Below are 63,955 nucleotides of genomic sequence, written 5' to 3'. Positions count from 1 at the left end.
CCCAATTTAAATACTTTTTAATTACATCCGGCAGTGTGTACCAGCAGTAAAATATCCATCAAGTAGGACACACCATAATTTATGTAAAGATGCCCATACATTTTTAAAATCTCACCCAACCTCCCCATACACATAAACATCCAGCAAAGCTGAACGTTCATGTGTCGTCTTTGGAGGGGGAGGGGTAAGCCCCAGCTACACTGCTCTGCTCTGGTGCCAGCTTAGTCTAATGTGTATGGGCACCTTGGAGAGATCTGTCACCTGTATTTGCCTGTTATGAGTTGCAGACAACGTTGGACAGCTGTTAGGGTATTAAAGAAAACTGTACCTTTCCTGGAGCTAATGGTGGTTACCAAAATCTCCTCCTTATTTCTCAGCCAAGTGTCAAGGAGGCAGGACTGAGCGGCTAAAGTGCCACAATGTTTTCCCTTGCCCTCACCTCCCAGGCCTTTCTTGATAGATGTACAGAGCCCTTTAAGTTAATCAAAAAGGGTCTGGAAGGTAAGGGCCAGCAAAAAGACATGCCAGACTGCGGAACATGAGTTGCTCAGCTCCGATTTCTTGACACTTGGCTAGGGAAAAAAAAGATTTAGACAATCCACACCAGCTCCGAGAAATTTACAGTTTGTTTTTATAGTCTAACGTCTATCAAACAGTGTCAGCAGTTCATAGCAACAAATAAAGCTGAAAGACTGCCTTTAAGACTTGCCAACCATGGATTTATAGACAGTCTATATCTGTATATAATTTATAAGGTTTAAATAATTTTCAATAGTCAGTTCCAAGGCTCGGGAAGATATGCAATTTGTGCATTGCGTGCATTAATGCTATTGGTGGTTTGGCTTAGAATTGCTGTAGGACTGTCAGGACGAGGATCATGTCAGATTAATGTGAGTCTTTACAAATGTGTTAACATAGTGCTGTATAAATTTTATATCCCACTTGAATCAGCATTCATATAATGACATTATAAATTACAGAATTCACCTGAATATTTGTGCTCATGTGTTATGGAAGCTGCAGAAAGCCTCATTGTAAGCCTGGAGGCTCTTAAAGAAGAAATCAGCCATGCTGCTAAATCCGATCTGAAAGAATACAGTGGAGAATCAATAATAAGTAAAGATTCTCAACAACAAATGGTTACTGCGATTACTTCCAGTGCAGACTATGAGAACAAGTCATCGACATCCTTAGTAGGAAAAAATATTGAAAATTTAGATGACTGCAAAAAGGATGATGGAAGGTACATGAGTGCTCCTGAAACTCATCTATCTATATCTATCTATCTATCTACCTACCTACCTACCTATCTATTAATATTCTATAGCAACCTTGTTCTTAACATACTGGAATGTATGAATTATATCTTATTGTAGTTTCGGTGTCCAGTGTAACTTCATACCTGATCCAGTGACTAGAGAAGTCTCTTGGGAATTGCATCCTCAGTGTTCTCAAGGCTGTAGCCATGCTAAGCTTATGGATTATGAAGTCACCAGAGAACACTTTTTTGAAGAGGTGATGGTGGGAACAAGTTGTGTAAGTAGCAGCTATATTAAAAGCTGATTATGAACTGAATGTTTTATCTATCAATACATTAAAATACAAGAAGTTCATTTTAGGTAAGACTAAGTTTTAGATATAGGGAGGACATGTTGTTAGAGATGACAGTCATTGGTGTTTTGTGGAAGTGTGGGAGAGAAGTCATGACGTTCCCTACACACAGCTTTTTGTGCTGGTTTTATTGCCAGATTAATTTTGACACTTTTTAATTTAAAGCAACCAATCATGGCTCAGCTCCCATTTCTCAAGTTGATCTGGGAAAATGAAAACTGAGCTGTGATTGGTTGCTGTGGAAAAAATTATAAGACAGATTGATAAATCGGAGCTACAGTAATTGTGTCAGCAGAGTGTTGGTGACTTTTATGCACTTCTGTGCCTTAGCACTTGAAGACCCCACTCTGCAACTGTAAATGGCCTGTCTTATGTGGTTCTTAAAGGCTTCTACTTTTCAATAATACAACTCACATTTTGTCCTAGAAGTTCTGGAGGGGAGGAAATAACATGAACATTTGTAGTGGTGGTATCATATTACAGTGTGCAATGGAGAGAAAGGAATCCGCACTCACTGGTCAGCAGAAAGAAGGGTTTATTGATCATACACCAGAGGCTAGAGCTGGGTTGCTCACAGGTTGCTCACAGCCAGACGAAGCGCCGAGTAGGCGAGAAACAATTGTAGCTGTAAGGAGCACACCTGCGTAACACCTTCCCCCTCCCAGATCTAGCCTCTGGTGTATGGATCAATAAACCCTTCTTTCTGCTGACCGGTGAGTGCGGATTCCTTTCTCTCCATTGCACATTTTGAATTGTCTCGGCTGTCTCCTGCACCCCGACCATACGAGGTTTACCTGCACTGAGCTTTGCTGTGTATATCCCAGCCCTCGGTCCCACGCAAGTGTTGCCATCAGCTGGTGCCGGCTGAACTCCTCTCACCCGCATTATATAATATTATAGTACCATGCAGTACCATACCATTCTTTAACAGTTGTGTGTAAGGCAGATTGTATGGGTTGGTGTTTACTTTTATACAACTGTGGCAATGGGGCTGAATAAAACATCAGAATTAAATAATTAAGAAGTGTGTTCCCATCCGTTTGTCCATACAGTGTCTGTAAAATAGTATTAGTGTATAACAGGAATCACTTTTACAGTCTGCTGAGTCAAGAAGCACGCCATCATCAGAAAATAGAAGCAAATCTTTGAACTGTGGCTTAGAGTGTTTAGATGAGAAGACTGAAACACCATTACCAGATGCCCTGGCTCAAAGGCAGGAGCGACGTGCAGATATAGAACACACGTCACAGTCAGGTGTAGAGAAAACACACACGGACTGTCATCAAGAAGATGATCACAGGATGCCATTTAGAGAGGAAGAGGAATCTGGTGAAAACAGCACAACATTATTTAAAAATGGTAGAGAGGATACGGCTGTGTCCACACTGGACAGCTCATCAGAAGACAGCTCCACTGCACAGGTAAATCGTGTGGCTATTGTGGAAACACTAAGGGGGCATTTAGAAATGATGCACCCCTGGCGTACACCACGGAAAGGACTCAGATTCTTACCTTCTCCATGGTGTACACCAGCCATAACCCCTGCTCACCTGATGGGTAAGAAGGGGGTGGGGTGTCGGGGCACGGCAAGGCAGGTTTATTTACAGGAATAAACTATGCAAACATTTACACCTGCTCCAGAGCAGGTGTAGAATTTTGGGCAATCCCTGCCAGAGGGTAAGGGTAAAGACCAAAGCATGCTCAAGTGAAATGAGGATATCAAATCTCACTAGATAAGTAAATAAGCAGCCTGTAAGGGCAATGTTCTCATCATTTTTAGTACTGTATGCCTTCTTGTGGTTCTTTTTCCATAATAACTAGCATTGTTGCCCTATATGTGGAATTCATTCCATTTGATACTTAGTGTGAAAAAATATAGTACTGCTATAATTGACAAAATCCTAAAATTACTAATTTCTGCTTATACTTTAAAGGGAACCAATCAGGGCATACATATAGCTAAACATCCTACCTAATACAGCATCCAACAGTCATTCCTCACATATATTTCATCTATTCGCCGGGCCCAACTATGGGCTTAAAAGATACTTTTATTATGACTACTTGGAAGAAGAAGAACACCCAGAAGACTAGTTGAAGATCAGTTGAATACAGCTAGGGACATACTTTTATTATGTTTTGTCCGTTAGCTGGCCCTGGCGAACAGGTGAAATATATGGTAAGAATGACTGTTGGACGCTGTATTACCTAGGATTTTAAGCTATATAGCCGTATGTGCCCAGATTGGTATCCTTTTAGGGTGTACAATATTAAACCTTGGAATTAGATGATGATTACATTATACTTTTATTATTAAAAATACCAGGAGTCTACTGACAAGCTGGCTATGTCATTTTTGGAGACGGCACATCATTTAAAAGGTGAATTCACTCCTGGGAAAGAGGAAGCTGGTTTGTCCTCTGTGAAAAGAGTGGTTGTTATACTCACGGATTCTGAGAATGGTAACCTTAGTTTGGGAGAGGGGGAAGAGCTGCCTGAAGTGAGTGGGGCTATGAGTTCTTTAAAGATAAGTGGTTGTCTGATGGATGCTGTTGTTTCTTTTAGGTGACATATAATGGGTTACTTATTTACTGCTGCTGTCAGCTAAGGTATCTTTTTATCTCTGAAGATGTTATTAGTATTAGTGTTTACTGTTGCTTGTGACATAGGGATCACTTCTGCATGGATATGAGGTGACACGTTATACTATTTTCAAACTCATACCCTGCATGGACTCCACGTTGTCTCCAAGACTGCGTTTTAATAAACATTAATCTAGGTGTGTCTTCTATAATACTATTCCCACCTGGCTGAGTAGGTGTTTGGCCCTATACCAATTACGCTTGTAAAAGAGCCCATAAACCTTTAATTGCTGTTAGAGAAACATTCATTCATCCAACAACTATCTCCCCTAATTCCCCCATACACATTACCATTTAGCATGGTTGAACTTTCAACCAAAATCTAAATCCAGAATCCAAATGTATGAACAGATAAAGGACCCATTGATTACAATGTGGCCATCCACATCCGTTTAAAAAATGGATCAGTTTTTGGCCACTGAGCCATTTTGCAAAAATATAGGGCTGGGTCTTATTTGGCCTTTTTGCAGAAGGCTTCAGTAGAAGTGAATGGGTCAGTTTTAAACAGACAACATACGGATACACCATCTGTGAGCCATCCGTTTTTACTGAGGAACTGCATGGCAACTTTTAGGCAGGCTCCACCCTGTGGCATTTATTACCCTCCTATCCGATGCAAAACAGATGTATCACTGATGCAAAACTGATGGTTTTTCTAGGACATCACTAATCCAGAGGTCCCAGAAGAAAAGCTGATGTGTGGATGAGGCCTAAGCCTCTCTGCAAGTTGTAACTCAATGTTTCTTGTTTACGGCTACTAGTTACCAGCCACTGCATGTTTTACAGGACTCTCCAGGTGGAGAATCTCAAGTCATCCTGTCCAAAGATGAGGAAGAAACAGATGACCACAGTCTTGTGCCAGACAATAAGGAAGCTTCATGGGAACTGCATACTGATGGTGTTCCGAGTGACACCCTTGTCAACCTCTGTGGGGATTGTCCAGAATGGGAACCAAGCACAAACCTATCAGAAGGAAATAGACAAGTATCTCTTCAACTGTGAAATTACAAATTTGTTTGACAAAATAGATGTGTATTTTAGTGTATTAAGGATATAAAGAGGAGTAGTGGTAAAGACATATTAGTGAAGTCATTAAGGTGCTGCGACCCAACTGGTTACAGAAACACAGTCATTGGGCATTATGCAATAATGAATTTTATGCTTAATTCATCAATGACCAGCTACATTTTAGGCATTTACCATCTAACCCATCTAACCCATCTAACCAGTCTCAAAAGCTATGGCAATAACTATGTAATGCTTTAACTTATCCAAGTGATTTTGAGTTTTTTTGTGACACATAGTACTTTACATTATCACTACAGGGTTAATCTACCAGTGGATGTCAGTGTCAACAGATCGGTAATACACTGCAATGGTTATGATGCATTTATATATACCAGATATATATGAATATATCATGACGCAGGAACATGCAACTGTTCGTGACAAATATATATGTCATTGGTCGTAAAGGGATTTAGGGTTTCTCTAATTTAAATAAAGATATTACAGACTGCTAGGCTTGTAAAATAATGAAGAACCCAAAGTCACCTTGCTGAGTCGAGCTGCTAATAACGTTCCAAATAGGGATGGTCCGAACCGAGTTCGGTTCGGGTTTGTACGAACCTGAACCCTCGGTAATGATTCCTGCTGTCTGCCCGCTCCGTGGAGCGGGCGGATCCAGCGGGAGGACCGCCTGGAAAACTGGGATACAGCCACAGCGATAGGCTGTATCCCAGTTTTCCAGGCGTTACTCCCGCTGTATCCGCCCACTCCACGGAGCGGGCAGACAGCGGGAATCTGCTGCCGAGCGTTCGGGTTCATACGAACCCGAACCTCGGCAGGTTCGGACCATCCCTAGTTGCAAACCTACCGCAGCCAATGACTGAGGCTGCCTTGTGCTCAGAATGTCATCAGGGAAAGTAAATAGAGACACAAGAGTGCTGGTACTGGACTCAACAAGGTGAGTATGCTCTTTTATTAGATTTTTTTTAATCTGAGAGCCCCTTTCATCTATATATTTTACTCTTTTGTAATGACATGGCATTGCTGCTAGCTCAACAGGGCTGCCAGCAGTCCATATATTTGTGAAGAATCCAAATGAATGTATGAACAATGATGGTATATTCAAGTTTAGTTTTTTTTTCTGAATATTTAGGCTGTGGTAATTCTTGACATCTCTGCAACAGCTCACATCTATTTTATTAATATTTAAGCCACAACTTTATCAGACATTCATAAATGTAAGGAAACTAGAACACACATATAATCGTATGCAATCTAATGGGCTGCAGATATCATTTATATTTTTTTTATTATAAAAACACTTTAATCTCTAATAATTTTGTTATAAAAATGTAACCATGTACCATTAACAGGACTTAAACATTTTTTTGCAGTACCTGTTCAGTGCTGGTATGGGGATCCTGGCGCAGTCCTTTTTTCAAAATGCCGTCCAGTTCCCGCACTCTGCACCATTTTCTACTTGAGCACCGTCCTGGCTCCAGGCACTGACAGCAGGCCCAGCGCCCCCCCCCCCCAGTGTGATCATAACCCCTCCCCTCTATAACACCTATTTATTAGAATCAAGCAGTAACGCATCGCCAAGGGCAGAAGTTATGGTTACTTACAATGCCTAACTATGTATTTGTTTTATTAACAGCCCCCAGACACTGAGAATGCTGAGCAGATGACATGTCGTTCACAAAGATGTACAAAAAGACCAGATAATGAAAAGGCAAATCAAATCAACAGCTTGACTTCAGAGAAACTTGTATCTTCAGATGACATTAGAACAATAAAAAAAGCAAATTCTATTATATCAAGTGAAGTCAAAATGGTAATGAAAAGTAATTCTTTACCTACTAATAAAGAAATGGGGGTTTATACCACACATGATATGAAAGCATCTATGGGTAATCAAGAACAGAGGATTATAATGGAGGTAAATAACAAAAAGGATCCAAAAAATATAATAAATCCAGGACAGAAGTTTGACAATAGAAATAATACAATAAAAGTAACCACAAGTGTGAGAGAAGAGCCACAGATACAGAATGATACTGAAATAGATGACACTGTGATAAGGGACATTGGAGCAGAAAGCAATCCAGAAGAACAGAACAATGAATCAGGAAAAGATGAATACACCGAGAACTTAGTCACAATGGCTACAAACACGGAGCAGATGAAAGATGAAAAAGATGTGTGCAAGGCACAGGACTCTATGATCTATGAAGATAAAGCTGATGAAACCAATGACATAGTAAGTGCTTAAGCTTAATTACTATTTTGAAAGTAATCCTAATTCTAATAATGAATGATAAGAGTGAGCAGGAAATAAAGATGTCCCAGTCTCCATGAGTCTGGAGAATTTTACTAAAACAAACAGGCTTGTAGAAACAGAACAGGGGGTTATATTCCTGCTGATCTGTCCCATTTTTAAATGAAGAATGATTTAGCCAATAGGGAGGGGCAATCTTTGTGTCCTACCGCAGCCAGGCCCAGGAGAGTGAGATGAAGGAGGGCAGAATAGGCTCATCTGGAGAAGCACACTAACAATTCTTTTTATATTTCTTGTATCATACTTGGAATATGAGAAGAATAGAGTCAAGTGGCTGGAGGGAACTGCTTGGCATTCTCTGTCATTTAAGTTACATCAAATCTTGGTCTTTTATTTTCATTGCTGCTTTCGTCATCTAGCAGGGTTCCCTAAAAACAAAGTTATTATATCTGCATTTATCACAATACATATGTTTAATCTGCAAAAATAATTATTGTTTTTGTCATTGTTGACAGAGTCCATATGAAGGGTCTCCAGGTACACTGGTGAAGAGTATCCTCCTTTCAACACATGATCTGATTGGGAGTCTAACCTCACTGAAAGAAAGATTGGGAAAGAGTGATAAAATACAAACATCGATGAGGACTGATAACAATAAACTCAAAGATCACATAAATGATCAGGCAGGTCTAATTATTGGATATTCAAACAATTATTAACACATGTCCATCTAAAAATATCTCTTGTATATATGGTCCGTATATATAGTCCTTGCACGGAATGCTATGGAACAGAAATTCATTATGATGCCGTGAGCCTCAAAACAGTTAAATCTGTGTCAGAACAGCAGCTTGGAGATTTAACTGTTTCGGCGCTCAAGGTATCATAATGAATGATGATGCCAGGAGTTCTGTCCATTCCGTAGCATACAGTCCATGCACGGACCATATATACTGAATGTGTGAATCTGGCCCTAGAATCCCCTGTTGCATGTTTTGATTTTTTTTCAAATGTTTGAATGATTTTTAGATTCTGCTGGTTTAAGAGATGTATTACATGGCCAATAGTAGGTGAACAACAGAACATTCATATGTGGTTGTTGAATTATTCTGTTTCATTTAATAGATTCTTATAACATTAAGGTCAGATTTTCATCTAGGTCATGTAGGTTTTTTTTTTAGTTCTTTACCCACAGTTTTTTGTTTTTCACCGTCCTTTCATCACTTTCACTATTAAATTCAACTAAAGACACACCCAAAGGCCAATTAGTCCACCTAAAGTCGAGTAATTTACCAACAGCCGCCATTGGGTGGCCAAACAGCGAAATGACGGACATCATTTTAAACTTAAAATGACAGAAATAATTTTGAAAGGAGAGGAAAATGCATTGTGTGAACATAACCTTAAACAAGAAAAGCCCCTCTATAAATCATTGTACTAAACCTACATTGCATTTTTAAGACCCACATTTCCCTTAGATTGTAAGATGATAATATATGAGCTATCACTTCAGTTCCACTGCTCAAGAGTAAATGAGCCATGCTTGGCATTGCCAGTGGTCATTTTCATTCTTGGCATTGGGAAACTCAATTACCTGTGGCCCTGTAGGAAACCACAGTTTGAGATTTGACAATGGGAAAGTTGGCATGTTAGCTACTGAGAGTAGTTGAAAGCTATTACTGTACATAGTAGGTAACAACTTTTTGGTCAGGAGGCACTAGGCCTACCAATGCAAAGCAGCTAATGCAAGCTGATGACAGTACCTAGCTCATAGGACATGCTGAGTATAGGCGGTAGCCCCCAGAGGACTTACAGCAGCACTTAGGGACAAGAGGACATGTAAAACCTAGAAGATAACTTCAGGTAAAACTTGACTCATGGTGTGCCAATGGAGTATTGCTTAGACCCTGAATGCTTGAGAACCGCAGGTTTATTTAGCGATGATTAAACCTCCACAGTTCTTTTATTTTATTTTGAGAAATGGCTATTGTGCAGCACTGTAAATCTCTTTTGAATTCGGTGCTGGAAAAAGGGTTCTGAGCACCCACTCTACCTGCTCCCCGGCTATATCTTATGGAATGGGGCTTCCTGCTGCATCTCCATAGCTCCCATTTTTGAAGGGAAGCCCTGTCTGCACCCCTTCTAACATTATTAATTTAGTAGACAGGTCTGTCTTTTCATATTGATGTATTCATTTTCATGGGTTTACAATTACCTGTAATTGTTTATAATAATGACACTTATAATAGTCTATACCATTATTACTGGGAAGCCACATTGTTTTATTTTATAGAAAAAATCTGATATTCACAAAGAATCCTGTTCCCAATCCTGTGACACCTTGAGTTGCGAGAGCATGATTGAATCTACACCAAATATGCTGCTAAATCCTAGCTATGTCAGTGCTAGCCCCGAAGACTCTACTGAAGAACATGAAGAAGAGCTATCAACGAGAAGTGAAAAAACATACAACGATGCACCAAAGGATAACCAGGTAGGGCCTATAAAAGGAAATCTTATTCCAGAAGAAAAAAAATCACCAATAGATGACAGAAATAAATCTATGGTGGAGAGGATACAAGTATCTAATCAGAGAGGATTTGGCGGCTGTATCCATAATGTGGGCATGAACATTTATGAAAAAAGCTCTACATTACACTCAGAGCCGTGCAGGTAACAAATATGCAGAGATTAAAAAAAATAAATAAATAAATAAATATATATATATATATATATATATATATATCTATATATACACAGTATATATAAATATATATATATATATATATATATATATATATATATATATATATATATATGCTCCTCTGGCATTTTGCCTAATAAAGAGGCAAGTGTGTCACATAAAAGAAGATGTTGGATCAAAGGGACAATGTTTCTTCTTGAAAAGAGTATCCTAAAGATGTGTGGAGGCTTATCACCAGAGCACTTGGTCCCCTATATCCCCTCTCCTGTTGCTATGGGATATCACATTAGGATGGCACAAACCGTTTAGGTTAAGCTACTTTAGTAGACAATTTCATAGCTTTAAAATAATTTGTTCCAATTAATTGGAATCTTAATTATTATGATTTCATATACCTCTCACACGGTCTTGCTGTTTGGTACAAAACCATCTATGCCCTTTATCCATCCTAACACTAAGGAAAAAACCCTAACCTAAGGTAATTCACGATTTTTGCCACTATTTATATTTACTGTATACAACATTTGTATAACGTATTACATTCGACATAGTCCCTGATATGTGCATGATGTAAAATTTTGATTCACTAATTCTTCTTCCTCAGAAACAAGATCCAGTTAATAAAAGTAAGCTCTGTAATATTATTATTCATATTTTTATAGCCACTACTTACTCTGTACTTGTGCAATTTCATGTAATCACATCACAGGAGGATAGAAGGCAATCAGACAGAGCCCCTTCTCTCTCCGATCAATGCTCACCTCTGGATCCTCAGAAAAGCAAAGTGGCTGAGGTGATGGAGCCTAATAGATGTCAACTGTGCCATGGAGAAAGTTGTCAGGTATAGCTGTAATTTTGTATATTTTTATATGAACAATACACAAAAAAACAGGTGCCCTAAAACAGGACCAAAACAACATACTGCAATTATTTTTTAGAGATGTTAATATCACCTATTGTCATTCCTATCTATTGGTGTCACCTTTCACTGTCAGGCTATGTTTACAGAATGTCTTTTTTTGGCTGTTTCACAGCAGTTTTAGGCTATGTTCACACTGCGTATCTTTCCGGCCGTCGTGCGAACCGCGAATATACGCACGTAGTTTTGAGGTTGATGGGTTCGCTTGAAAGTATACGATATACAGCTGCACAATGCACACTACGTATGAGCTTACGGCCGGATCGTATACGGCGCCGTGAAAAATGAACAAGACCATTGTTTGAGGACAGAAATGTTCCAACTCACGGCCGTGGATTTCCATGCGGTCCCGTATGAAGTACTTATTTCAGCCAAATTGAACGTGATTTTTAGATCCAAAAGGTTCTGTGTGTTTTATTGGGCTGGGCGAAGATTTCCAAGTAAATGACCTGTTTCAGATCGCTTCGAAACAAGCTAGGGAAGCATAACTCTACTACGGGTGTATGTTCGCGGTTCGCCCACATGTTCGCAATCCGGCCGCATGTCTATTTTTCCCACTGCCGTACTTTCAGCCGCACATGTAGATACGTAGTGTGAACATAGCCAACATAAGATGGTTTATGCAAATGATGGCTGCATAAGAAAAGGCATTGTGTGAACATAGTTTTATACTGTACTGATGACTTTCCAGCAGACTCCTGCTTAAGGCTGGGTTCACATTTGGTCAGTATTTTGCAACCTCAACCGGGAGTGGGTTGAAAACACAGAAAGGCTCTGTTCACACAATGTTGAGATTGAATTGATAGCCGCCATATAACGTTAAAGAACTAACATTATTTTGCCGTTAAATGGCAGCCATCCACTCAATTTCAACATTGTGTGAACATAGCCCTTCTGTGTTTTCAATCCACTCCTGGTTTTGGTTGCAATTAGAGATGAGCGAGCATACTTGTCCGAGATTGGTACTCGTTCGAGTATTAGGGTATTCGATTGCACTCGTTATTCGGACGAGCATCTCACCATACTCGAGACAATGGCATCTTCCTCTTCCTGCATGTTTGGCGGCTTTTTCTCAGCCAATCATCATGCAGGAGGGTCTTTGGGAGCTTGTAGCATCACGACATGTCAATAGCAGCGATTGGCTGGCCAGATCAGATGACCTGGGCATATAAGAATCAGGTCCCGTGGTGCTCGCTTCAGACGCAGGCTGGATGAGCTTAGGAAGAGAGCTGCTGTCTGTCAAGGAGAGTGTTAGGGTGGGGAAAATAGTGTCTGTTAGGCAGGAATCATCCACAAAGAACCCCACAGTCTTTCTAAGGGCTACAACTACATTTTTTTGGCCTTCTCATGGCTGCTGGCTGGGACTTGTAGTGCAGCTACCGCCATCTTGGCTGCACACAGAGCGACTGGTGCCAGAAAGGCAACAGCACATGATCCACAGAGACCCCAAAGAAATTGCCCAAAGTCCTCTCAGTACTTATTTTTGCTACAGCATCTTGGCTTGCTGGGACCTGTAGTACAGCTACACCTATCCTGGATGTGCAGTGTGCAGTGTAATGGGTGCTCTAAAACAAATAGTACCTGGTACCTGGTACACACAGACTCCAAAGACTACACCAAAAGTCCAACTAGTTGCACTTAGTTGGGTGCTTTCCTAACATGTGCCAGCACATCTGCCTTGCCCATCTTGGTCTGGGTCAGCAAAATTGTATTGAGGGCCACCACCCGGCTGTTGCCCATAATTTGGCATAATGTTGCGATTAGCCAGCCCCAGAGGCATCCATGCACGCTACCCTTGCTGTTTCCTGTCCATTTCTGTGTTGTTTCCATCATTTTCTGAGGTTTGCAGGTTTTCAGGCAACCTTCCCTGTGCAGAGCTTTGGTCCCATGCAAAAATGCTTGAGTTTCCCATTGACTTCAATGGGGTTCATTACTCAAAATGAGCACTCGAGTATCGGAAATATTCATCTCAAGTAACGAGCACCTGAGCATTTTAGTACTCGCTCATCACTAGTTGCAATATAAGGACCAAAATACTGACTGAAATATACTCTGTGTGAACCCAGCCTAAAACTACAGACAGAACATGAAGTCTAATGGTGAGAATGAAAACTTCCAAGATTTCAGGACTATTTTATAAAATACATAATAAAATGTCAACAGAAACTCCTAAAAATATTTTAAACATAAAAACTTGATTTAAAAATGTTCTTTTTCTGACACATTCCCTTACATTACAGTTAATAGTTCACACTTACTAGCAACTTTTGTTAGATAAACATAATGAAATAAACTCAGATAAGATTTTTCCATGCACATGGGATCTCTCGTCTGTGCCCAGTCCTACTCAATGCTGGGAACCTACTAGTTCCAAAAATAAAGGGAAGCTTTGCCCAAGCTCTGTAGTCTTTCCAGAAAGCATTCTCATTTCACATATCTGGACCATTTTATTTTGACTTTCTATTAACATTATAAAATCTTCTGAACTAGTAGAGGTATTGAAGTTTACAGATGAGATTGGCACCTATAAGCCTTGCATGACATATCCTGTGGGTATGCCATAAGTGTCATTATATTACAGTTTCAAAGCATTTATGAATCTCAAAGTTGTGACTATGTTTTTTTTCCACCTCCCAGAAAAAAGAATGTATGTTCTCTTCAAACTGTAAAAAGAGAGAAGTTGAAGGGAGGGATTTGGTCAATCAAGGGTGCAGAGATTGGAAGAAGACGTGGAGATCAGTGTGTGAGCGTCAGATGGATGAGCTACGAACACGTGATGAAAGCTCAAAGCAAGAGGTAATTACTACTACTACATACTTAGAAGTTTACATTGACAAGTATGCATATGGCAATTAAAAAATAAATAAATATTATTGTACAGATATGAAGAAATGAAAGTTTGTATGGGCACAGAGAAATAAAGTTATAACTATATAGAATGGGAAGACCTGGACACATGACATAATAGTTTATTGTCTTTTTCTTCAGTCTTCTATTTCCAACAGGATAACAATTCAGATTATTGAAAAATCAGAAAGTGAACTGGTCTGTTACAAGCAAAGACTGAAGCCACCCTCAGCTACAACCACAGTCCTCCTTGATTCAGCGATACAGGAAGAGATTAACCACACTTCTTCCAGACATGAGAACATGCAGAATGATGAATACAAGGATGGCGTACAAAAAATGGAGGATAACCCTGTGACAGAAAATAAAACTACAGAGACAGAACAAAATACAACCACAACCTGTGGCAACAATGATGAACAAGTAAGATATATAGAATATGAATACTGTGCTTCTTGTTTTGATTGTACCTGTTATTTATCTTTTTATTCTAACAAGTATTTGTTAATAATCCAGGGTAAAGAGAGTAGCGGCACTCACTATTCTTTCTTTGTTTATTCATGTTGATACATCATTGTGCAGGGGGGTGGGAGATGAAAGGCGCATCTGACCGCCTGCTATGTCCACACGCTATGAAATTTAGTGAACAGTTTAACATAGGAGTCGAGCCAGAGTACATTTCTATTATAATTATTACATAACAAAACAGTTGGATCCTGGTGTGGCAGCATGAAATCTTATTTTTATGACTAGTCTTATGAACAAGTTTCATTTATGATGTGCAACGTTTTACTTTTTGTGCATATTTTTGTGCAAATCTACACAAGCCCTGAGTAGTTTTATACATTTTAATTGTGAATTTGTGCATTATGCACATACTGTACACAAAAACACGCAGAGGCTATGTTCACACAATGTTATTTCAGGTCCGTTTAAAATGACGTCCATCATTTTGAGTCTAAAATAATGGACGTCATTTAGCAGCCTCGCTTCCCCTTAGTGCAATGACGGCTGTTGGCACATTATTCTATATTGCTTTTACTAAAAGTCCATTGAATTCAATAGTAAAAACGGAGAAAGAACGGTGACAAAAGAAAAACTGTAAAGTAATAAAAAACGTCCACTGTTTGCAAAAGACGTCCAAAAATAATGATTATGTTCATTATTTTGATGTACGCTGTAAAAACGTCCGACATTCAATACATTGTGTGCATTGGACGTCCGTCTTCTCATTGACTTCAATGCATTGCAATTGCAGTCAGTTAAATCGCGGCAAAAACTGATGTTTTTTTAAATAGCAAAAGCGGCCGCCTTTTCTCTATTTTTGGCGTTGTGTGAACATAACCATAGACAGAACTGGCGGTGCATATACTGCAAATAAAAGATTTCTCACAATGTGTATTCAATCTGTCTACCAAAAGAACTCCGAAATTTGCTTCTATTTGGCTGCTGTCCTACACAGCTGTTATGGAGAAATGGCACTACATAAGTGATTCCAGGAAGCAGGAGTATAATTTTCAATCTAAATCTACACTTACTTTCGGCTCACAAATTGCAGTGCCAATTTTCCAAAAAAACTTCCATGTGTGACAGCTGCCTTTCAGAGTAGAGTGTTTTATAGTGGCTCTGTACTTAAATTTTGGGGCTTTTTGTTACTTCTTTAACTTTTTTTTGGTGTGGTTCTTGGCACAGTTCCACACTAAAAACCACACCAAAATGAACAAAAAAAAACTTTTAGGTATAGAATAAGTGGGTTTTTTTTGACCCTTCCATTGTTTGCAAAGGGAGAGGAAAGTGTTTCTTACATTTTTCATAAATCTCGCATTGAAATCATTAGGAGGTGGTTTTGAAACGAAAACAGCTCAATTTATCTGTGTGAACATGCCCTTAGACTAAAGACCAGTCAACCATTGATCACTAATATTATTTTCCAGGGATCATTTAAAGATATAACTACATCATTACTGGAAGCCACTAACACTCTGATTGGAAGGATAGCCTCTTTCAAGGGAGAATTAGGGAAATCTCAGGAGAATAACTCATTTGTCTCTTTCAAAGAGACTGAGCAGAATGTACAAGATATCCAAGAGCAAAGATTAAATATAGAATCCACAGATGAGGTAAGAACATTTACTCCACCATTACTCTTTCATAGATATCTGCATTTAAAGAGTAATTTTCATCACATCAGCTATTGCAATTGGTTTTATTTAGTTTTTTATCTTGGTCTCTCTGCTAGGCACTCTGAGCTGTCTGTCATGCTTACAGCTATTGTCTTAGGTTCCTCTGCGTTACCAGAGGTGGCCGGGCTAAGGTCTTGCTCTCTTACTGAACTACATCAGTTAAAGGGGTTGTCCAGCGTAGGGGCTACTTTTTCATATGGCCGGGGAGGAGGTGGCTGAAAGAAAAGATGTCCATTCACCTCCCTGGTTCCAGCGGCGGGTACTGCATCGCGTCGCTCCGGTGCCCGGTTCCCGGCCACTTCCGGGTGTCTGACGCGGGCCCGAGACGTGACGTCTCAGGTCCGCTCAGCCACTCAGTGAAGGAGGCGGGATCCCGGGATTGCTGGTCAGGCAATCGGAAATGTTTGAAGCTGTGTAGCTCTAGCCTAAATCTGGTCATAAATAAACTTAGAAGAAAGTAAAGGAAAAAGAAGAAGAGCTAAAGACCAAGTCATCAAGTAGGCTGCAGAAGCCATGGAGAAAATGCTTTTTGTTTTATAATAGGAACAAAGTAAGATTTAAAAAAAAATCTTCCAAAGGTGTCCATTTAAAAAACAGCTCTGGATGTCCAACTCTAAATTCAATCCACGTATTTCAATCTCCAACAGAAATACGTGGAGCAGAGAGAATTTAAAAAATCATGGAAACATGAATGATTAATCTTAACAAATTGCTGTCTCCTCAGGCATCAGTGTCACTAATGATGGAAAGAGAAGACAGAAATAGAAACAGTCACTATAATAGAAGTACAAATGGAAATAGAAGTTGCATGAGCATTTCACCTAAGACAGCTGAATATAATCAAGCCATGAATAATGAAAGCAATCACCCCGTACAGGAAACAAGTGCTGATGAGCAACGTGAAGGGGGTATACAAAGAGAACAGGAAATATGTGAAGAAAAGGTAGAGCATAGTGAGGTGGTATTTTCCATCACTAGCAACCTTGCTGTTATCCAAAATAATCTATACGAAGAAGAGCGCTGCCACATGCAGAACGGCACACAGCTAGAGGTTTCTACTCATTCTATGGAAAGTTCTCATCTGACAGGCAACATAGAAACTACCCAAATGCAATTCAAGAATAAGACCCATATATTTCAAGAAGAGATGGGTCAGACAACAGAGGTAAGACAAACAGGTCTAGTAAGATAAGTTCTACTTTGCTCAGAATGAAATACCTGTTGTACTGACTTGTGGATTTTTTTTTTTTTTTTAATAAAGCATCAATCGGCAGACACTCCACCTATATCCTTAATAGAACACACTTTGCCAAAGGAGGCACTCTCAAATACCACATATTGCTTGAAAGTTAGTCATATGCAGGTACTGTCACTGTCAAATGGAAATCCATTGTGTAAATCTACAGTAAAGGTAAAGTCATGCCAGAAAAGTCATTGAACTTTTAAGGGGAATGTGTCATCAGAAAATGACCTATTACAGGTTATGACAGCTTAAAAGTTCATTATGTTAAATATATTATTATTAAAGGGGTAGTGCGGCGCTAAACAATTATTCACTAAATAACACACATTACAAAGTTATACAACTTTGTAATGTATGTTATGTTAGTGAATGGCCCCTTCCCCCGTGTTTCCCCCCACCCACGCCACCCCCGAAAGTGTAGTGCTCTATACTCACCTGATGCGTGTCGACCCCCGTCCGCCATCTTGCGACAATGATGTCATCTTCGGGCGGCCGGCCAGCGGCTGAGCAGCTGATGACGCGGCAGAGGCCGGCTGGCATTCGCTTGCTCCTCGTACCCCAGCCCACTGCTATTACACGTGCGAAGGGGGAGCGGGTAAAAGCCAGGGGGGGCCTGCCTGGGTGATCGTCAGATTGTATTGGCAGCCCATAGTAGGCAGCGGCGATCTGCTGCCGCCGATCCAATTGCACGGGCGATGGCGGAAGATAGTTAACAGGCTAATCATTGGCATTTCAGCATGTTGAAAGACATGTCAGCTAATCTTTGTCTTCTATTACACAAAGTAATTATTGGCCCTAACGGTCGGTTTCGGCCGAATATGGCCGATAATCGCTTTGTGAAATAGGACCTTAAGTTAAAGATCCTGCATGTGTTGGAGTGTGGGAGGAGACCTACACAAACACAGGGAGAGGTTTAACAGAATTTGACAATGGCGAAATTTTTAATTAAGGTATTTTATTGCCCCCCAAAAGTTATACAAATCACCAATATACATTTATTACGGGAAATGCTTATGAAGTGCTTTTTTCCCTGTTCTTACTACTGCATCAAGGCTTCACTTCCTGGATAAAATGGTGATGTCACGACCCGACTTCCAGAGCTGTGTGGGCTGCTGCTGCTGGAGAGGATGATGGCAGAGGGATGCTCAGTGTCCCTCCAGTGCCCTGTGTACCTCAGTGTCCTTCTGCCATCATCCTCTCCAGGAGCCACAGCACGCACAGCTCTGGGAGTCGGGTCGTGACATCACCATTTTATCCAGGAGTGAGGCCTTGATGCAGAAGTAAGTACAGGGAAAAAAGCACTTTATGTGCATTTCCTGTAATAAGTGTATATTGGTGATTTGTATAACTTTTAGGGGGAAATACAATACTTTAATAAACATTTTCTCCAGACTTCTCCTTTAAAGTTCCGCCCTGGTGATGCTGTATAAATAATACTTACCACTAGGTTTCCTCAAGAATAACAGTTCATTACTGGGGGTCCATGCAGGGGAACAATTTTGGGATCAGCTTATTGCCATGGGCCCCTTCAAATTCCAAATCAAGAGAGCCTTCACAAATTCCTCCAAAAATAATTTAAAAAATCCATATTGTAACTGAATAATTTCTAGGTGCACTTTAATATGTTAATTTCATCACTATCAGTTTTCTTTCTTGCACCCCTGGTAGCATCAGGAAGGTATTACACAGAGCTGGGCAAGATCAGAAGAATAAAAATAAATACTTGAGCTATAGTGGCATTATAGATTTTTTATAAGTTAAAGGACAACTCCGGCAAAAACGTATTTTTTTATATGTTATTACTTATGGAAATTTAGACAAATTCCTAATGTACATTAATTATGGGAAATGCACATATAGTGCTATTTTCCATAATTTAGTAGATCAGGCAGGGTTCAGATTCCCTAAAAAACAGTGACGTCAAGAATCAGTTGTAATTCCTATGGAGTGTCCAGCAGGGGGTGCACTATATGTAGAAGTCTTTGGCACTGTATTGTCTATGGAAGTGTATGTAATGTAATGTAGTATAATGTACACTATGCTTTATTGATTGAATACATTTATGGAATACTTCGGGGACACTTGCTCCCTAAATGGAGGGCACAGAGCAGGGAGGGAGAGAGATGACTGTGCATCTAACTACCTTCCCCCTCCCTCCCTGCACCGTGCTGTGGGACAGATACACACTACTACTCCCTCCATCATCTGCTCTGAGTACCATTTTTTTTTCTCTTTTGAGATATTTCTAGCACTTTGCACTGTAGGACTTTCTTGTACACAGGTGTACTAAGATGATATTGTGTTAGTCTATTGGTTTTAATCAAGCATATTTATCAATTTAATACTGATTTTGACAATATATTGAGTGCCAGTTTTGTTTCTTTGTTGCATAATGTAACTACGGGTATACTCTCTAATATGATTCAACCCTGAGGAATGTGATGATTGTGTGATATCCTGGTGTAGTGGGAGGATTATTATATCCCCTCACTTTTGGGTTTTTCATATACCTATATGGTTTTTTAATTGTTTTTAATCATGTTTGCTATGGTGTTTTCTTTTTTGTTTTTTCTAGGATCATGTACAATAAATGTACAATAAAATTTATTATACTTTATTTGGAGGTGTGCGCTGTGATAGTGTCTAGCTTTGTTTCTTTGTGTAGGACAGGGGAGTAGTACCAGGGACATCCCCATCACCACCCCCCACATATACACTGTACTACTCCTCCCATCATGTGCTCATAGTATAAGCAGATGATGGGGGAGTAGTACCAGGGGGTGCTGGGGGTGATCCTGGTACTACTTTCCCATTATGTGCTCATACTATGAGCACATGTTGGGAGCAGTAGTACAGTGTATATGTGGCGGCAGCAGCAGTGGGGGGGTTGGTGATGGGGATGGCCCTGGTACTACTCCCCATCATCTGCTCATACTATGAGCAGAAGATGGGAGTAGTAGTAGTGTGTATCTGTCCCATAGCACCGAGCAGGGAGGGAGAGGGGAGGTAGTTAGATGCACAGGGATCTCTCTCCCTCCCTGCTCTGTGCCCTTTATTTGGGGAGCAAGTGTCCTTGCTCCCCAAAGTATTCCATAAATGTATTCAATCAATAAAGCATAGTGTACATTACACTACATTACATTACATACACTTCCATTGACAATAAAATGCCATATACTTCTACATATAGTTCGCCCCCTGCTGGACACTCCATATGAATTAGAACTGATTCGTGATGCCACGGTTTTTTACAGAATTTAACCCTGCCTGATCCACTAAATTAAGAGAAATAGCACTATATGTGCATTTCCCATAATTAATTTACATTAGGAATTTGTGTAACTTTCCATAAGTAATAACATATTAAAAAAATACTTTTGGCCAGACTTCTCTGGCCAAAAAGAAACTTCCTTTTTAGCAGTTACCTATAGAATCTACTTTTTCTGCATATACTTTTTATGATTGTTGTTTTATGTTATATCCTGTACTATTATGCTCATCTTTGTTTCCCATTTCAGGTATCTTCTGAACATAATATATGTGAGATGCGTCAAATTACAAGCGGAAACCATGTGAATGTAGACTTGTTAAAACAAACTGAGAATCAGCAGACTGAAACAATACACCAGGAATTTGATAAGAAAAAGGTGGAGCAGATAGGTAGTCCAAGAAATAAAGATCTGGAGGAGATGGAAGCTCTGAGGAGTTATATAAGGAATGGGGTAATAAAGAGGAAAAGGGAGGATGCAGATGAGAGAAAAGAGGAAAACCATAAAGATAATAAACAGTCAAACAAGAAAAATGACAGACAACTAATCAGCCCTGGGGAAACAACATCTTCAGATATTTATCAAGGAGTGGGGTCGGAAAGCATTGGTCTTCACCAGTTGGTAAGCTTTCATGATTGCTGGATAATAAAGATTCATCAGCAAAAGTTTAAACTTGATACTGTATGTTTCTTGCGGTAAACAGAAAATAAAAAGAACACATGCCTGCTGCAATCCCCCAGTGCTCCAATGCTGACACAATAAGGTCTCGCTCAAGCTACTTCCTATTTCCAAGATAAGCTCTTGCTTAGTGATTTGTTGAGTAAGTGATCAATGCAGAGAAGAGCTTGTCTTAGGGTTCTATTACTACGGCCCGATCATTTTAGTAAACTTGTTTACTGGACCTATTAGATGAACCGATAATCGGGCAGTAAGGGCTACATGGACATCGTTAGCGATGTCCATGCAGTCTTTTCCCAAACACCTGATACCTCCCTGCTCCCAGTTTTCTCTCCTGTGCTCCGGAAAGCTGCATAGCACAGGAGAAAAGAACGAGAGCCGGGAGAAGGTGTCAGGTGTTTGGGGAATTATTACTCCATGTAATAAGGCCATTAGAGGTCAAAAGTAGCTAGAGCTGCAGGAGCCCAGAAAATCTCATAGAGAAAGCCACAGGGCACTGAGATAGGTGACTAAGTCTAGATACCATGCTTTAAAAAGTTATCCAATAAAGCTAAGTTGGTAAAATCAGATGTGTAGCATATACATAAAAGTGCTGTTTTATTGTAAAGTGTAACGACGGGAAGTGGATCTGCTGTACCACCGCTAGTGTTGGCGTTAGCCGCACCAGGGAGCAGAGTCTAAGGTGCCGCTGGTCTTTACCAGTGCCCACCACAAGATGAGATGGGCTTGCTGTGGTAGGTGACCCCCAGGTCTCTACCCCTGGCTAGGCTTGCTAACGGCGATGGGCGAAGTGCAGCTGGAGACACATAGGCAGGCAGGTACACAGCAGGACTCACGTCTGGAACCACACAGGAACCACAGGCAGGAATCACAGAGAGCTGGGGGACACACTAAGGGAAGCATGCAGGGGCTCCAATAAGGAAGGGCAGGACAAGTGCAAATATTTATAGTGGGAAGGTGTTTGGGTGCGTAACCAATTAGGGACGCACCTTCCCTTTAAATCTGTGACAGCCGGTGAGAGCATGCCCTAGGAGGCAGGGAGCAGGAGCGTGAAAATGGGAAAGGGAAAATGACACCTCCTATGCACATATAAAACTACAGGCAGCTTTAGATAGCTCACTACACATACTTTAGCATGCTACCATTAGTTATGCTATCAATTAATTTCTGGTAAAAGTGCTTGTGGATTTACATATGTATAGGAAGTGTTAGTTTCCTTTTGTCACATCTTCATGATTCTTGTAGTACATGTACGGCATGGGTCGGATCAGGGAAGTATGTGGCCAGCGCTGATCAGTAATGAATGACATTTGGGATTACTCTAATGCCATTCATTTAACAGATGCTGCGATCAATACCATACATACAAGTTGTGTGGTCCTGTTACAGGTTTAGCTGTGTATTCCAGTGTCCCATAATAATGCATATATATATATATATATATATATATATATATATATATATATATATATATATACATACACCGGCCACTTTATTAGGTACACCTGTCCAACTGCACGTTACCACTTAATTTCTAATCAGCCAATCACATGGCGGCAACTCAGTGCATTTAGGCATGTAGACATGGTCAAGACAATCTTCTGCAGTTCAAACCGAGCATCAGTATGGGGAAGAAAGGTGATTTGAGTGCCTTTGAACGTGGCATGGTTGTTGGTGCCAGAAGGGCTGGTCTGAGTATTTCAGAAACTGCTGATCTACTGGGATTTTCACGCACAACCATCTCTAGGGTTTACAGAGAAGGGTCCGAAAAAGAAAAAACATCCAGTGAGTGGCAGTTCTGTGGGCAGAAATGCCATGTTGATGCCAGAGGTCAGAGGAGAATGGGCAGACTGGTTCGAGCTGATAGAAAGGCAACAGTGACTCAAATAGCCAACCGTTACAACCAAGGTAGGCAGAAGAGCATCTCTGAATGCACAGTACGTCCAACTTTGAGGCAGATGGGCTACAGCAGCAGAAGACCACACCGGGTGCCACTCCTTTCAGCTAAGAACAGGAAACTGAGGCTACAATTTGCACAAGCTCATCGAAATTGGACAGTAGAAGATTGGAAAAACGTTGCCTGGTCTGATGAGTCTCGATTTCTGCTTGAACATGACAATGAGTTCACTGTATTTAAATGGCCTCCACAGTCACCAGATCTTAATCCAATAGAGCATCTTTGGGATGTGGTGGAACGGGAGATTCGCATCATGGATGTGCAGCCGACAAATCTGCGGCAACTGTGTGATGCCATCATGTCAATATGGACCAAAATCTCTGAGGAATGCTTCCAGCACCTTGTTGAATCTATGCCACGAAGAATTGAGGCAGTTCTGAAGGCAAAAGGGGGTCCAACCCGTTACTAGCATGGTGTACCTAATAAAGTGGCCGGTGAGTGTATATATACCATCTAGCAGTCACAAAGTACATGTACTACACATCAATCTCCATTAAATACATTATTCTCTCACACTACAGTTTTCTTTTTTCCAATAATGGGAAGTGACATCTTTACATTTAGAGTTGATTTTAAATGAATGTTCATGAGATATTATGACCTTACCTATCCTCATGTATACTCATCCTTTGTTACTTATAGCTGGTAATGTACTTGCCTAACATTCAGTATATGCTTACCATCCTATAGAAACAAGGTCCTTGGGTAAAGTTCTGGGAAGCGGCCAAGCAGACTGTAGCAGTAGCTGCAGTGAGCACCACACAGAGTAGTAACTTTTTTGGTCACATGACTCAAGTGCCAGCAAATGGTGTTCTGGTGAGGAATGAGGTATGTACAGTGATAGTTCGGTAAATAAACGAAACAACAATTATCATCTATAGCACACATATTTAATCTGCAGCTCTTTTTATGCTGTCATTTTTATGTTGCAGATTTGATGGTGCGGATTTAACCAATAGAAATAAATATGGTGCTCTCTGCTGCCAGCTCTGCCCATGTCAGAACTGTCCAGAGCAGTAGAAAATCTCTGTTGAAAACCTCTCTTGCTTTGGACAGTTCCTTTAAAGTATGGGTTAACGTACCCTAAGAGTAAAACACATTTGTATTTGTGCTTAGTGATACTGTAAAATAAAGGGGAGGATTCACGCCTACTTTTACAGCATACCTCCATGAAACAGCAAAAATCTTAAAACATAACATAGTGTGCAAGCCTGCAAACCCGTGGCAATCACAGGCATATCATGGAACATGATAAAACATAGAAAACTAAAAACTGCACTATTAGCATACTCGTCATTGGATAGGTGTAATGTAGCGCACAACTTGTGTCAGTCTGTAGATAAAATTGGGAAGAAAATGAAGAATTAACATTCAAACTAAGTGATGGAAACAGGAGGAAAGTTACAGCGTAAGCTCTGTGTTATTTAGATGTTAAAGCATTTTTATCATTTGGAACATTTGTAGACATATCACTCAGACCCCAACCTTTCAAAACTTTCGATAAGACCTCCTTTTCTCCTTGCCCTCCTCCTGCAAGGGACTGATTCTATAAAACTCTGTAGAGCCTGTGTCCTGCAGCACAGAGAGGGGGAGAGAAGGAGAAGACCCCTGCCTCTGACACATAATTTTTTTTTTTTTTTTAATCGATAGTAACACTTTACTTATACAGGATCAGTTTTTGGGCTGTGGGCTTTATTCATACTGCTTTTATTCTTCACAATGGTCCAAAAGTACCTGAATAAATTGAAAACAGTGGTTTGCAATACCCTCCTGCGTGGCAGGGGAAGGGGAAAAATCTGTAAGGGATACTTTCCAACACAGTGGATATTCTGTGTAATATATACAGTATATCTGAAAGAGAATTTAGAGCACTTTTTGTAACTTTTCTGGTGCTTATGTTAAATATGTTTACTAAACACAGAGTAAATATAGCCTTAATTATACATTCTTTGGGAATATTAAGCAACAGAAGCATAACAGTGTATCAGAAACATACCATTGTCTAAAGGAGTACAAAGTACATAGTCTAACACAGTCCTGTTCCAAATACTAATAATTATTCACCAAAAAATATTTCAGAAAACGTTTTATGTTGTTGCTAATGTTCAGAATTTTCAATGACATTTTCTATCTAATTACTAGAAACCGTTGTCGTGTCCTCCGAGTACATTTGATGACACACACATGAAATCATCCACATTAAAAAATGTATCAGAGACAAGTCGCGGGACACAGAAGCAGGTAAAAAAAAAAAAGCTAGTCTTCATATGGGGGGAGATTTATGAAAGGGTGTAAATATACACCTGGTGTAAACTGCCCCCAGCAACCAATCACAGCTCCTCTTACATTTTACCAGAGCTGAAAGCTGAGCTGTGATTGGCTGCTGTGGGCAGTTTACACCAGGTATATATATACACCCTTTCATAAATCTCTGGTGTACAGTATGAATGAAAAAAGTTATATGTGATTTTCCTACTAAAATAAATTACAAATTATGAATCACCTATATCATAATGTATAGCATACAGTGCCCCACTAAGATCCATGTGGAGACATTTAGCTAGGAACCATTCAGAAGGAAAGGAAGAGCTTTTCTACTGAAAGGAAAGATATAGAATTAGTATAGTAAAGACTATTTCTAGGGAGAAGAGCTGTGGTGCAGCCTCCCACTCCTGAGACACCTGAAAGTTAGAGTGATTTTGTTCAGGGGAGAACAGCTAAGAAAAGCATATGATACCTGCAGCTCCTGCTAAGAATTCTTAAACCATGCTTGGGGATGAGAAGGTTCCTGCTAAAAATCCTGTCTGTTGCCCTTACTAGTCCTATCTGAGTGGGCTGCAGTGTAGTACCCCTCACTCCCTTTATGTCTACAAGAATGTGCAGTAATCTGCTATATCCCATAGATCTGCTCTCTGCCACAAAGTCAAGCAATACTTCAGCGGGAGAAAGTGTTCATCCGCCTCTCTCTGAGGGAGCAACAAGAAGCCATGCAGAGGCTGAGGGATTTACAAAGAGAGGCGGAGTTAAAATGTGCCAGTGACAGAAGAAGACAGATGCTAAGGGTATGGAAAAATTGTTGGATAGCTGAACTTTTAACTAAAAAAAATAGATGCAAATGCTTTCAACTGTAAAAAAATAAAAAATACAAAATACAGATGTAACAATCCTAACACCGTACCACCCATGTTTATGATATGTGGACATGCCGATATTATCAGCCAAATTTATCAAACTGGTGTAAATTGAAACCAATCACAGCTCAGCTTTCATTTTACCGGAGCTAAGAGCAGACCTGTGATTGGTTGCTGTAGGCAGTTAACCCCCTAGTGACTGCTTTTTACAGAGGTCACTACTGGGCTTTATTCTGTTTCCATCAGCTTTTTATGGTGGGAACAGAATAAATGCTACCGGCGCAGTATGACAGCTGACCTCCTACTGCAACTACCCGCAGTGGTAATTTACCACTCCGGGTAGTTTTAACCTGTTATATGCTGCTGTCAAGTCATGACAGCAGCATGTAACAGGTTCCAGTCAGGTGCTATACTCAGGTGAGTACTATACTCACCTAATCGGAAGTCCTGGGCCGATGTCCGGGCCTCTGATCAGCGTCATGGCAATTATTCCCGAGGTTGCCAGTGTGAAACCTCTACACAGTCATCCAGATATGTCTAATATCACATAATAACTTTAATAATGATTATTTTCCTGTCTTGCCTAGTTTCAAGAGCGACTTTCTATAGCTCGGAATAGAAAATCTGAGTTGAATCTTATGGACATTACGCAGAGAAGAACTCCTCAGCTTTCCCCAGAGCCTTTGCCAGAGGTGATTATATGATTACACACAGCAGATAACTGTCCTTATTGCTATTTTACAGATTTATAAGATGCCCAAATAAATAGGTTCACACACAATATTACTGAAGTATTACAACAAGTACAATATGAGACAAAGAAATAAGTAATGCAAAGAAGTAACACAGAATGAAGGCCTGTACCCAGGGGCGTAGCTAATGTCTCATGGGCCCTGATGCAAGGGGTCGACTTGGCCCCCCCACCAACCCCCCCCCAACACACACACAGAATGCCACATCGCTTCAAACCTATCCCCATGCAGGAAAGTGATAATTTACTACTGTAACGCCTGGAGTCGTGGATCCTCTGTACTGTCACTAGCAATGGCATAAACCGCACCAGGGAGCGGAGTCTAAGGGGCCGCTTGTTTTCACCAGAGCCCGCCGCAAGGCGGGATGGGCTTGCTGCGCTCGCTACCCCTGGCTTGGTTTTCTAGTGACAGCGAGCAAGGTGTGGCAGGAGCAGTAGGCAGGTGATAGTGCTGTCAATAGGCGTAACCGCAGGTGACAGAGGCAGTGCACAGGAACAACGGACTAGGCAGCGGGCAGGAACTAGGGACAAGGGCAGCGGACAGAAACAACAGGAAGCTGGGCCAAACGCTAAGGGAAGCATGTAGAGGTTCCAACACGAGGAACAGGGCATGCTAGGATTTATAGGGAGTGTTGGTGTGTACACACCAATTAGAGGCGGACTGGCCCTTTAAATCCGAGACAGCCGGCACGTGCGCGCCCGAGAAGGCGGGGACGCGCACGCCGGCCGGGACAGACGGAGACAGCAGCGGGGCGAGGTAAGGCGCCCCCGGGGCCGAGCTAGTAGCAGCGCCGGGTCCCTGCACATGGACATCGGCGGCTGCCTGGAACAGAGGGAGGTTGCGGCGGCGGCCCGGAGCACGGGACGCCGCCGCAGCCGTGACAAGTACTGACAATTCTGTACACAAATTCACCATATTTTTTTATGATTTCAGTTATTACTATGGGTGGGAGTTAGTATTATTTTTAAGAATGTTTTCAATTTTTTTATACACTTTTTTTTTGTTGATTGTGCATACTGGTTAATGCAGTACTACTCAGATTACCCAGGAGATGTTGGGTGAAGTAGTGTACATTACATATTACATACAGCAGGTTGGCCAGGAGATGTTGGGTGCAGTAGTGTATATTACATGTTACATACAGCAGGTTGGCCAGGAGATGTTGGGTGCAGTAGTGTATATTACATGTTACATACAGCAGGTTGGCCAGGAAATGTTGAGTGCAGTAGTGTATATTACATGGTATACACAGCAGGTTGGCCAGGAGATGTTGAGTGCAGTAGTGTATATTACATGGTATATACAGCAGGTTGGCCAGGAGATGTTGAGTGCAGTAGTGTATATTACATGGTATATACAGCAGGTTGTCCAAGAAATGCTGGGTGCAGTAGTGTATATTACATGGTATATACAGCAGATTGGTCAGGAGATGTTGAGTGCCGTAGTGTATATTACATGGTATATACAGCAGATTGGTCAGGAGATGTTGAGTGCAGTAGTGTATATTACATGGTATACACAGCAGGTTGGCCAGGAGATGTTGAGTGCCGTAGTGTATATTACATGGTATATACAGCAGGTTGGCCAGGAGATGTTGGGTGCAGTAGTGTATATTACATGGTATATACAGCAGGTTGGCCAGGAGATGTTGAGTGCAGTAGTGTATATTACATGGTATATACAGCAGGTTGGCCAGGAGATGTTGAGTGCAGTAGTGTATATTACATGGTATATACAGCAGGTTGGCCAGGAGATGTTGGGTGCAGTAGTGTATATTACATGGTATATACAGCAGGTTGGCCAGGAGATGTTGGGTGCAGTAGTGTATATTACATGGTATATACAGCAGGTTGGCCAGGAGATGTTGGGTGCAGTAGTGTATATTACATGTTACATACAGCAGGTTGGCCAGGAGATGTTAAGTGCAGTAGTGTATATAACATGGTATATACAGCAGGTTACCTAAGAGAAGTTGGGTGCAATAGTCCCCAGGCAGTCTCTGTAGGTGCAGGTCCTGGTCGCTGCAGAAGAAGTTGCTGGTCCATCCCCTGTCCCAGGAGCCCCTCTCCTAGCAGCCTGTCCTTCCTCCCTGCTCACCAAGCAGGAGATGCAGCCATGGACACACTGCATTTCCTCCTGTCAGGTGTCGGCTGAGCCCCACTGCAGGCCGGGCAGAGCTGGTTAGCTGGCCTGCTCTATACCATCTGCCGCCCCCTGCAGGCTGGGAGGAGAGAGAGCTGCCTGAAGAAAAGCTCTCACCCCCCTCAGGGATGGTACAGTCCAGGGCACAGAGGACGTAACTGTACGCTGACGTGGGGGAGGGGCCTCGACCGAGAGGTGAGCCGGGCCCTGAGCGTGCAATTTAGCAGCAGCCTGCTGCATCCATGGGTCTTTGTGACCCATGGATGGGCTGCTGCTGTAAAGTTAGGAGCAAAGACAGGTGGCGGGGGCCCGTGCGGGCCCCCCAAGATGGCGGTCCCGGTCGCCATGGCAACCGCTGTAGCTACGCCCCTGCCTGTACCCAATACAGAACTGGTTTGAGAGTAGTTTCTTATGAACATGGCTGCCATTAAGCACAAGAACCATTGGATCAGAAAGTACCCCAATGTCTTGGCAATCTAATAGCTGCAATTTTTCTATCTAGTTTTAGCCATTTATTTCTTCTTGTGCTTGGTGAATTTATTGAAAATTGAGCATATCCTAAAAATTGTGCACAGCATTTTATGTCTAAGAAATAATTCTCACATTGAATACTGGTTCATAAATACCACTTAGGCCAAAAAATTACTGCAACCAACACTTATTCACTGAAAAATAGGCCCAAAGACCTTGAAATGACCCCTTTAGACCCTAAAGAAGAGAAATAAACATGAAGCCACCATAGAAGAGGAGTGACAGTATAGAAACACAGTCTGACAGGATAATGCAATCTCGAGCACACTTGTGTTTGTTTGAACCCGAATGCTCTGCATATGATTACTGGTCCATGAAGTTGGATGCAGCCCTTAGACTGCCTGAAAACATGGCTATAGCCATAGGCCATATCCATGTTTTCCAGGACTCCTTAGGGCTGCATCCAACTTCTTCAGCCACCGGTAATCAAATGCAGAGCATTCGGGTTCAGACAAACACAAGTGTGCTCGAGATTTGCTCATCTCTAGTAATGTGGTAAAACTATACCCTTTTACTTTGCCATACAGTTGCCCATAGCAACTAATCAGAGTTCAACTTTCATTTCATATTTTGCTCTTAGTCCTTTTCTTACCCCATGAATTTGGGTTTTAAGCTTATGTTTTTTTCTCCTCACCTTCTAAGACCCATAATGTTTTTATTTTTCCAGCTTAAGGCTGGGTTCACACTACGTATATTTCAGTCAGTATTGTGGTCCTCATTTTGCAACCAAAACCAGGAGTGGATTAAAAACACAGAAAGGCTCTGTTCATACAATGGTGAAATTGAGTGGATGGCCGCCATATAACAGTAAATAACTGCCATTATTTCAATATAACAGCCGTTGTTTTAAAATAACAGCAAATATTTGCCATTAAATGGCGGCCATCCACTCAATTTCAACATTGTGTGGACAGATCCTTTCTGAGTTTTCAATCCACTCCTGGTTTTGGTTGCAATATGAGGACCACAATACTGACTGAAATATACGTACTGTGAACCCAGCCTAAGGCTGCGTTCACACTACGTATATTTCAGTCAGTATATGTATATTTCAGTCAGTATTGCAACCAAAACCAGGAGTGGATTAAAAACAGAGAAAGGATCTGTTCACACAATGTTGTAATTGAGTGGATGGCTGCCATTTAATGGCAAATATTTGCTGTTATTTTAAAACAACGGCTGTTGTATTGAAATAATGGCCGCTATTTACTGTTACATGGCGGCCATCCACTCAATTTCAACATTGTGTGAACAGATCCTTTCTGTGTTTTTAATCCACTCCTGGTTTTGGTTTCAATACTGACTGAAATATACGTAGTGTGAACATAGCCTAAGGCTGTATCCATGTTTTCCTGGAGTTTCTTGGGCTGCTTCTTCAGCCACCAATAATCAAATGCTTAAAGATACAGTAGCATTTGAGCACACTCAAGTTGTGCTCATCTCTAGAGCAGATTATGTATGCATCAACTTCACATTAGGGTACATGCCTAAACAATTAAAGTGAAGTAGGATGAGTGAAAATACATGATTATTTTTCGTCTGATAAGGTATATTACAAAGTTTCTTATATTTGCTTGTAGTATTGACCTATCTATAGTTTGTTGAAACAAGAGTACCTATTTAAACAATAGACCATTTTCTGATTATGCTTATCCTTAGCATACACAGGGAGATGTAGAGCAACAAAAGTCAGCAGTAAAGGAGCATCTGCAGAAGGTGAAACGAGAACGTACATACATCATGCAAACTAGGAGAGACAGGTAAATACCTAATCTTCTAATGCGTTATCCCAACTTTATTTATCCTGTATGATTACAGGATATATGTAACAAATTGTAGAAGCATTATACTAACATATAGTATCTGATTGTACAAGTGAATATTAAGGTGAGCTAATAACAAAAAATTGGATATGCTACATCAATAAGTATTCCCGTCTCCCTGGGCTTTTTTTCACCTGGGACAAAAATGCAGGCCATGATCCTATTCAGGTTTCCAAATACTAAGTGGGTGGCTTGTTTCAGCACCCAGTTCTCAGGGCATAGGCCATACACTAGCAACATTTATTATTTATCATGAAATATGACCTATAATGGTAATCCACCAATGAATTAATAATTTTTTTGTCTCCAATAACAGAAACATGACCAGTTTCAGAGAGTTGCTGGATCCTGTACTTACTGGGAAAAAGCAAGAGGACAGTGGATCATAAGGGCTATGAGGAACAGGTCAGATCTGCTTTTGGATCTGGACGAAGTCAACTGCATGTGGATTATACAGCATTTAAATTGTGTTTTGGACATTACAAGGCGATGTCCATTGTTACACTTTTAGTGTGAGACAACTTGTATTATGATCAGACTGTATCAAAAGATTGATTTTATGTTTTTCACAAATTAATTAGGTAAATATGCCAATGATGGCATAAGGTTGGAAAAACTATTAGTATAGAAATAAGATGTGTATGTGAATAAGACAGTGAAAATATAACCCCCTGCATATGTAAGTGCTTGAATAGTGATCATTAGAACTGTATGCTATGTACTCTTTCAGCCTGTGCTAATCAGTAAGAACCATGACTTTTGTTTGACATTAAAACAAGGGGTTAAAGGGAATGTCTGATGTACTTTATTTTAGTTTTAAACGTAGAGGTGTACAAATAGGCAAATAAGTGAAAGGATTATTATGTATCACTCCTTCAAGGGTGCCTCATCCACCTCTACAGATACTGGATTTCAAATGCCTGATTCTTTTTGCTCTTAGAGTGATAAGCCAATGCCAGAGGTTCCAGACAGCAGCTTTCTCCCATCATTCTATTATTAAGAATGAATGTCTACTCTGACAAGCTAAGTGTGCATTTTACTGAGTGAAACAGCCAAAGTTCTTTTCACACCATGTTCTTGTGGTGTCCAGCAGAGGTATAGGTTGGGAGACTCCATGACGGCCACCATATAGTGGCATCCATCATACATAGACTCCTGTGCAATACACATTTTTTTACAGGAACCTGCTCCATTATATAGCTCAGATGTCTGTGCTATTCCATCCAGCAGAAAAACAAAAAGCCCAGGTGTAAACCACCAAAATGGAGGCCAAAATTGCACATTTTTTGGCATTCCTCAGGTGATTGGTGTTAATGAGTAGTTGGCTGTGCGTCAGTAGACTTCCTGGTGCATACATGTGTATGTCCAGCTTAAGAGGTGTAAAAAAAACAATGGTCCCTTTATTAAACACAAATGGTGTGCTTGTATTGATGGCAGTAGCTCTCTTCTGTTTTCAACTTTATGTTTGATATTCTAAATATAACAATGTTGCGAATGGTTTCTGCAGACCACTATCCAGATGGCTACAGGTCATTCACCAAATACAAATATTCTGGTGCCATCACTAATGGATGCATGCAGCTACGATGGGTGTCCACTCTAATATTGTTTCTAACGTATATATATATAATTATTACACAGAAAAGCAAAAAGAAGCCATTGACTGTTTCTGATATGTTATTGCCAGCTACTTACACACACACTGTGCCTAGTGAAACTGCAAATTTACAAAGCAACAAATGACAATTTAGGACGGGCTCCAATATTTGCTTTGTCCTTTGCCATGGTTACAGGGCCATGTCCGTATGGTTTGGCTGAGTGGGTATTCCATTCTTCCTGTAGAAGGTGTCACTCACAATGCGACAACGTCGGTATTGGGGGCAGCTGTTGTCTAAAAGATTACCTGGCACAGAGAAAATACTTCTATTAGTGATACAGTATACATCTGTAGTGGACATAATCAGGAGAAAAAGTATGAATAGACCAAAACAGAATTATGGGACATATCAGGATAATGTGCAGCTTAGTTACTAGCCCCTGTCTGCCCCTGTCACATTTATTATAAATTTAAACACTCTTTAGACACTATTCCGTTGGGTCTGACCATGGGACATAGTCTTGGTATAAGAGGGGTATGGCCTAAACATCCCCAAAAATATGGGTACAATGCGTGCTTGAAGTAAATCAACTAATTATTGTCACAATTTAGACTAGACAGTCTTCAGCTACAGCAGCCACATACACTGATAAATCTGGTGTTTTTGAAGACTGTTTTCTGTATCCATAAATCTGCGCCAATGCTTTTCTTTTTGAGCACTAAACAGCAAATGATATTCAATTATGACTATTATAATATAATGTTCTTCCTTTCCATCATAGCAGTGTCTACCAAGTGTTGCTGTCCTGTAGCCACCACTCAGTTTTACATTGCCCCTTTTTAGGGCAGCTATTAATGTCTGACCTGAGGAATTACTACACTGTAATTTGGTCATGTAACATAACATTTTCCATCTGTTAGTGTACTGTGTTTTGATCTGTGTAGGTCCAGCTGCTGAGACCTCCACAATCCATGGCCGGTACCATGGCAGGATAGCCAAGCAGAAATGAAGGTACAAAGTGCTTAAAGTGGCTCTGTACCCACAATCTGACCCCTAAACCACTTGTACCTTCAGATAGCTGCTTTTAATCCAAGATCTGTCCTAGAGTCCATTCGGCAGAGGATGCAGTTATTGTCATAAAAACAACTTTTAATCCTGCAGCGCTGTGTCTAACGGCCGGGGTTTACATTTGTATATGCATTAGGCTGGCACACCCTCTCTGTCCTTCCTCCCCTCCCTCCTCATCATTAGGAATGCTCCAGGCAGATTGCTTCCTATTCCCCACCTGTGTGTATAATGAACATGGGCTGGATTGTTAATACACCTGTGCAAAGCTCAAACAGCAGTAAATGTTCCTGGATCATTCCTAATGATGAGGAGGATGGGAAAGAAGGACGGAGAAGGTGTGCCAGCCTAATGCATATACAAATGTAAGCCCCGGCAATTAGACACAGCGCTGCTGGATTAAAAGTTGTTTTTATGACAATAATTGCATCCCCTGCCGAACGGACCCCAGGACAGATCTTGGATTAAAAGTAGCTATCTGAAGGTACAAGTGGTTTGGGGGGGACAGATTGCGGGTACATAGTCGCTTTAACCATGCATTTATGCCCTTTTATTCTGGCAATCGTGGGAATCTAAGCTCTTAGACTCCCACAAATAATAAATCGGAGCGGCGGGGGTGGCGATTTGAGCGGTGGGGGTGGCGATCGGAGCGCCGGGGGTGGCGATCGGGGGTGGGGATCGGGGCGGCGCGGGGGGGCGGGTTTGCGGGCGGGCTGCGGGCGCGCGAACGCAAAACGATTTTTCCGTACGATATATCATACCGTCTAAACGCTGATCGTTATAAAAAAAAAAATTATTACTTCGAAATCGTTAATCGTGCGATCAGGCCAATTAGCGCTCAGTGTAAACTTAGCATCAGGGTCCATTTACACAGAAAGATTATCTGACAGATTATCTGCCAAAGATTTGAAGCCAAAACCAGGAATGGATTTGAAAAGAGGAGAAATCTCAGGCTTTCCTTTATGATCTGATCTTTGTTTATAGTCTGTTCCTGGCTTTGGCTTCAAATCTTTGGCAGATAATCTGTCAGATAATTTTTCTGTGTAAATGGACCCTTATGCTAAGTTTACATGAGGCGATTATTGGCCCGATCGTACGATTAACCATTTCAAAGTAACGATTTTTTTTTTTATAACGATCAGCGTTTAGACGGTACGATATATCATACGGAAAAATCGTTTTGCAGTCGTTTTGCGATCGCGCGCCCGCAGCCCAGCCTGCCCGCAACCCGCCCCCCCGCTCAACCGCAGCCCCCTGCGCCGCCCCGATCGCCACCCCCGCCGCTCTGATCGCCCACACCCCCCGCCGCTCCGATCGCCACCCCCGCCGCCACTCCGATGGCCCCCCCCGCTCCGATCGCCCCCACCGCCGCGGCCAAGAGCATACGTTACCTGCTCCGCTCAGCAGGTCTTCGAGATCCCCGGCTCCCCTCTTCAGCGCATTGATTGGCTGAAGAGATGAGTCGGGTATTTCAAACGGCTCCTCTTCAGCCAATCAGTGCAATGATTAGCTGAAGGGGAGCAGTTTGAAATTCCCGGCTCCCCTCTTCAGCCAATCAATGCACGTTCAGTGTAAACAGTCTTTCAACGATTTCACCTATGTGTGAGATAGGCTTGAACGATCGCATAGCGAATTTTCCGTACGATGTATCGTTCCGTCTAAACGCTGATCGTTATAAAAAAAAACATCGTTCATTCAAAATCGTGCGATCGTGCAAATTATCGCTCCGTGTAAAAGTACCATCAAAAGATCAAAATGAACAATTTTTGCGATCGTTCACCGTGTTTACACGTACGATTATCGTTCGAATTCGAAAATTCGCCCGATAATCGCTCCGTGTAAACTTAGCATTAGTCATAATAAGTTCATAAATTAACCAGTGACTTACCTAAATGCCACCCATAAACCCAACTTGTTGCGATCGGGTAGCAGTATTTCTCCTCTGGTCCAAGGCTATTCCTTACTTTCAAATAGCAATACCTTCCTTTTTCTTCTTTGGATGTGCCATTGTACAGAAGACTGCGTGTTCCAGCACTGACTGGCTTCATCATGGATTCTATAGGGCTAGTTTCCATTTGCTCGCTCCTTCTACCATTTCTCAGATGGAGGACATTCTGTATATCCAAGCAGTTATTATTATCTATCTTTGTCTGGATAGTTGGCAGCTTGTAATGATCTTTCACTTTGGCTTTTAAATGTGGCGCGGGTTGTGTGTTCTGTCTATGATGGCGCCACCAGTTAATGCGTGTATGCATCTCTTTGAGGTAAGACTCTTTTATAAATTCTTGTTTCTGAGTTGTTAAATTTAACTCCCGCGCCATTGCAGTTTACTTTTACTAGTGCTCTCTTAGGTGGAAACTCCTGTTAAATGCTGGACTTAACTAGCAGAACTGCATAGTTGTAGGATAGAAGAAAAGGAGGACCCTGGAACATAAAAATATATATAAAAAATAAGCAAATAATTAATTAGATAATTGCTGTTATGTATATGAAGAGTAACACTTACCCAGTTCACTTCACTGCCTTTGCGTTGAATGACAGACAGTTATTTGATCTGCCGTGCTGAGAAAGGTGCTTCATTGGAATAAGTGAGACTGCTGGATGTTAGATGTGTAGCTGTACATTACACTTCCTATGAATCTGCTGACCCACCTCCCTTTTAAATGTGTGTATTCACTGGGCACCTTGGTAATGCCCTCTCCCGTGTCACAGCTGGCTGGCTGGTAACCACTACCTCGCAGGCAATGCACGAGTCATTACTACTGTTGACATCAGGTTGCCATGGAGATAAGTAGTAAATGCAGAATGTAGGGTATCTATGCACAATATACACTACAGATTCTCTGATGTGGGACATAGTCATCAGTTATCTTAAAGCATAATAGTACTTAAAGCTGTGTTAGATAGCAACTGAGGTAATGGTGCAATACAAGCATTACCATACCTACATGCAGATTTACCTCTATTTGACATTGTTTTTTCCAATTAAAGGGAATATCCAGCCTTAATACATTGGATCATCAGGGTTTCAAATCCTGGCACCCCTGTCCAGCCACCGCTCTTGTACCAGTGTTGCAGCCTCATTAATATTTACTGACACATGCCTTGGAATTGCCACATTGTTAGTACCAGTGGTGCTAAGTACTGCAGTGTTGCCCTGTTCACTTGTACTAATAGTACAGCAATGCTGGTACCCCCTTAAAACAGCTAATCGTCAGGGGGTCATGAATCAGACAACTTCTGATATTAATGGTTACTCCTGACAAAAGGCCATAAATTTAAGGTTATAAAAAATCAAACTGGGACAGCACTGGAAAAAGTGGAAAAAAATCAAGAATGTTTAGATGGAGTGCACGTCTCACCGCACAGGACCCTTCCGTTCGGCTTCAATCCAATAGTAAACGTAGGAGACAGCACTTCTTGTGAAAAAACGTGATTTTTTTTTTATTCACATCAGACGTTTCGGCTGGTACTTCAGCCTTTTTCAAGCCAAAATGTTGCGTCTGATGTGAATAAAAAAAATCCTGTTTTTTCACAAGAAGTGCTGTCTCCTACGTTTACTAATAAATTTAAGGTTGTCTTGAAGCATGGTTTTGCCACAATTTGGCCAAAATCTCGACACAAATTGCACATTGCACAAATTCTTGTTTTCTACTAAAACACAATGGTGACATTTCAGTCATTTATGTTAAAAACACAGTAAAAGTACAGCAAAAGGGCAACACGTGAAGACATTAACCCCTTATAGGCCAATGCTGTATACTTACAAAACTAAGAAATCGTAATACTTTGTCAGTAAAGTTTCAGCCAGAACATGTGAAGCCAGCCTTGAAGAATGGAAGTTAGGCTGGGCGCAATGTAAATTGCATTAGTGATTGCAACAGAAAGTGGTATCTTTTGATTATACACAACACTCTCAACACTAATGTTTAAAATTCCTAAAACGTATTTCTATACAAGACCGATTATGCCTGGTGAGACATGATCCGATAGGTAGATGCCAATGAGAAAATGCTGGTGATATATGATCTCATAAATACATGGGAAGAAAATCCCAGGTACGTGTGGCAGCTCTGATTCATAAGGCTTCTTTGTTAGCTGCTGGAAATAAAACAGATACCCAAATCCAACTGAAGCATGCGGTATCTGTGACTTGTTTCCAGTAAGAACAACCTATAAAAGAACAGGTCTGGACGTGAGGTATACAAGAATCTTCTCCACATCAGTGCATTCTGTTTTTGCAGCAGTTAATAACATGACTAAACTTCCCTCTGCCAAAAGTGGAATTAAAAAGACTTATTCCAAGATTAAAATTTTTTAAAATACTTGTCCCCTATCCACAGTAAAAGGGACAAGTCTGAGATTGCGATGGGTACCACCTCCATGCCCCCAGGGATCTCTCTATCTGTGACAGCTCAGTTATGAACTGAGGCGCAGGCCGTTGCATGACCCACAGCTCCATTCTTTCTCCATAGAGGAAGAATGGAGCCACAGGTTATGCGTTGACCCACGGCTTACTTCATAAAAAAGGAGGCGGTTTGTCGATAAAGAGATCTCCAGGGGGACACAGAGGTCGAACACTCTTCAATCTCATTCTTGTCCCCTATCCTGTGGATAGGGGACAAGTATTTCTAATTCAGAAAACCCCTTTCATACGTATGCTTGGCAATCTTAAGAATTTTTATAGCAAGTAAACGGTGAAAGCAGCAAAGCATGTCATATCATTGACTCAGTGAACCCCATTTCTTGTGAACGTGGGGGTCTAATTTTTTGCCTCCACAGGTACTTATCACCTGTCTTGAGAATTCATTATAAAATTCATTTTCAAATACTCTAGTTACTAGGAGCCTCAGATAAGGTAGTTATCCCCCAGTATCACCCCCCCCCCCCCAGAATGGAATGAGCTGCAATACATACAGATCCCGTGAAGTGCCATCTAATAACGTGTATTTATGCTGCGTTTACATGGAGCGATAATTCGCCCAATCGATCGTTTAACGATTTTGAAGCAACGATTTGGTTTTTATAACAATCAGCGTTTACACGAATAAATCGTTAGAAAATTCGTAAGAAAAATCGTTATTGCGATCATTTTTAAGATCGCTTAAAGAAGCAGTTCACTTTTTATTTTTTTCGCCCCCCCCGGGTAGCCGCTGTCATGTATACTTACAGAAGATGATCGGTGTCCCGTTCCCGTCGGTCAGTTCCGTCCCGCGGTGCCGTTCACATCGGGAGCGCGCTCACTTCCGCCGGCTGCTGCGAGTCCTCTTCTCTGCCCAGTGATTATACACCGGAAGTCACTCGCTTCCATGCATTCTCTATGGAAGCGCGTGACTTCCGGCGTTCAAATGACAAGGGAGAGAAGAGGAGTCACAGCGCCGGCGGAAGTGAGAGCGTGCCCGATGTGCACGGCACCGCGGGACGGAACTGACCGACGGGAACGGGACACCGATCATCTTCTGTAAGTATACTTGACAGCGGCTACCCGGGGGGGCGAAAAAAAAAAAAAGTGAACTGCTTCTTTAAGCCTATTTTTTTTTTACATAGGGTGAATCTTTGAAAGACTGTTTACACAAAGCGATCTGCTAACTTTTAGCGAACGACGATTTCAGAAAGATGTTGAAAGATCAAAATAAACAATTTTTCGCTCGTCACTTGATCGTTTGCTGTGTTTACACGGAAAGATTATCGCTCAAATGCGATCGTTATTGCAATAATCGTTCTGTGTAAACGCAGCATGAGTCTGCCTAATTACATGTATCGTTATGCTGTTATGAAAGACCAACAGGTCAGAACGGGTGCAGCGTTTTTATGTTTGCCTAAATAAATGATGAAGTTGCAGCAAGACCTGCCGAGATTACCTTTCTATATGGATACCTTCCCAATGAAAAGTATAGTCGAATTCTGACACAGTAGATAACAAGCAATGAATATTCCACTCTAGCATACACATAGGGGGACATTTATTAAGCCAAGCATTTTTAGCGTCGGGTTTAAAAATGTCCTCTATACAATGCTTCCACATAGATCCTGTGCGCAATGAAACCTATGCCAGCTCAGAGCTGGCATAGGTTGCAATGAAATTGAAACCTCAAGTCCTGAGCCCCCTCAGTACCCTCTTATTGGCGTACATTAAATCATATGTCGTTAAGAGGTTAAAGGTTTTTTCTTTTAGTCCAAAACTGTGCGGATTAATTTTATAACATATAATGCATTCAGAAAGTCTTTAGACCCTTTTAGTTTTGTCAAATTCTGTTACGATGCGGCCTTGAGCTAAAGTAAATAAAAAAAATATTTTAAAAAAGTTCCGGTTTTGAAAATGAAAATGTGAAAAATAATTTTAGAAATGTTTGCAAACATATTAAAAAGAAAAAATATGACATTTTGCATGGACATAAGTATTCGGTAGTCCACATGTGGTAAATTCAGTTAACAGGAAAACAAGATTCTTTGGTCTGATGAAACCAAGATTGGACTTTCTAATTGTGCGTTTACACACAGATCCGAAAGATTTTTGAAGCCAAAGCCAGAAACAGACTATAAAAGGGAAAAAGGTCATAAAAGAGAGACTGAGATTTCTCCTCTTTTCAAATCCATTCCTGGCTTTGGCTTTAAAAATTTGTTGGATAAATCTGTCTGTGTAAACACAAACAAACAAGTGTCATATCTGGAGACAACCAGACAATGCTCATCAACAGTCCAATACCATCCCTACAATGATGCATAGAGATGACACAATCATGCTGTGGGGTGTTTTTCAAAAACTGATCAGGATATAAGGAAAACTGATTCTGGGCGCTCTGGATCTCAAGTGAAAGTTCACCTTCCAACAAGAAAATTACCTTAAAGCGAACTTGTACCCACTGACCCACCCCCATAAACTACTGGTACCGTTCCTTGTGCGCTAGGCCTGCATCCCCCTTGGATTTTTGGACCGGATCTCTAGTCTTCAGTGCTCGTTCTTTTAAGTTATGCATGAGGTTGTAGCAATCCTAGACGGCAACGACATACTAGTGACACCCAGCCCAGCCTGAGGAAAGGACTCATCTAAGGAATGGTACCAGTAGTTTTGTTTGTGTGTGTAGGGGGGGCAGTGGGTACAGATTCACTTTCAAAGTCTTGTCCAGGAAAAATTCATACTTAGCCATGCTGCCGAGGCTGCAGGGGACAGGTCCCACTCCGTGCTGCTGTCAAGAGTTTTCTGATGACGTCCCGTTCCCATGGGAAATGGCCTTTAGCAGGGACTAAAAATTTACAAGCCACCTGCTTCTGGGGCCGTTTACTGTGTAATGCAGTCGCAAGCCTGTGCCAACTGATACTGCTACTGATGGTCTATTTTGTGGTGAGAGAAACAAATTATTTTCCATGGAAAACCTTTTTAAATGTGTCGTCCAGACTTTTAAAAGCATGGCAGCTTTCTTTTTAAAAAAAAAAAAAAAAACAGGAACCATTTAGGGTATGTTCACACGTACCAGATCTGCAGCGGATTTCTCGCTGCGTATTTACAGCAAAATCTGCTGCGGATCCATGCCCAGTAAACTCTATGAGCAGACAAACTCGCAGCAGGATGCACATCCCGCTGCGTGTTTGTCAGCAGAACGGCTTGCTTCGGGGCTCCCGATGTCTTCACGTCCCACTTAACCAATCAGTGCGCTGCCCCGAGCTGGCCGAGCGAAACGTGCGAAGAACCCCCGAAGAAAGCCGGAGCGGGGACCAGGTGAAAAATAGGATCCGGTGGCGGGGGGGGGTTAACGGTGCATCCTGCTGCGAGTTTGTCTGCCCATAGAGGTTACTGGGCAGGGATCTGCAGCAGGTCTCGCTACGAATTCACAGCGAGAAATCCGCTGTGGATCCGTTATGTGTGAACATACCCTTAAAGCGACTCTGTACCCACAATCTGACCCCCTCAAACCACTTGTACCTACGGATAGCTGCTTTTATTCCAAGATCTGTCCTGCGGTTCGTTCGGCAGGTGATGCAGTTATTGTCCTATAAAAATACTATTAAACTTGAAGCCCCAAGCCCAACGGGAGTATCTGTGCCCTAACTTTGCACAACCTCTCTGTCCCTCCTCCCCACCCTCTTCATCATTAGGAATGCTCCAGGCAGATTGCCTACTATTCCCCACCTGTGGCAGCCCGCCACATGGGCTGGATCATCAAAGACCTGTGCAATGTTCAGCATGGAGAAAATGTTTCAGTGGCTTTCCTAATGATGAAGAGGGTGGGGAGAAGGGACGAAGGGGTGGTGCAAAGTTAGGGCACAGATACTCCCGTTTGCCACGGGCTTCAAATTTTAAAGTATTTTTTTTTAGGAAAATAACTGCATCGCCTGCCAAACGGACCACAGGGCTGATCTTGGATTAAAAGCAGCTATCCGGAGGTACAAGTGGTTTGAGGGGGTCAGATTGTGGGTACAGAGTAGCTTTAAGGGTATGTTCACACATAACGGATCCGCAGCGGATTTCTCGCTGTGAATTCGTAGCGAGACCTGCTGCAGATCTGCTGCGGTTGGGGGGGGGGGGATCAGATTGTGGGTACAGAGTCGCTATAATGTCCCTTGTGTTTGAGGATAATTTTTCAGCTCAGTTATTATAAAGTTATTAGACCAAAATTGCTAAATCACACACAGCCTGAAGACAGGTGTGGCGCTGTGTTGTTTTTTTTTAAATCTAGGACAACCCTTTTAAAATATATAAACACACATACTTTTACTTGCTAGTCATTTCTAAAAAAAAAAAAAAAAAAATTGCCAGGTGTCCTTTTAAAAATTAAAGAGGCAACCTGAATGTTTTCTGAGGGTAAAAACTCAACTTTTCCTTGTACTAATTTTAATAAATCTCACAAAGCTGGGAATATTGTCTAAAAGAATAACTTTGTTTCTTGTCCATACTAGCCAATTGCAGCTTTCATTTCTTAAACTGCTCTTTTAAAATGAATACTAAGCTCCAATTGGTCCCTATGGACCTATGACAATTCTTAGCTCCCAACTACAACCAGAAATTTCTGCGAGTAAAGTTTTTGGGCATTCTAGATAAACTGAATGTATATTGTGCTGGGTAGACTGAAGAAGGTGAAACAAGCCAGTACTGTATACCTCATACACACGCTTTGTTTTCAGTAAACAGATGAGTGTTTGCAAATGGCTGGTTCTTGTGAAGATCAAACAAGAACAGGCCAGCCTAAAGTCATTCCCAGTGTAGTCTTTACTGAAACTATTCAACATCCAAGCTTTCACAAGGTGACACAGGAACATAAAAGCCAATGTAAGGTATGTGGGAAATGTCAAAGTAGATCTATATGAGCTGCCGGACACCAGATCAGTCATAAGACAGCCAGTCCTTACTAGGTTGCTTCTTTATATTAAAGTGAATCTGTCCACTGCAATTCACATTCTAAACTGCTGACACTGTTAGGCCCCTTTCACACATATTTTGTTGTTCCACTGTTCAGGTGGTGTAATTACTGTTGCTGGTATTAGACGAATCTTGCATGCCCAGAGCATAGGCGTATTACATGCCATGGAGAGGCCATAGTACAGTGTAGGACTGTCCCGAGCATGAGGCCTCCGTAACATGGTGGGGCAGTTTATGCCATTTTCAAGTGGTAACCAAGAGCCTCATTATTTTTAAAGGAAGTTTTTTTTGGCAGTTGGGGAGGCTGCTTTTAACTATTTTCATGTCTGTAGTGGGTCTGTATCTTGCCATTGCGGTGAGCTGTTGCATTTTTCTGTGTTTTTGTGTTTTTCACCAATTGCAGACTAACTGATTTCTACCAACACATACACACAAGTAGTTGTTACAGATTTGTGTTGAGGTCATGGTCCCAAACAATGGGATCTGTACATAATACGTAATTGCAGATACGCAATTATGGATGTGTGAATTGGGGCTTAGATAACCGTTTGGTCAATTAGACACATTGGGGGAGATTTATCACATATGGTGTAACATGCAACTGGCTCAGTTACCCCTAGCAACCAATCAGATCCCACCTTTCATTTTCCAAAGAGTCTGTGAGGAATGAAAGGTGGAATCTGATTGGTTGCTAGGGGCACTTTACACCATGTTTGATAAATCTCCCTAATTTTACCTTTCATATATCCATTTGTACTTTCAGAACATATAAAAATACTTTTATACTCCAGTGAAAAGAGGCAGAGATTTTCCCAACCTCCTGATCTCCTGCAAGCTGGAATACCTCATAATTACTCATCCCATCCCGGACCCTACTTGACTGACAGTCAGCTGCAAGCTGAGCTCCAAGCAGGGTAAGGGCCCTGCAATTATCTGAAAATAGGCAGACTCAACAGATTAACGCTTCGTGCAATAAGAACAACGCGCAGCCGAGGAGCTGACTATCGGCTGACTGTTTTCATTCAGCAAATTTAAAAATCATCAACCGCCGAACACACATGACTACATGTAATAGCAATGCACGTCCAACGCCTGATGACACTGTAAGGAAAATAATAAAGTTTACGCTTACGTGTCCAGGCTCCTCTGTTGTCCTGCAGCTGCCTCTGATACTTCTGGCACCTTATCTGTACGGACAGAGACGAGTCAAAAAACGTCAGAGGCAGCTGCAGGGAGCAGGGGACATTGGTTAAAGGCTATAGACACCTAGAAGCATGGCTAAGTATAAACTTTATTATCTTATATGTGAAAGCAAGGGCTGTATGGACATCAATAACTATATCTGTGCGGCTTTTGCTGCAGGTCCATCGAGCTGTCTAATACACTCAGTAAGTTAGCACTGACCTAGCAGATAGGCGCTTGCTTACACTGCTCATTGGGCTATGTAATACGGCCCTAAAAGATGGGAGAGGAGGAGGCGTTACAGCCCCCGAAAGATTAGGGTCTTGGGAAAGCATCTCTGACACTTTCAAGCATTTCTCGTTCTGGAAGCACAGACAGATATATGAAATGTACCATGTGTCACACTTAAGGGGGAATTTATCATCATTTATCACTTTTTTTATCATCATTTATCACTTTTTTTTTTAAACGTTTTTTGCATTCAACTGCTGAATTTAAAAAGTAAGATTTTTAGACTGTGAATCTGACTAATTCATTGTTGCCACTACCTGACCAGGTGTAAACTTCACTCATGCTTAAGTTTTTTAAGTAAGAAAAATTGCACAAATTCACAAAGATTTTTGCGCATAATAGATACATTATAGAACATTTTCCCCAAAACATACCCCTGAATGATAAATTCCCTCTTTGTTTTATAAAGAATACAGACAACTAGATATTCATCTATGACTTACAATGAAATATCTAAAGCAAGGTACACAGCACTTGTAAAATGAAGAGCTATTCCAGCGACACAATCATTAAACTATAAATTCAACATACCAGAAGATCATATGGGTAAGGGTCCATTTACACAAAGATTATCTGACAGATTATCTACCAAACATTTGAAGCCAAAGCCAGGAATGGATTTGAAAAGAGGAAAAATCTCAGGCTTTCCTTTATGACATGATCTCTGTTTATAGTCTGTTTCTGGCTTTGGCTTCAAGTCCTTGGCAGACAATCTGTCAGATAATCTTTCTGTGTAAATGGACCCTAAGGGTGATATTACACGGGCCGAGCAGGGCCCGATAATACCTGTAAACGAGCGCCGATCTGCTAGATCGTCGCTCGTTTACTGGGCCTATTACACAGCCCGATAATCGTTTAACAAGAGCTGCAAGGACATCATTACCGCTCAGCGATTGGCTGAGTGGCCAATCAGCTGACAGGCCACTGTGAAGCTAGAGCGTGCGCGGGACCCCGGGAGAAGCAGACGGCAGGAGCAGCCCTGGAACGTGGATGGGTAATGTATATGGTCAGTCGCGCACCGCTATTACACGCAGCGGTGCGCGGTCGGTGGCCGACAAAAATAGGTTCTAACCTATATCGATGATCGTTGTCTTCGGCTGATCGTTTCATTTATTACACGGAGCGATAATTGGCCGAATCGGGCCAATTCGGCCGATTATCGTTCCGTGTAATAGTACCCTAAGGGTCTGACATATCCAACCAACACTCACAAAGCAGAACTCTTTGCTCCTCTTCTAAATTGTACTGATTCATACTTCATACTACTAGGACTTGATATATTGGTATGGATTGCAGATCCCCATTGATCTAATTTTCTGACTTGTCTAATTGTCACAATAAATCTATAGCAAGAACATCTCAAATTCTTAAGAAATCTTTAAAAATAGAGGAAACATATTACCTAGTGCACACAAGAAGTATCATACTAGTACATTTAATCATGGAACGATCGCTTAGAGGACCAAGCTTTATATACTTCAGTGGAAAAATATCAGGGTGACACAGCTCCAGCAGTAGGAATAAATTAAAATACAAAGACAAGGAATGATGTTTCCTAACAATCTGTCAATGCATACAGTATTATGTAGGAAGGAAGTTACAATACACCATTACAGGAAGGTCCCATAAAGGGATCATATGGCTAAGTAAATTATCGCAAGTCATCTGAAGTGAACATGCCCTTAGCTCTGCGCAGTATAGAGTCTTTGTTAGCATCATAGGGATGCTCTTTAGATGGGATTTCAAGGACGGCAGGAATGGAGAGATTGTGTGCATCAATAGCATGCCGGATCATCTCAGCGATGAACTGATTGATGAGTATAATTCCAATATCATCACGTTGTAGAAAACTCCTGAACAAAGAGGAAGAAAGAGAAAAATGTTACTAATTTAATTTAGTCCATCATACTGGTGATGTTACTTTAAAGGGGTATTCCACGCAAAATCTTTTTTACATTATGTAATAGCCCACTTTTAACTTCACATATTGGTCATAGCAAGTAATTACGTGTTCTCTGCCCTTTTGGAGCTTTTCCTGCTGACTCACCCCCTCTAAATGCAAAAAGTTACCTAAACAGAGTCCACTATGTCCCGCTCCTTCCGGGACATGGATCATATGTCCTCCCTTTCTTCGATGGGCTGGGTTAGCAATTATGACACTGCCTACTGAAGAGAGGGAGGACACGTGACCCACTATCACCACCTACAGTGGGCCATGCCTCCAGTAAGATTAGTTTTGTCTCCTCCTTCGCACACCTCCTTCCCCCTGCATCTCATTCTGTTCCCCCTTCTCCCCCTCCACGCTGCCCATCAGCATCCTGTGTTGCCTTAAAGCACAGCACAGCTGCTCCTGTGTGTAACACTGACATTGGTAGTGGTTAACCCCTTGCCTCTTCAGCCTGTTTTGGCCTTAATGCCCAGGGCCTATTTTTCAAATCTGACCTGTCTCTCTTTATGTAGTGATATCTCTGCGATGCTTTTAACTATCGCTGAGATTTAACTATTCTGAGATTGTTTTTTCGTGACATATTCTTCTTCATGTTTGTGGTATACTTTGGTTGATACACTCAGTAGTTTTTTGTAAATAACACAACATTTGCGCAAAAATTTGAAAAATTTACTATCCTTTATATTCAAAATTCTCTTTTTCTGAGAAAAATAGCCATGCCACATGAACTAATAATTAATGCAACATCTACAACATGTCTACTTTATGGTGACGTCATTTGGTGAACGTCCTTTTACTTGTTAGGATGTTAGAGGGCTTCGAAATTTTGCAGCGATTTTTCAAATTTTCAGGAAAATTTCAATTTCAGATTTTATTAGGGACCAGTTCAGTTCTGAAGTGGATTTGTGGGGCCTGTATGTTAGTTACCCCCATAAATCCCTCTACTATAAAAACTGCACCCCTCAAAGTATTCAAAGTAACATTTCATAAGTGTATTAACCCTTTAGGTGTTTCACAGAAATTTAAGCAAGTTGGTGGGGAAATTTAAAATTTTCATTTTTTTTGGCAGATATTCCATTTTAATCAATTTTTTCCCTCTAACACAGCAAATACTAACTGAGAAATACCACTCACTATTTATTCCCCTTATTCCAATGTTTCTATAAATCCCCCATATGTGGCTGCTGTGCGTCACCTGACTCAACCACAGGCCGCAGACATGACAGAAGCCCTGTGTATTTTTGGGGTCTTTTCTTATTTCAGGTTTTTTATAGCCATTATATCATGTCACAGAGGCCTTGCGGTGCCAAAATATTTGTGTAAGACAGGTTGATGTTTCCATCGATACCATTCTGGGGGACATGTGACACCCTCATCATTTTTTATTAAATTTTTTATGAGGTGGTACGAATAAAAAAACACAATTTAGCAGCAGTTTTTCTCCATTTTTTTGCATGACGTTTACTATACATCACATATGACATGTTATAGTTGTCCGTCAGGTCGGTACGATTACATTGATATCCATTGTATATAGCTTTTGTTATAGTTTATGGCATTTATACTATATATACTGTTTGTGTCTTGCATATTGTAAGACCTGTATTATTAAACTTTTTTCACCAATGGAGTTATGTAAGGGCTTCTTTTTTGCGGCACAAGCTGACACTTTTAGTGGTAAACCTTTTGGGTAAATGTGTGCTATTGATAGCTTTTTTCTATATTTTTTAGGGGGCGGGATTAACAAAAAAATGTCATTTTGGTTAGTTTTTTATTTATTTTGTTAATGGCAATAATCGGGCGGTATAATTAACATAACGGGTTAATAGACGGGGTGATTACGGCCGCGGCGATACCAAATATGTGTACTTTATTTATAGGGGATCATTTATAAAGGGGGATGGGGAATATGTATATTTATTTGTTTATTTTAATTATTTATTTATTTAATTCATGTAGTTAATTATTTATTTATTGGTTTAATTAATTTATTTATTAATGTATTTATGTTTGTGTGTGTGTTTTGTGTTTTTTACTTTTCAGGTACATATATACAGTATAATGCACTACAGCACGTGATGAGTGCTGTAATTCACTATACTGTATATTGAATGAATGAATGAATGAGCAGTCAGTGTTACACACTGACTACTCATTCAAACGATCAGACTCCTGCTACAGTGCAAGGGCCTGATCGTTATATATCATAGTAACCCAGACGCACCGGGAAGCGTCTGGGTTACTATGGTAACCCCTCCGAAGCCGTGCGATTGCTCGTGCGGCTCCGGGGGAGGGGTTGCGGAGGAGTCTGAAGCCCACAGGAGGGCGATCAGTGCTGGAGGGACGGATCGGGGGTGGGGGGGAACAGGCCGGGGAGAGGATCAGGGTCCAGATCGGAGGAGGGGACGGAGGAACACAGGGAAGGTGAGCACGGGGAGGACAAGGAGCACGGGGGAGGGGGGCTGGGTAATGCACATCCGGGGGGGGGGGGGGGAGTGATCCGGGGGGGTGAAACTGGCCGGGGGGAGAATCAGGCAGTGTCGGCAGGAGGAGGCAGCATGCCGCAGCCTCCTCCTGCCGCCCGATCTTTATATTAAGCCACAAATCTCCCCATAGACGCTGCGGTCACATCGACCGCGGCGTCTATGGGGTTAACTGCCCGGGGGGAGCGCGGCTTCCCTCCGGGCAGTGGTAGCAGGAGGAGGTTGTGTGACACAGCCTCCTCCTGCTGCCCGATCGCAATTAGGGACAGAGGGGGGAGGCAGGGAAGCCATGACGTTCCTGGAACGTCATGTTGCATTAACTACCTGCTTTACATGACGTTCCAGGAACGTCATTTTGCGGCAAGGGGTTAAAGTGTCACTGTCGTGAAAATTTTTTTTTGCAGAAATCAATAGTCCAGGCGATTTTAAGAAACTTTGTAATTGGGTTTATTATCAGAAAAATGCATTTTTATCATGAAAAAGCAGTTTGAAGCTCTCCCCCCTGTCTTCATTGTTCTCCTATGGAGAGAGCTAAACAAAAGACCAAAACAGGACAACAAAGAGTTAATCTACAAATATCTCACCCGTTATCTTCTTGGACAGTCACCAGTGACCTGTCTGAGCTCGGATTACAGCTGTCACCCAGCTCCGTACCTGTAATCCTCTGTTATCTGCTTTCTGCTGCCGGCTAACTCCCTCCTTCCTCCTCCCCCCTCCCCTCTCCCTAGAGCAGACAGGGGACGTCTCCTGCAACAAGTCACAATTTTCAGATTTTTCAGAGTGGATGAAAAAGAGGAAGGAGGGGGGGACCTGGGAAAAGGCTTTTTACATGCAGATAATGGCAGATTTGGCTAATAAACCCAATTACAAAGTTTCTTAAAATCGCCTGGACTATTGATTTCTGCAAAAAAAAAAACGACAGTGACTCTTTAACCTCTTAAGGACATAGGACGTACCGGTACGTCCTATGTCCTCACTTGCACTTCAAAGCGGGGCCGCGCGGCGGCCCCGCTTTGAAGTGCCGCGATCCCGGGTGCCGCGTGTAGCCCGGGACCGCCGCTATTAGCGGGCACGGTCTGATCGCCGTGCCCGCTAATTAGCTAATCGGAGGCAGCTGTCAAAGTTGACAGCTGCCTCCGATTACCGGAGGCAACGTTTCCCTGGTGTCTAGTGGGGGAGATCGCTCCTCCGGGACCTTGTCCCGGAGGAGCGATCTCCGTTACTGATGCCGGCCGGGGACGCGTCCAAGATGGCGCCGTCCCCGGCTCGGCACTCGTTTACTTCCGGCTGCAGCAGCCGAAAGCAAACGAGTGCCGATCTCATGGATCTCTGCAGCATATCTATGCTGCAGAGATCTCAATGAGAGATCCAAGTGTATATACTAGAAGTCCCCCATGGGGGCTTCTAGTATATGTGTAAAAAAAAAAAAAAAAAAGTGTTGTTAATAGTAAAAATCCCCCTCCCCTAATAAAAGTCTGAATCACCCCCCTTTTCCCAGGTTTTAAATAAAAGTAAACAAATAAATAAATTAACATGTTTGCTATCGCCGCGTGCGTAATCGCCCGAACTATTAATTAATCACATTCCTGATCTCGTACGGTAAACGGCGTCAGCGCAAAAAAATCCCAAAGTGCAAAATTGCGCATTTTTGGTCGCATCAAATCCAGAAAAAATGTAATAAAAAGCGATCAAAAAGACGTATATGGGCAATCAAGGTACCGATAGAAAGATCAAATCATGGCGCAAAAAATGACACCTCGCACAGCCCCATAGACCAAAGGATAAAAGCGCTATAAGCCTGGGAATGGAGCGATTTTAAGGAACGTATATTAGTTAACAACGGTTTGAATTTTTTACAGGCCATCAGATACAATATAAGTTATACATGTTATATATCGTTTTAATCGTAACGACTTGAGGAACATGCATAACAAGTCAGTTTTACCCCAGGGTGAATGGCGTAAAAACACATTTCCCCCAAATAAAAGAAATGCGTTTTTTTTTTCAATTTCACCACACTTCGAATTTTTTTCTGGTTTCGCAGTGTACTTTATGCAAAAATTCAGCCTGTAATTGCAAAGTACAATTAGTGACGCAAAAAATAAGGGGTCATGTGGGTTTCTAGGTGGAAAAATGCAAGTGCTATGGCCTTTTAAACACAAGGAGGAAAAAACGAAAACGTAAAAACGAAAATGGGCCATGTCCTTAAAGGGTTAAGTACATGTAAAGCACCAATCAGTACCAATATTTATTATAGTGGACTTGGTCAATTACAAGCCCACTATATGTAATTTGTAAAAAAATAAAAAATAAAAAAAGTCTACAAGTTTCTTGGATGGTGCATGAGTAATGCCAGGAGGTGTTTAAAAACTTTGAAGGTATATAATACTTTATTTTATAATGGTTTCACTAATTATTATTGTCAGGGCTGCTCTATTTCAGTTGCACAGTAAACACAGCCTTGTGTTTACTGTGCAATGTAGTAATGACAAGAAGGGGGTGGGTACATAAACGGACCAACCAGGGAAAAGCAATGCATGATGGGAAATGTAGTTTTCCAGTCTGTGCCATCTTGGATATTGACTGGCTTTAAAGTGACTGTACCACCAGACCCAGGCTGAAGCACTGGTGGCGGCCGACCGACCCCCAGTGGGAAGAATCCCCAGCCCCTCCATGACATGACTCTATTAGAATCAATGGAACCCTATCATAGAGGGGCTAGGGTTTCCTCCCACTAAGGGTGGGTCAGCCCGCCTCCAGTGCTTCAGCCTGGGCCTGGTGGTACAGTCACTTTAAAGAAAAAAAAAAAAAACATGGAACTCAGGAACAGCGGCAGCTAGAAAGGCAGGAGGCGGCTAAAAAATCTCAGGGGGGCTTGGTGAGTAAGACCAGCTAGGTTTGGGAGCATTTCATTTTTTAGTAAAATCCATTTTAAAGAGGCTGTCTAACTCATTTTTCCTATTAAGGAATTCTGATTTAGTAGAGGGGTGCCCCCTGTTCAGCATCCTCATCAACTGGCCAAAACTGGAGCTTGGTCTTAAAGACAGTCCTTTGCTCTGGAGGACTTCTCTGCATTACATAGACAACCCATAGATTTGAATAGAGATCGTCTTTAGCTGAGGGGATTTGGCCTTTCATGTATTTTACTTACTAATAATTCTTTAACGTTTTCTTTCTTCATTATTACTAGAGATGAGCTCAACTTGAGAATATTTGGTCGGCATTTGACTTCCTACGGCTGGAGAAATTGGATGTTGCCCTAGGGCTGCCAAGAAACCATAGCCTATCCATGTTTTTCCAGGCTCCCTACGGCAGCATCCAAATTCTCCAGCCGCCAGGAGTCAAATGCCGACGGATCATGCTCAAGCTGAGCTCATCTCTAGTTATAATGCTGCAAGAAATACTTAGTAAGTAAAATACATTAAGGGTGGGTTCACACACGTACAGGATCTGCAACCGATTTGCTCTAGACTATAGGTTCTGCAGACATAGACGTCATAATGTGCTGATCAGTCTGTTACATAGAGAATCAGTAACAATGAATCTACAATATCATTAGATCAGGGAATTGCTACTAATGTAACTGTATTCCATCAGAGAACTGAGGAAGCTAAGGTCTGGTGATCGGGGAGAAACCTGTGGAAGACTTGATGCCATAACACTAGAGGCAGGCACCCCATCTAGCTCAGGGCAGACCATACCTACATACAGAGGACTGTGTGTTCAGTAAATATGCCCTCTGTTATGAATAGAAACATAGAACCATTGTCAGGGTGGAAAACTAGTTACCAGGCTGTGGTTACTCACAACTTGTGACCATGAGAAAGGGGAACAGGAGACACGGAAGAATCCTAAGCTCTGAGAAGGCAGATGACCCCCAACCTGCAGTAATACTAGATGTTATGTACAATATATGATCAGGGTCCAAATGATGAGACTGGGCTGTTTCTGGGTCTCCTATCAACCAAGGTGCCAATGATCTCCTACTACTACTGCTACACACAGTGACTGCCCTGTTATCACTGGAGTTCCCATCATCTCTCTGTATAAGCTACAAACTACAACTCCCCTCATTAAGGCAAACATGACCAGCATGACCTAAGGGGGCCACTGGACTACCCAAACCCAGCAGGTATGACAGCCATGTATACTGGCAGGCTGCTGTGATCAGGCTGTTACTACCAGGAAGGTGCTGTCATCCAATGGGGGGATAGCACTTTACGTTACTGCTGTGCGCCCCGAGGCCTGCAGCCACCAGCCCGCTGTACAGATCCTGTGCTCACTATCGGCCCCTCCTATCCCTGTCCCGCTGCCCCGGCAGCACTCCTCACCTGAACGTCTCCTCGATCTCCGTCACACTCGTCTCCTTTTCCACCACCAGGAAATTGGGCTTCCTGTTCTTGTTGAGCTCGCCAATTCCTCCGAGCAAGAAGCCAGTGCAGGTGTCCTCATCACCGATCACCGCGATCAGCTTACCGCGTACCAGGCCGCCCGCCATGTTCTCTCTCTCTCTCTCTCTCTCTCTGCTTCTATCAGCTGACAGCTCACACACAGCACCGTACTGCTCGGCTCCTGCCTGTCATGTGACTCTAGACGCAAACGTCACCTGACAAGGAGGGGCGGAGCTCGGCGCGGACATCGCAGTGAGTGGGCGGGGTCTGGTGTGTGAGGGAGGTGAAGGTCAAACTTGTACGGTGGAGAAGTTGAGCTTACATAGAATGAACGCAGGAGGGCGCCACTAATAAGAGACTAATAATAAGAGAAGACAGGAGAGGCAGAGTGGGTTATCCCCAGTACAACTAAATACAGAAAGGGAGGTCTCCAGCGAATAACCATCCGCTATTACAGGCGGGGAGGTACAGAGAGGGAGGAGTGCCGCCATTATTACTGCTCTTCCTACCTCACAAGGACTGTTCACCAGGAGGACGGGGACCAGGGGAAACAGTCTCCTCACACGGCAGCTTTTCCCTCTCAAGCTTAGTAATCACCTATAAAGTCCCAACGTCTTCATTTTGCTGCAGGCCACTTGTGTGGGACAGTATCCCCAGGATAGAGCGGGGCTCAGGGCTCAGTCCAGGCCTCTCTGCTGCAGCTGGAGGAGGCTGAGCAGCTCCTTCCCCCAGGGCCGCCACCTCCTCTAGGGAATAACACTGAGCCTGTTTCTGCACCAGCTGGGAGGGGGACACTGAGAAGGATCAGCATTATTACCAATGGGGAAAGATGTCAAAGATCTCATGAGTTTCATAGACCTGGAATGAGCAGATTTTTTTTCTATAGTTAATGATACAGTAATCACATTTCAAAGAAACAGATGTGTAATAATTTTTCTTTTTTGTGCTTGATTGACCTGGAGCAGGATGCATCTGCAGTCTATAATGGAATGCATGCACGTTGCATAGGATCATATATGTAATACTCTTCCTGTGCTTCATAAACCTTAAAGTGACACTGTCACCCCTATTTGCATTTTGATTGCTCTCCACAGGTATAAAGGGTAAATGTTACAGCTTTCATTACTTATTTTATATTACACCTCATGGTGCTTGTTCTGGTAAAAAGTCATTTTTATCACCTGTGGATTGGTATATGTGAGCGGGGCCTTGCGGCCTTTGTGGCACATTGCTCCGCCCCTAGCACCACCCCCATCTGTGAAATCATCACCGCATATGCCCCCTCCCACTCAGCAGCCATTGGAAGGGCAAGCCTAAGGCTGTAGGCCCCACCCCTATATTGTCCCACACCAATAGCTGCTGAGGGGGCGGGGCCTATCCAGCGATGATGGCACGGATGTGGGCAGAGTTAAGTGGTGCTAGGGGCGGAGCGATGTGGCACAAAGGCCGCAAGGCCCCGCCCACATGTACCAATCCACAGGTGATAAAAACGACTTTTTACCAGAACAAGCACCATGAGGTGTGATATAAAATAAGTAATGAAAGCTGTAACATTTACCCTTTATACCTGTGGAGAGCAGTAAAAATGCAAATAGGGGGTGACAGTGTCACTTCAGAACAGGTCTACCAGAGACGCAGCCAGTGTACTGTAGCTGGTAGTCCCCTTGTGAGCATGGTACCCTTTGGTAATTTCTTCATGGAGTAATTTATGCACAATCTATGGTCTCCTACTGTAATGAAATAGGAGTTGTGGCTCAGCATTTGGGCACACCTCATCACTAGGTTCTCCTCCCTCTTTTTCATGAATAATCTCTACTGTCCAGCCTCCTGCCCGCTGACGCTTTCATTTTGTGTCTCTGATTGCAGCTCAGTGCTCTGTAGGCAGGTTATGTCTGAGAGAAACACTCAGATATAGTTATACCTCCTAGCCCAAATGTGTTGGAGCTGTGGTCTAGAGCAGTGCTTCTCAATTCCAGTCCTCAGGCCTCACCAACAGGTCATGTTTTAAGAATATCCCATACAGAGAAGACCTGTGATAATATCTGATGCACTGAGTATAATTATATCACCTGTTAAATCCTAAGAAAATCCTCAAAACATGACCTGTTGGTGAGGCCTAAGGACTGGAATTGAGAAGCACTGGTTTAGAGGTAAATCATTTGTATAGAGTCTAACAACAGCTTTTTCCCTCTTGGTTCGATTCCCCTGATGGAAGTGAAATATTGCTATTTTTTTTTCTTCTCATTATTATGTAAAAAAACTTTTAAAGAATTTTAAAATAATTTGCATCACTTCCGGTGGGCGGGACACTCAGGGTGCCCGCTTTTTACCAGAGCTCCGGTTGCCCGTCCTATAATCCACGGACATCAGAGGGATTAACACCCGTTTCCCTCCTCCAAACATCCTGAGAGGACGAGCAGCCCGTGAGTGACATCCAGCCACCGAGTCCGACCCAATTCGGGTCACTGCGGGGCCGCTATTGGCAGAGCGCGGCAACCGCCGGGGAGAGGAGAGGAGTGGCGCCATCTTGCCTTTTAGCCGGCGGGACCATTCACCTTGCCGGGCCGACGCACAGATACATCTGAGGCACCCAGCGAGCCGCGGTCCCCTCGGAATCTCCCTGGGGACTGAGGTACTGCGGGGGTGAAGACACACGAGGCGGATACTCGGCCTGACGCCATTACCGCCCCACGTGGTGCAACGGCGCCCCCTCCCTGGGGACAGTTTGTGTGTGAGACACGCCGCTGCAGCTGCACTCCCCCCCCCCGCGGAACTTTAGGTTCTACTTCACCAGGGACACCACAGTGCTGCTGCCTTGCCGCCCTCTTGCCTTGTTCAAGGTACTGTAGCTACACATAACACTTCAGGGCAGCACTTCCCCCTCTGAGGTGTACATCTGGATGACATCCCCTGGCTTCCCCTGTTAACCTGCCGGGAACTTCACTGTCCAACCAAATTTATAACCAGTGAGTGCACTGAACTGCACCCTCTCCAGCTTGGACATTGCAAATCATCTCAGTCACAGTACAGTCTGCAGAGTACATACCTTACATTCACCAGTGATATATACTTCTGTGCGGACCCTGCATCACCAGTGATATATACTCCTGTGCGGACTCTGGACCACCTGTGATATATAGTCCTGTGCGGACTCTGCATCACCTGTGATATATACTCCTGTGCGGACTCTGCATCACCTGTGATATATACTCCTGTGCGGACTCTGCATCACCTGTGATATATACTCCTGTGCGGACTCTGCACCACCTGTGATATATAGTCCTGTGCGGACTCTGCACCACCTGTGATATATAGTCCTGTGCGGACTCTGCATCACCTGTGATATATACTCCTGTGCGAACTCTGCATCACCTGTAATATATATTCCTGTGCGGACTCTGCATCACCTGTGATATATACTCCTGTGCGGACTCTGCATCACCAGTGATGTATACTCCTGTGTGGACTGTGCATTACCTGTGATATATACTCCTGTGCGGACTGTGCATCACCTGTGATAAATTCTCCTGTGCGGACTCTGCATCACCAGTGATATATACTCCTGTGCGGACTCTGCACCACCTGTGATATATAGTCCTGTGCGGACTCTGCATCACCTGTGATATATACTCCTGTGCGGACTCTGCATCACCTGTGATATATACTCCTGTGCGGACTGTGCATCACCTGTGATATATACTCCTGTGCGGACTCTGCATCACCAGTGATATATACTCCTGTGCGGACTGTGCATCACCTGTGATATATTCTCCTGTGCGGACTCTGCATCACCTGTGATATATACTCGTGCGCGAACTCTGCACCACCTGTGATATATACTCCTGTGCGGACTCTGCATCACCAGAGAGATATACTCGTCTCCATATTTGTATGGTCACCGCCTACAACAGCCTGATCAGGCTCTACCAGTGTCATATATTCCTGTGAAAGACTGGGCGTCTACCACATTTAGCCCTCATGTAACGTCCTCCTAATTAATGCCTGAGTGTTTCCCGCACACCATACAGTAACCTGCTTACCCCACAGGGGTCATGGACAAATTTCTCTCCAAAACACCGACAGATAAATCTAAGCGTCAGCCTCATTCTCCGTCTACCTCTGGGAACAATTACTCCGCTTCAATGGCTTCTAAACAGAACCCTAAAACCAGAAAGGACAAGGTGACAACCAAACCATCTATGATCTCCTCCCAACGTTCTGCAAAGGACCTATTTAGTCAGGCTTCTCCGGAAAGGGACGATATCACTCCACCTAATATGTCTCCAAACCATAGCGCTGTTGACCCACCAGATCGAGATCCTATTAGCGCAACTTCGGTAGCTCAGGAGGTGTCTCGTTTGCTGATGCCTATGTTTGACAAACGCTTGGATACCCTACACGCGACCATTACTTCAGCTCTATCCCAGATTACTGAGAACTCACAAAAAATATCCGATTTGGAGGGTAGAATAACTTCCTGTGAAATTACGACGTCCTCATTAGAGCAGGCTATTGCTCGACACCGTGAAGCCGAAAATGCTCTTAAAGATAAACTTGACCTGGAGAACCGTGCACGACGAAACAACCTTAGGTTTGTCGGTATTCCTGAATCGTATGTGGGCCCGGCTCTTCTTCAGCTGCTAACATCTACCCTCCCTGCTGCTTTGGAAATAGAGGGACCCTTTGATGTTCTGTCCATTGAAAGAGCACACCGCATTGGCCCTCCTAAACCACCTGGAGAACGGAATGTCCGACCTAGACCGGTTATTGCCCGTTACCAAAACTGGGCCGTAAAGGAGAAAGTCCTACATGCCTTCAGGAACAAAAGGGCCCTCAGAATTCAGGACTTTTCGGTTCTGATTTTCCAGGACTTTTCTGTGAATGTCTCCTTGAAACGCAAGAACTTTACTCCCATCTGTCGCTATCTCCATGACCACGACATCCGATTCCAACTTCTTTACCCGGCGAAACTAAGGGTACAATCGGAGCGGAGACAACTCCTCTTTGACGATCCAATTGCAGCCCGCCGTCACTTCCGTATAGAGCAGGAGGACCGCCCAGGATGATTCCACCAAGGGACTACTCGGGCATTTGTAACTGATTCCCCATATGGGATATATTTTTTTCCATGTCCTATCTAATGTTTTTCTTTGGTTTCTATTGACGCTGTGCCTATGTGATTTTTATCTATTGCAAGTTGGTTATTGTTTTTTGCTGAAGCTCACTTTTACTTTTTTTCCTTGTAGATATTACAACGACATTCTGTTGCTCCCGTGTGGGACCTCCGGCCTCACCCCGACTAGCCTATGCACAGTCTCCCGTTGCTCGCTGGGACGGCGGGGGACCTCAAACTGTATGTTTTACTACATGCTTTATCACCTACTACTGACGGACACATGACCGCACCCATCCATATGGGGACTGACACGTACACTACCCCCTCCAGTCTGCGACTCCTGAGTTGGAACGTGGCAGGTCTTAACACGCCCATCAAGCGTAAGAAAGTACTTACCCACTTAAAACGCTTAGGACCTGACATTATGTTTCTTCAAGAAACGCACTAGTAGAAGAACTCTCCATCTGCCCTACGGGCAGCGTGGATAGATTCTTGCTATGTGGCCAACTATTCCTCAAAATCAAGGGGAGTAGCGATACTCTTTCGTAAAGGCCTTCACTTTGTGGTGGAAAAAGAGGTCGCAGACGAGGGGGGTAGATATTTGTTGCTAGTGGTGAGACTTGACGACACACAATATACTCTATTGAACTTATACGCCCCTAACCAGCCTAATACAGCCTTTTTCTCCAAATTGAACTCCTTCTTACTCCAGGGTCACTACACTAACCTCATATTAGGGGGTGACTTCAACACAGTACTGTGCCCTTCATTAGATAAGACGGCGGGTCAATGCAATACCTCCCCTTCTACTAAGGATCTTCTGCATCTTCTTATATCACACTCATTGTATGAACCATGGCGTCTGGCTAACCCTACCTCCCGAGAATACACGTTCTTTTCATCTGCTCACGAGAGTTTTTCTCGTATCGACTACTTTCTTACCTCCTTTTCCCTTATGGACTCTATCTCTTTTGGTGCGATTCACGCCATTACCATTTCTGATCACTCCCCAATCACTTTGTCTTTGCAGGGACTTACACCCCATACTAGGTCAAGACTCTGGAGGTTTCCTACCTATCTCATAAACTCGAGCGACTTTCAGGATTATCTGAAAATGTCTTGGGCAAATTTTATTGATGACAATCTAGACCATGTGGATGATAATCCCTTGATGTGGGCCACCTCCAAAGCCGTGATTAGGGGGCATGTCATAAATTATGTTTCTCTAAAACGCAAACAGGCTCACCAAAAATTCCAAATTCTTTACCAGGCCCTATTGCGGGCCCAACGGTCCTATACGCATCGCCCTTCTCCATTTCTTAAAAAAACACTTACTGAAGCGCAGCAAAATCTAGATGCCTTTGTTCAGGGACAGGCGGTTTGGTTGGTTAGAACTGAGCAAAATAAATACTTCAGACATGCAAACAAATCAGGGCGTTTGTTGGCTCGCCTGGCTTCTCCTAAACATAAGTTTTCTCCAATCACATCACTGCGTGATCCCAACACCGGCGCCATCCTGACCAAAACAAAGGACATAAGCGAGGTCTTGTATGATTACTTTGAGGACCTTTATAGAGCAGGCCCTACTGATATAACGAAAATTGATTCATTTTTAACCTCTTAAGGACATATGACGTACCGGTACGTCATATGTCCACACTTGCACTTCAAAGCGGGGCCGGGCGGCAGCCCCGCTTTGAAGTGCCGCGAGTAGCCCGGGACCGCTGCTATTAGCGGGCACGGTCTGATCGCCGTGCCCGCTAATTAGCTAATCGGAGGCAGCTGTCAAAGTTGACAGCTGCCTCCGATTACCGGAGGCAACGTTTCCCTGGTGTCTAGTGGGGGAGATCGCTCCTCCGGGACCTTTTCCCGGAGGAGCGATCTCCGTTACTGATGCCGGCCGGGGACGCGTCCAAGATGGCGCCGTCCTCGGCTCGGCACTCGTTCGTTTTCGGCTGCAGCAGCCGAAAGCAAACGAGTGCCGATCTCATGGATCTCTGCAGCATATCTATGCTGCAGAGATCTCAATGAGAGATCACAGTGTATATACTAGAAGTCCCCTAGGGGGGCTTCTAGTATATGTGTAAAAAAAATAAATAAAGTGTTGTTAATAGTAAAAAGCCCCCTCCGCTAATAAAAGTCTGAATCACCCCCCTTTTCCCAGGTTTTAAATAAAAGTAAACAAATAAATAAATAAACATGTTTGGTATCGCCGTGTGCGTAATCGCCCGAACTATTAATTAATCACATTCCTGATCTCGTACGGTAAACGGCGTCAGCGCAAAAAAATCACAAAGTGCAAAATTGGGCATTTTTGGTCGCATCAAATCCAGAAAAAATGTAATAAAAAGCGATCAAAAAGACGTATATGGGCAATCAAGGTACCGATAGAAAGATCACATCATGGCGCAAAAAATTACACCTCGCACAGCCCCATAGACCAAAGGATAAAAGCGCTATAAGCCTGGGAATGGAGCGATTTTAAGGAACGTATATTGGTTAACAACGGTTTGAATTTTTTACAGGCCATCAGATACAATATAAGTTATACATGTTATATATCGTTTTAATCGTAACAACTTGAGGAACATGCATAACAAGTCAGTTTTACCCCAGGGCGAATGGCGTAAAAACACATTTCCCCCAAATAAAAGAAATGCGTTTTTTTTTTTCAATTTCACCACACTTTGAATTTTTTTCTGGTTTCGCAGTGTACTTTATGCAAAAATTCAGCCTGTAATTGCAAAGTACAATTAGTGACGCAAAAAATAAGGGGTCATGTGGGTTTCTAGGTGGAAAAATGCAAGTGCTATGACCTTTTAAACACAAGGAGGAAAAACCGAAAACGTAAAAACGAAAATGGGCCATGTCCTTAAAGGGTTAAATGGCCTAGTCTTACCCACTCTGACAGATGAGCAACAGTCCATGCTTGAGGCTGCCATTACTGAGGCAGAGGTGACAGCCGCCATTAAATCTTCCCCCTGTAACAAAACCCCGGGCCCTGATGGCTTTAGTAATGAGTACTATAAAATGCTTCAGCCTGACATAACACCGACACTCACTCGCTTATACAATGACGTATTCATTCGCAATACCCCAGTCGATCTCTTCTTGGATTCTAGAACGATTCTGCTACCAAAACCGGGTAGGGATTCCCTGCTACCACAATCTTACCGACCTATAACGCTTTTAAATAGCGATTACAAATTCTTGGCGAAGGTTTTGGCAACTCGTCTGCAGCAAATTCTCCCCACCCTCATACACCCCCTTCAGCGAGGCTTCATTAGTAATAGACAGGCTGTCCGCAATATTAGAACCGCCATTTCCTGCCTAGTGGAGGCTCGTGACCCTTCCTCCCCCCTGACACTGGTGCTTAGTTTGGACGCGGAGAAGGCCTTTGATAAGGTCTCCTGGCCTTTTCTTCACTCTACGCTCCACCGTAGGCGGTTTGGTCAAATCTTTGCCAATTTTATTACTTACACGCAAACTGATGCCACTTCTAAACTGACAATTAATAGACTTAATACCCTGCCCTTTGACATTTTTGCAGGCACTAGGCAGGGCTGCCCCCTCTCCCCTCTACTCTTTAACCTCTCCCTTGACCCTCTGTTGTATTACATTTCACCTGTCGCTCCTTCTGTGGACCCCCCGTCTTACTGTCAGGACCTTATTATGACCGCATTTGCAGACGACATTCTTCTCATTGTTAAAAACCCTACGCACTCACTCTCCCCGTTACTTGATGACCTCCAGACCCTAGGCACACTCTCAGGCTACCACATAAATCTAGACAAATCAGAGGCCTTGCTGCTTCGAGGACCTACACGCCCACGTTGGTCCTATGCTTATCCGTTCCGCTGGTGTTCCTCTGAGATTACGTATCTGGGAATCACATTACCCAAAAAACCTGCTCTTCTTTATAAAGTCAACATAAAGCCGTACATCTCTTCCTTGGAAACAACTGTCTCTAACTGGCGCAACCTGCCCCTCTCATATGTTGGTAGGGCACACCTTTTAAAAATGGTTGAGTTCCCTCGCCTTCTCTACCTCCTACATTGCCTTCCCATTTACTTGCGTCCCAAGGATGAACGTACCATTAATTACCTGTTTCGTTCTTTTATTTGGAAGGGTGGCAGATCGAGGATCCCGTTCCACCTCCTAAAACAGCCAAAACTTAGCGGGGGTTTGGGCTTCCCGGACGTTCGGGCATACAATGTGGCAACTCTCATGCGAATAGCTATAGATTGGCTGTATCAGACCAATCACTTTACTGACTTAAGGCGAGACCAGCAATTTCTCCCACGCCTTTCCTTAGTCAATTTCCTTCATCAGCCTTATGCTCAACCCCCTGTTAATGGCAACGTGGCGGGCATGGCAAAAAATGAGACAAATCAAGGGACTACATCCGCGGTATTCCCCATTCCTTTCTCTTATATATAACCCTGATTTCCAAATTGGTTCACCTCACGGAGACTTTCTTCATTGGCACAGGGCAGGCCTTAGCCATGTTGCACAATTTTTACATGCCAACACGCATGCTATCCTTTCTATGTCGGATCTTAAAAACAAATTCCCACACATAAACATAACTTTCTTCCCTTATCTACAAGCTCACAGCTACATTTCTAAGGTATTAAAGGGGATTCGGCCCCTAGAATGGTCCTCATATGTTAAGAGAGCTATGGCGCATCCTCCTACTATGCGGGGTCACACCTCTTACTATTACAAATTTATACACACTCCCTTAGATCATACTCAGTCCTCTGCAGCCTTGACCAAGTGGTCACAGGATATACCTGAGTTAACGG

The 63,955-nt window shown here is 42.6% G+C and overlaps 3 protein-coding genes and 1 long non-coding RNA gene across 4 annotated transcripts; 2 read left to right on the top strand and 2 right to left on the bottom strand.

The window, feature by feature from the left end:
- The first annotated feature begins 6,163 nt into the window (after positions 1–6,163).
- Positions 6,164–27,174, top strand: LOC138771116 (uncharacterized). The gene is made up of 13 exons (XM_069950588.1): positions 6,164–6,202; positions 6,919–7,521; positions 8,055–8,222; positions 9,833–10,033; positions 13,800–13,958; positions 14,151–14,432; positions 15,944–16,129; positions 16,917–17,357; positions 17,454–17,555; positions 20,954–21,325; positions 24,030–24,167; positions 26,243–26,401; positions 27,058–27,174. Exons 1-13 carry the CDS (start codon positions 6,164–6,166, stop codon positions 27,172–27,174), a joined length of 2,967 nt encoding a protein of 988 aa, XP_069806689.1.
- Positions 27,175–29,508: 2,334 nt separating this feature from the next.
- On the top strand, positions 29,509–32,469 carry LOC138777273 (uncharacterized). The gene is made up of 3 exons (XR_011360828.1): positions 29,509–29,559; positions 31,555–31,655; positions 32,035–32,469. It is a non-coding gene; the product is annotated as an uncharacterized lncRNA (long non-coding RNA).
- A 908-nt stretch (positions 32,470–33,377) lies between these two features.
- SPMIP1 (sperm microtubule inner protein 1) lies at positions 33,378–37,158 on the bottom strand. The gene is made up of 3 exons (XM_069956267.1): positions 36,888–37,158; positions 36,270–36,805; positions 33,378–33,621 (listed from the first exon to the last, which is right to left on the bottom strand). The coding sequence occupies exons 2-3, from the start codon at positions 36,700–36,702 to the stop codon at positions 33,506–33,508; spliced, it is 549 nt and encodes a 182-aa protein (XP_069812368.1). The 5' UTR covers positions 36,703–36,805; positions 36,888–37,158; the 3' UTR covers positions 33,378–33,505.
- A 9,470-nt stretch (positions 37,159–46,628) lies between these two features.
- ATP6V1F (ATPase H+ transporting V1 subunit F) lies at positions 46,629–54,157 on the bottom strand. Its single transcript, XM_069979426.1, has 2 exons — positions 53,972–54,157; positions 46,629–47,062 (listed from the first exon to the last, which is right to left on the bottom strand). The coding sequence occupies exons 1-2, from the start codon at positions 54,136–54,138 to the stop codon at positions 46,861–46,863; spliced, it is 369 nt and encodes a 122-aa protein (XP_069835527.1). The 5' UTR covers positions 54,139–54,157; the 3' UTR covers positions 46,629–46,860.
- Between the last annotated feature and the right edge of the window lie 9,798 nt (positions 54,158–63,955).

Source organism: Dendropsophus ebraccatus, chromosome 1 (assembly GCF_027789765.1).
Source record: "Dendropsophus ebraccatus isolate aDenEbr1 chromosome 1, aDenEbr1.pat, whole genome shotgun sequence".
Taxonomy (NCBI): Eukaryota; Metazoa; Chordata; class Amphibia; order Anura; family Hylidae; genus Dendropsophus; species Dendropsophus ebraccatus.
This window is presented reverse-complemented; position numbering and strand designations above follow the sequence as displayed.

Coding starts and splice junctions, on each gene's coding strand:
- SPMIP1 (XM_069956267.1), bottom strand. CDS start 36,702: ATGGCGCGGGAGTTAAATTTAACAACTCAGAAACAAGAATTTATAAAA. Junction 33,622..36,269: donor GGTTTATGGGTGGCATTTAG/GTAAGTCACTGG, acceptor TCTCTGTGCCAG/GTAATCTTTTAGACAACAGC.
- LOC138771116 (XM_069950588.1), top strand. CDS start 6,164: ATGTCATCAGGGAAAGTAAATAGAGACACAAGAGTGCTG. Junction 17,556..20,953: donor TGAAAGTTAGTCATATGCAG/GTACTGTCACTG, acceptor TTCCCATTTCAG/GTATCTTCTGAACATAATAT. Junction 21,326..24,029: donor GCATTGGTCTTCACCAGTTG/GTAAGCTTTCAT, acceptor ACCATCCTATAG/AAACAAGGTCCTTGGGTAAA.
- ATP6V1F (XM_069979426.1), bottom strand. CDS start 54,138: ATGGCGGGCGGCCTGGTACGCGGTAAGCTGATCGCGGTGATCGGTGAT. Junction 47,063..53,971: donor GAGATCGAGGAGACGTTCAG/GTGAGGAGTGCT, acceptor CTCTTTGTTCAG/GAGTTTTCTACAACGTGATG.